Source organism: Papaver somniferum, chromosome 8 (genome assembly GCF_003573695.1).
Source record: "Papaver somniferum cultivar HN1 chromosome 8, ASM357369v1, whole genome shotgun sequence".
In the NCBI taxonomy this organism is placed as follows: domain Eukaryota; kingdom Viridiplantae; phylum Streptophyta; class Magnoliopsida; order Ranunculales; family Papaveraceae; genus Papaver; species Papaver somniferum.
Window position 1 is genome coordinate 29,053,703 of NC_039365.1, and position 72,089 is coordinate 29,125,791.

General features: G+C 35.4%; 2 protein-coding genes and 1 long non-coding RNA gene across 11 annotated transcripts; all 3 read left to right on the top strand.

The window, feature by feature from the left end:
• The first annotated feature begins 8,091 nt into the window (after positions 1 to 8,091).
• On the top strand, positions 8,092 to 14,669 carry LOC113306422. Of its 9 annotated transcripts, none has more exons than XR_003338639.1 (12): positions 8,092 to 8,366; positions 8,783 to 9,269; positions 9,365 to 9,413; positions 9,612 to 9,716; positions 9,787 to 9,901; positions 10,028 to 10,064; positions 10,157 to 10,211; positions 10,420 to 10,581; positions 10,789 to 10,872; positions 10,956 to 11,051; positions 11,147 to 11,304; positions 14,500 to 14,669. It is a non-coding gene; the product is annotated as an uncharacterized LOC113306422 (long non-coding RNA). The 9 variants fall into 9 exon arrangements; XR_003338642.1 differs by lacking the exon at positions 14,500 to 14,669 and adding an exon at positions 14,192 to 14,486; XR_003338640.1 differs by lacking the exon at positions 14,500 to 14,669 and having other exon boundaries at positions 8,783 to 8,898; positions 9,012 to 9,269; positions 11,147 to 11,387.
• Positions 14,670 to 34,036: 19,367 nt separating this feature from the next.
• LOC113301426 (GDSL esterase/lipase At3g26430-like) lies at positions 34,037 to 38,359 on the top strand. Its single transcript, XM_026550207.1, has 5 exons — positions 34,037 to 34,420; positions 36,340 to 36,549; positions 36,651 to 36,820; positions 37,398 to 37,668; positions 37,766 to 38,359. Exons 1-5 carry the CDS (start codon positions 34,144 to 34,146, stop codon positions 38,029 to 38,031), a joined length of 1,194 nt encoding a protein of 397 aa, XP_026405992.1. The 5' UTR covers positions 34,037 to 34,143; the 3' UTR covers positions 38,032 to 38,359.
• Positions 38,360 to 38,592: 233 nt separating this feature from the next.
• LOC113301458 (GDSL esterase/lipase At3g26430-like) lies at positions 38,593 to 40,730 on the top strand. Its single transcript, XM_026550233.1, has 5 exons — positions 38,593 to 38,945; positions 39,351 to 39,560; positions 39,656 to 39,825; positions 39,945 to 40,215; positions 40,321 to 40,730. Exons 1-5 carry the CDS (start codon positions 38,666 to 38,668, stop codon positions 40,572 to 40,574), a joined length of 1,185 nt encoding a protein of 394 aa, XP_026406018.1. The 5' UTR covers positions 38,593 to 38,665; the 3' UTR covers positions 40,575 to 40,730.
• Positions 40,731 to 72,089: the final 31,359 nt, after the last annotated feature.

Here is a 72,089-nt window from a genome sequence, read left to right on the forward strand (position 1 = left end):
GTTAATTAAATGCCTAATTTTAGGTTTCAACATAGGATATATACCTATTTAAGCAATATAGAAATATTATCTCGAGATCCTATTCTTTCATGACGAACTCTTTCGTACTCAATCTAACGATTTCTCCTGTCAATCTCTTGCTGCAGAAAATCCCTCAAATTCTCCAACTCTCTAGTACACAAAGTCTTGGAAATTGTCTTGGCGAAGTTAAAAGGTCCAGAAGGCTGATTATCTTAGTTAGCATTGTTTCCTCCTTGATCACCCATTATCTCTAATCTATGTTTTTCTTAATTTCCTTGCCTGATCTTTTAGGAAGATTTTTGTATATTTTGGAAATTCTCTGTTTAGTTTCCTTTTATAGAGAATATTCCATAAATAGTCATTTAAGGTATTCGCTCGTCCCTTAGCTATTCACGCCTATTCAAAGGAATGCGCAACAAGTCCTAAACGCATCATAACTCCTACATTACTCCTGCACTCCAACATTGCTAATGGGAGTGTACCAAATTAGTGGGGGTTGTCCAAAATCATATAAGAGAAAACTGGTTTTGCCTTGGGGATGGTACGCCCCCCACTAATTTGGTACACCCCCATTAGCCTAATTATAGACTCTTCCGATTCTCAATATCTAATAACTGCCATTAAGGGGTTGATAGACAGTTCAACCAAACATTAATTATCATATTTGATTTTTGTTAGATACTGAAGAGCCAGCACTTGTTGAGAGGCATTATGTGACGCTGGTGTACTGCATCTATAATGGCAGTGTTCACACCTGAAATGGCTTAACATTCATGAGATAATTTGTTCGGTGTAAAAAATGGTAAAAAATAATAGGTCAACAAGTGTAAAACAAATTAGATCAAACCTGACAAGTCAAGAAAAATAAAATCAGCACACTTGTGCATATTTATTTAATTTTATTTAGTTAAAAGATGGGCCATATCTTCACTTGAACTGCAGCATGGTTTGGCTCAGGCATCATGCCATATCTCAATACCCTCGTAACTGAGTCCTGAACAACAACTAATTAATCAACTAATGTCAAACAAATCAGGTCAAACATAGGTCAAGCAAAATAAAATCAGTACACTTGTGTATAGATGGCCCATTTCTTGAACTGCAGCATGGTTTGGTTCAGGCATCATGCCATATCTCAATACCCTGGTCCCTGACCAACAACTCAAATGATCCACAAAAATCTACCAACACTATGTCCGGAACAGCGCCTGAGACATAACTCATTATCAGTTCATCTAATTCCATTGATTTGAGCTGCAGAAAACTTCAGCAACAACAATGAATCAATGAATCAATTTTTCTGTGAAACTTCGATATAACCCTACATTTAAGTTTAATCGATCTTTCATAGGAGTATTGACAATGATTCATAATCCAAGTTATTTCTCATTCATTGATTTGGGGGTTTCTTGGATATTCAGTTGCAGAAAACTTCATCAACAACAATGAATCAATCGATTCTTCTATGAAATATCGATTCAAGCTTAGATTTTAGTTTAATCGATATCTCATAGAAGTATTGATAGTGATTCATAATTTTGGAAATGCAAATATTGGTCATGTTCATCTAAGGTATTTCTCATTCATTCATTTGAGGGTTTAATGATTTTACAAATTGGAGGTTACACACTCTTGATTTTGAATGGTACAATTTCTGATGGTGATTATGAAGTATGAACATCTATATTTTTTAGATTTTAGGTTTATTTTTATGTTGCTGTGAATTGTATCTTGTTTTGAGAATCTTTTGGTGATTATGGACATCTCAATTGCATGCTTTATGCTTCCACCAAGTGGTTTTATATGTCAGTTGACAGATGATCTTAGACTCAGACATAGTATTTGGTTGTAGGATGTCAACATTGGATGAATAAAGATTGTATTCTGTTTTGAGAATCATCATCTCAGGAATCTTTGTGATTTGTATTCATTATCAGATTGTAGAATTAGGTGTGTGGGTTGTATATGGTAAGTAGGGTCTGTGTTAATTATGTGCAAGTCAAATATGACATAACCAACACAAGACAATGTACTGACAGAAGATATAAAGATATAAAGATCAAACATATATAGATATTGGTAATTTGTACCTTCGCCCAGATTGTAGATTAAGACTAGGTGTGTGTATATGCCTCTCCATCAAGTGAATTAGACTGGATAGAGAATCAAAGATGCAATTTCAAAGATGCAGGGCAACTATTAGGAAACACTAAAGTGAACTGTTTTCAGTATGCATTTGTTTTAATTACATTTTAGTCTTGTACATGTTCCAGTTCTTTGCATTGTAGTTTTAGTTTCTAGATTACAACCTGCGTCTCCAACATTATCGACACACAATCATCGGACAATATAAATAAACTAACTTCATCATATTTCATTTCATAAAGTTACAACCTTTCTGTTCATTCAGTGTTGTACAAAATTTAGCAGCAACACTATCATATTCATATCCAGTTACACACAAAAAATCCAAGTACCAAAAACAAAAAGGAAAAAGCAAGATAAACACAACTGTCTCCATTGCCACAACAAAAAAAAAACATTATTCAGTGAATTACCATTTTCCCTTCGATGAGGCTTACTCGTTATACCCGATCACTCGGAATCGGAAGACACTCATCCTCCTCATCAGTATCTTCCTCTTCATCAGACCCATTTTCCTATTCATCTTCAACTGACTCCGTTCCAGAATCGGTCTTCTGAGCCAAAATTTCATCATTAATCCCACGAATTTCATCGTCGCGAAAATCCTCAATGATGCTTCTAGGTCAGATGCAGCTTCGTCTGAATCTGTAGTGGAGATATCACTGACATTATGAACAACAAAAACTGGCTCTTCATCTTCGATAGCACTTGCATCACTATCGGGATTTCCATATTCTTTTGCCTCTGCCGCCTTGATCTCCGTAATTTGCCCCAACCTTCGTCTTTTGTCCTGCACTGCATAGTACTTTTCCTTCTCTTCTTCATCTATGAAGGGATCACGGAGACGCTTCTTTGGTAAAATCTCTACCGGTTTCTTTGTAAAATTCTCTACCGTTTTTTTTGGAAAAATCTCTATCGGTTTCTCTTGTACTTTATTTTTCGCAGCATGCATTTCTTTCCAGAGAGGATCGAGTTCGTTATCACTCAACAAGTCACGTACTCTCTTTTGTACTTTCTAGAGATCATCCTTGGTCATCTGCCCAATCATCTGCATAGTGGCGGATAAACTTTCTTGGCTTTTCCTCTCTTCCCACTCTTTCAATTGTTTCTCTTCAGCCATAGGGACTTTACCCTTTCGTCTGCGTCGATCATCATCACCATCCATTTTGATTGATTTGATTTAGAAAAAAATTCAGAGAACAATTGTCTCCCTCTACAAATTTTCTCTTTGAAATTATTTTCTCTCTGACTGTTTGGTTTCCCCCTTATAAACTAGTCTAACCTAAAAGACACAACAATTGGTAACAAAAATAAACTTTAAATTCTTGCAGGGTCATGCCTATTCCCAAGAGAAAGCTTTAATCGGTAATATCACCTGACAATAATAACTACCAATTTGGTCTAACTTCAGACGGTTTTGTGGTTGAAAACTTGAATGTGCAATTTGCAACGGTACCCCTCCTATGAAGAGTAAAAAACGCTTATACAAGGTAATTTGATCATTTTCACAGTCGCCTGAAATTTGTAGTTGTCGAGGGTAATTTGGTCAATTTTTCCATCGCCGGGAAATCTGCTTTCGCTTTGGTAATTTTCGGCGTTTCCAGAAAATTTGCTTTCACCGTCGCATGAAATTTGCTTTTGTTGGAAAAATTTGGATCACCACTGTCGGAAAAATTTGAATCATCGTCGCCGGAAAAGTTATCATCTTCGGAAAAACTTGAATCATTGTATATATTTGACACCTCTAACCTCGCAGGGACGGGAACATCGGGTCTGTATATGGTAATCTTGCAAGCTGAGTTCAGTAATAGGTTGCAGTTTCATCCAATCTGATATATTTGACACCTCAAACCTCGCCTAGACGAGAACATCGGGTCTGTATATGATAATCTTGGAACCTGAATTCAGTAATAGGTTGCAGTTTCATCCAATCTGATATATTTGACACCTAAGACCTCGCCTGGACGAGAACATCGGGTCTGTATTTGGTAATCTTGTAATCTGAGTTCAGTAATAGGTTGCAGTTTCATCCAATCTGATATATTTGACACCTCAAACCTCGTCTGGATGAGAACATCGGGTTTGTATTTGGTAATCTTGTAACATGAGTTCAGTAATAGGTTGCAGTTTCATCCAATCAAATATATTTGACACCTTAAACCTCGCGTGGACGAGAACATCGGGTTTGTATATGGTAATCTTGCAACCTGAGTTCATTAATAGGTTGCATTTTCATCCAATCTGATATATTGGACACCTCAAACCTCGTTGGGACGAGAACATCGGGTCTGTATATGGTATTCTTGCAACCTAAGTTCATTAATAGGTTGCAGTTTCATCCAATTTGATATATTTGACACCTCAAACCTCGCCTGGACGAGAACACCGGGTTTGTATATTGTAATATTGCAACCTGAGTTCAGTAATATGTTGCAGTTTCATCCAATCTGATATATTTGACACCTCAAACCTCGCATAGACGAGAACATCGGGTCTGTATATGGTAATATTGCAACCTGAGTTCTGTAATAGGTTGCAATTTCATCCAATCTGATATATTTGACACCTTAAACCTCGTCTGGATGAGAACATCAAGTCTGTATATGGTAATATTGCAACCTGAGTTCAGTAATAGGTTGCAGTTTTATCCAATATGATATATTTGACACCTCAAACCTCTAATGGACGAGAACATCGGGTCTGTATATGGTAATCTTGAAACCCGAGTTCAGTAATAAGTTGCAGTTTCATCTAATATGATATAATTGATACGTCAAACCACGCCTGGACGAGAACATCGGGTCTGTATATGGTAATCTTGCAACTTGAGTTCAGTAATAGGTTTCAGTTTCATCCAATCTGATATATTTGACATCTCAAACCTCACCAGGACGAGAACATCAGGTCTGTATATGGTAATCTTGCAACCTGAGTTCAGTAATTGGTTGCAGTTTTATCCAATCTGATATATTTGACACCTCTAACCTCGCCTGGACGAGAACATCGGGTTTGTATTTGGTAATCTTGTAACCTGAGTTCAGTAATAGGTTGTTGTTTCATCCAATATGATATATTTGACACCTCAAACCTCGCCTGGACGATAAAATCGGGTCTGTATATGGTAATCTTGCAACCTCAGTTCAGTAATAGGTTGCAGTTTCATCCAATCTGATATAGTTGACACCTCAAACCTCGCCTGGACGAGAACATCGGGTCTGTATATGGTAATCTTGCAACCTAAGTTCAGTAATAGGTTGCAGTTTAATCTAATCTGATACATTTGACACCTCAAACCTCGCCTGGACGAGAACATCGGGTCTGTATATGGTAATCTTGCAAACTGAGTTCAGTAATAGGTTGCAGTTTCATCCAATATTGTACATTTGACATCTCAAACCTCGCTGGGACGAGAACATCGGGTCTGTATATGGTAATCCTGCAACTTGAGTTTAGTAATAAGTTGCAGTTTCATCCAATCTGATACATTTGACACCTCAAACCTCGCCTGGACGAGAACATCGGGTTTGTATATGGTAATCTTGCAACCTCAGTTCAGTAATAGGTTGCAGTTTCATCCAATCTGATATATTTGACACCTCAAACCTCGCTGGGACGAGAATATCGGGTCTGTATATGGTAATCTTGCAACCTGAGTTCAGTAATAGGTTGCAGTTTCATCCAACCTGATATATTTGACACCTATAACCTCACCTGGACGAGAACATCGGGTTCGTATTTGGTAATCTTATAACATGAGTTCATTAATAGGTTGCAGTTTCATCCAATATAATATATTTTACACCTTAAACCTCGCGTGGACGAGAAAATCGGGTTTGTATATGGTAATCTTGCAACCTTAGTACATTAATAGGTTGCATTTTCATCCTATCTGATATATTGTACACCTCAAACCTCGTCGGGACGAGAACATCGGGTTTGTATATGGTATTCTTGCAACCTAAGTTCATTAATAGGTTGCAGTTTCATCCAATTTGATATATTTGACACCTCAAACCTCGCCTGGACGAGAACACCGGATCTGTATATTGTAATATTGCAACCTGAGTTCAGTAATATGTTGCAGTTTCATCCAATCTGATATATTTGACACCTCAAACCTCGCATAGACGAGAACATCGGGTATGTATATGGTAATCTTACAACCTGAGTTCTGTAATAGGTTGCAATTTCATCCAATCTGGTATATTTGACACTTCTAACCTCGCCTGGACGAGAACACCGGGTATGTATATGGTAATCTTGTAACCTGAATTCAGTAATAGGTTGCAGCTTCATCCAATATGATATATTTGACACCTCAAACCTCGCCTGGACGAGAACATCGGGTCTGTATATGGTAATCTTGCAAACTGAGTTCAGTAATAGGTTGCATTTTCATCCAATATGATATATTTGACATCTCAAACCTCGCCGGGACGAGAACATCGGTTCTGTATATGGTAATCTTGCAACTTGAGTTTAGTAGTAGGTTGCAGTTTCATCTAATCTGATACATTTGACACCTCAAACCTCGCTGGGACGAGAACATCGGGTTTGTATATGGTAATCTTGCAACCTCAGTTCAGTAATAGGTTGCAGTTTCATCTAATCTGATATATTTGACACCTCAAACCTCGCTGGGAAGAGAATATCGGGTCTGTATATGGTAATCTTGCAACCTGAGTTCATTAATAGGTTGCAGTTTCATCCAACCTGATATATTTGACACCTCTAACCTCGCCTGGACGAGAACATCGGGTTTGTATTTGGTAATCTTATAACATGAGTTCAGTAATAGGTTGCAGTTTCATCCAATCTAATATATTTGACACCTTAAACCTCGCGTGGACGAGAACATCGGGTTTGTATATGGTAATCTTGCAACCTGAGTTCATTAATAGGTTGCATTTTCATCCAATCTGATATATTGGACACCTCAAACCTCGTCGGGACGAGAACATCGGGTCTGTATATGGTATTCTTGCAACCTAAGTTCATTAATAGGTTGCAGTTTCATCCAATCTGATATATTTGACACCTCAAACCTCGCCTGGACGAGAACACCGGATCTATATATTGTAATATTGCAACCTGAGTTCAGTATTATGTTGCAGTTTCATCCAATCTGATATATTTGACACCTCAAACCTCGCATAGACGAGAACATCAGGTCTGTATATGGTAATCTTGCAACCTGAGTTCTGTAATAGGTTGCAATTTCATCCATTCTGATATATTTTGACACCTCAAACCTCGCTGGGACGAGAACATCGGGTCTGTATATGGTAATATTGCAACCTGAGTTCAGTAATAGGTTGCAGTTTCATCTAATCTGATATATTTGATATCGCTAACCTCGCCTGGTCGAGAACATCGGGTCTGTATATGGTAATCTTGCAACCTGAGTTCAGTAATAGGTTGCAATTTCATCCAATATGGTATATTTGACACCTTTAACGTCGCCTGGACGAGAACATCGGGTCTGTATATGGTAATCTTGCAACCTGAGTTCAGTAATAGGTTGCAGCTTCATCAAATCTGATATATTTGACACCTCAAACCTCGCCTGGACGAGAACATCGGGTATGTATATGGTAATCTTGCAACTTGAGTTTAGTAATACACTACACCATATCCTGATTTTAGCAACACTTAATTTTCGGAGGTGCACAACGGATATAGACGGTGCACAATATACAACGTTAATATCCGTTGCGCACCAAATTATCCGTTGCACAAATTATTTTTATTTCATTTTGTAATATTAGCCTAGTGTACAACGTATGTCAACGTGTACAAACGTTGTACATGAATAAGTGTTTTTGTAATATACGTTTTCTTTAAGGGCTTTTAGCAGTTCTTTTTTTATTTATTAATTTTATGATTTGTTTTTTTTTTTTAAATATCTTTTGTAATATACATATTTCAGCCGAGTCTATCTCTCTTTTTATTTTTCATCGAAGGCTGTCTAGGTTCCAAGAGAAGAGAAATGTTTTCCTCATCAATACAGTTTAATCGAAACCCATCTTCAATAGATTGTAGGTTTCAACAAATCGTATTTTTTCTCATCAATATTGTAGTCGAATCAAACCCCATCTTCAAAACCGATATGAGTTTTTCTCATCAATACTGAAATCTCGATCTACAAATTGTTTCCCTGAAATCCAAAAATCTAAACTAGTTTGTTGGATTATCATCAGGTATAAACTAGTCTGTGGTTAATTTTATTTTTATCTGAAATCATTTGATAGAGTTGGGGTTTTTGATTTTGACCTAACTAGTATCCGAAAGAGTTAGGGTTATTGATTTTGGTGTTCTTTTTTTGTAATATGTAGATTTGAAGTATTGGGTATATTTTGATTCAGTTGAAAATGAAGTTTTTGTGAATGACTCAGTTGTATGTAGAGTTTTAGTTTTTGAGTCATCTGATGCTTTTTTTTTTTGAGTCATTTGTGTGTCGGTGGTGTGGGTGATTCTTTTGGTCGTGGTAGCAGGTGTTGGTGGTGTAGTTTTGCTGTGAGAATGGGTGGTGGTAGTGGTGGTGATGCAGGTAGAAGTTGGTGGATATTTGACTGAAGTTGGTGGTTGGTGATGGTTTTATTCTTGTTGTTGTTAGGTGGTGGAGCTGGTGATTCTGCAGCTGTTGGCATGTGGATTAGTATTGGTGTCGTTGGTGGTAGTTTCGGTGATGGTGGATGACCTGTTCTTTTTTTCGGTTCATCTATTGCTACTGTAACCATCAATTGTTTGTATAGTTAAATCAGTTTGTAAAGGTTGCATGATTCTTAACATTATTGCTGCTAAAGAGCATTGATTTGGATTTGGTTTTCCTGTTGTTTTCTTAGTTTTCAAACTGGAGATCAGGTTGGGGTTTCTCTGAAATTGAATGAAAATTGTGGAGTAAACAAAGAGATTGATGGGTTCATAAGTAGACACTTGATTTTGTATCCAAGCTGATAAAGAGTTTGACACCAATTACTGAAAGCACATTACCTTGTTGTGCTCGAGTAATGTTATGAAGCTATAGAAAGTTTTAAGCAAAATAGGCCTCATATTTTTTAAGGTTGTTAACCTTGAGATGGAGCATGCGATTAACCATTTGTGTAATATACTGTTATAGGCTTTCATTCTTTCCTTTAAATGAACCTTAAGAATCATATTGTTAACTTGTCCACTGTTATTATATTACTTGGTCCAGGTTTCGAGTGTATGATGTCGACGCCAAATACCATAACATGCCTTTGAAGGTATGTAGATTACATGTTTTTCTTCTTCTTATTCATGTACTAGTTCACTTTAAGTCTTGAAGGTAGTTACATTTCATTAACATTAAGTCATTGTAGACTCTGAGATTGGATGAGCAAGACTTCTTAGGAGAAGCTACTCATGATTTGACGGAGGTAATCTGGCTGAACTTGAATTGTATTTTGTGTCTCTTGATGCAGGGTATTGTTGAATGCACAGAGTGAAGTCGGCATCAGGATCAAGAACACTTAAACTCTGGATGATCCCTTCAATGATGAATTACTTGTTCGGTGGTTCTTGAGAGTGTATGTCCCAGATTCATATATCATATTCATGATATTTGCTTCTGTGAAATTGATGTTTACGTATGTACAGTTTTATTTGTAGGGTTTCAATTTAATAGCTGGAAGAAAACACAAGGAAACCCATAAGGGAAACACCAGAATTCTCAGTGTTATACATTACAGTATCAGTGGCAGCAGCAACCATGGTAAAACCCTTATCTCATTACAGTCTGAATTTCTCACTGTTCATATTACAAGTATACTTGAATCAGTCTTATATTCTCTTTAATTTAATATATCTAAATATCTCTTTCTACTGAATCTATTTTCAGGTGAAGTACTCGTTAGAGCCAGGTAACCCTACCAAATGTAAGCACATCTCAATCTCGGGTTCTCTTTTGTCAGGGTTGTTATGGTTTTTTCAGTTGTATTGAAAAGAATGTGTTTTTGTTTGGTTTCAGCATGCAAAGCAAGGGGTTGTTGGCATTGGTTTCACAAAGAGCATTGAATGGACAGGTTTGTTCTTCATACATGGTTTTGAACTTAGTTGTGTTATGCCATGTAGTGATTTTTAGGTCATACTTTTTCTTCAAGATTTAACAGTTTTGTTTCATTTTCCCATTGTCAATTGTTTTAGTTGGAGTTGGAGATGGGCCATGGGAGATGATGAAAGAATTTTATGATAACATCCGTTCCTTTATGTTTTTTGCATTCCTGAAAACAGGGTTCCTCTTCCTACACGTCTTTATAGTGCAGTGGGGACAAATTTGTCTAGTAGTATACCGAGTCCCAGTCCTTCTAGCAGCTTCAAGAAAAGTTCACCACCCTATATTCTGGACCTAAACCATCTGTTCCGCCTGCAAGTTTTTCTGATCTTGATAATAAGGTATGAAGGTGGAAGGCTTTGATAGTGGAAGTGAGAAAATTATTCTTATAGCTAATTGCCGAATTTGTGGATAGGCTGTGTTCGAGATCACGAAAATCAACTCTAACATTCTTTGAATTAAAATAGTCGCATGTAAACTGTTATTTTTGTACTTTTTACAAAACATAATCCTGTATCATCATTCTAACCCTAGTATTTCATTCCCAGGTGCAAAATATAGACCTCAAGAGCTGTATGAAGCCGCACGGAGGCTACTTACAAAGCGTCTGTATATTCCTCTACCTACTGCTGGTAAGATTTTATGACTACACTCAGCCTTTTAAATCCTTGCAATTTGTAAGCATCCATATAATCCTTCATTTTTGCTGTTGAAGAAGCGAGAGCCTGGGTTATTCGTAGTCTACTCGAGAAGGACTTGTTGTTCAAGCTCTCAGAAGAGGATACCAATGCCATCTGCAGAATGACTGAAGGTATTTAATCATCTGGTTCAGTTCATGGTGTTACTTTCCATGAGCAGCTATTGAATTTGTACCGACTGTTACTGATTAGATTCTTTTACCTATAGGTTATTCAGGATCAGACATGAAGAAACTGGTCAAAGATGCATCTATGGGACCATTCAGAGATGCTCTTAGACAAGGAGAAATTGTAAAATTGCAGAAGGAGGATCTAAGAACAGAAATTGTAAAATTGCAGAAAGAGGATCGAACAGTTACTATTCAGGTAAATAATATCGGACAAAGACTGATTTAATTGTAAAATTGGTGTATATTCTCTTGCCTTTTGTACTTATAGGACTTCGAGTACTCGTAGCACAATTTCTTACCTGAAAACTATTTTGCAACGGATATAAAAGTAGTACAATATTGCGTTGCACAAATCACCTGAAATGAGCAACGCATATACTGCTACCGAAAAATAAAACGTTGACAGAAACAAAAATGGGACCCACAAAAGTGTTATTCTATTAATATTAGCCGTTGCATAAATTAATATATACGTTGCACAAACAGAAAAATAAAACGTTTTACAACCTATTGTGCAACTTATAACCTGCGTTGCACACCAACGCGAAACGCCGTTTTACCAACGTTTATTTCCGTTGCACAAATTGTGCGCAACGTTTATAAACGCCACAAAATGGCTGTTTTGGTGTGGTGATAGGTTGCAGTTTCATCCAATCTGATATATTTGACACCTCAAACCTCGTCGGGACGAGAACATCGGGTCTGTATATGGTAATCTTGCAACCTGAGTTCAGTAATAGGTTGCAGTTTCATCCAATCTGATATATTTGACATCTCAAACCTCGCCGGGACGAGAACATCGTGTCTGTGTATGGTAATCTTGCAACCTGAGTATGCCTCGTTTTATTTCCGATTATGTGTTTGACCATTTTGACCACAAATTTGACCATCTTGACCACAAATTTGACCAACTTTATCTCGAACGGGACGCCTTGGACCTAGATATTTTGAGAGAAAAAGCAAATCTCTCCTCAATTATTGTACTCTTCTCTCTTGTCTGAAACTTTTTGCTCTTAAATTTCGTTTCCCTCTCACTTTCCCAATCTAATAACTCTTTTTGATATCCATTCCCTCACAAATTTGAAAACCTATCTGATTTCCCTCTCAAATTTTATTTCCCTCCTCTGACTCAATAATCTCAACTCTCCTCTTGTTTTATTAAAAGGGTGAGACGAAGAACTCCGACCTTTTTGCCATCTTCTTTCAATTCTAAAGAGTGAGACGAAGAACTCTGATACCTCTTTACTCGCATCTTTCACTGTATCTCATTCAATCTCAAGGTGTTTTCTTTGTGCCTTTTAGCTACGAATAGATTTATCAAAATTGTTTATTTTTCTCCTTTAGGGTTCCAATTTGTTTAATAGATCTGTACGAAGGTCACTAACATGTTTTAGATTTGTACTTTCCCCTTTAAAATTAGGTTTTTCATGGTTGTAATTTCAATAGATTTTAACAAGATATATATTTCGATTTTTTTGTCGTTGTTATTGTTGTTTACTGCTTAACATACATACTGTTTACTGCTGAGCATCCATGTGTAACTTCTTTCAATAGATTTCCGTTTTACAGCTTACAGTTTACTGATTTTTAGTGATTTACATTATCTTTCAATAGTTTGTTCTAATCTATATTCTTTATATGCTGATGTTTACTGCTTTACATTCTTTTTTCTCTTGGATGTTATAATCTCTTTCAATAGATTACAACCCAAATAAGGTTTATCAACTGTAATCTCATTCATCAGATTGCTGCTCTAGATTTATGGTTGTTTGGTTGTAATCTATTTCCCTTTTGTTCTGTATGCGGTTTGTTGTTACGGTTCCTATATGGACAGTGTAATACCCGATAATTTTAGTTACTTTTTCGGGTCGTCCAATACCCGAATTAGTTAACCTTGTGGCGTAGTTTGTTATTCTTTGGCCTTAGCCTAGATGGGTTGATTGAACTAGAAAGTCTACAAGTTAGGATGGAAATAAAATAGCTAATGAATAATAAAATAAACATTTTGATTGATAGAAAATGAAAAGACAAATAAAAAGAGATAATTAAGGAAATAATAAATATGATATATTATTATTAATAGGAGTAGTATTAATATGGAAATTAGTGTATGGTTTAGAAAGGAAAAAGATGGAGAAAAGAAATGGGGGTTACAAACATAAATTAGAGAGAAAGCTAGGAGAATGGAGTTAGAGATTTTTGGAGAAGAAGGATTAAGAAAATCAGTAGAGGCTTAATGAATTAAGGTAGAATGTGAAACCCTTACTCTTTTGGTGTTTATCTTTGGTGTTTATTTCATATGCCTTTGTATTGTTAGGTTTCTGAAATTTAATTGAATAAATATATATCTTTTATTGATGATTAAGCTTCTCCTATTGATTTATAACATGATTAGGTATCTCTTTTTAAAATTTTAGAATTTTCCTACGCAAATTCATCGTTGAATGTTCCTTGTAATTTGGATTGTGATTTCTGAAATTCTGGACAGTTTCGTTTTATTGTGGTTTTGATGTTCTTAGGCAGTCTTAATGATGTTAAAATAATTTTAGGTTTTAACAAAAGTTGTAGATAAATGTATTATCTTTCATTGTGCTTTGAGTTTTCTTAATTTGAGACTAATATGGATTTATGGTGAATAGTTTGGTAAAATGATGTTGTTTGCCTAGATTTTGTAATGCGTTTGTAAAATCAACATCTTTTGATTGAGACGTTAGTTTCATATGAAATTTGGATATGTTATACATTATGGTGTCAGTAATGTTCACTAAACTTTTGAGGTAGATCGGACAAAGTTATCATTACAAAACCTATAACGTAAAATTCTGCAGTTAATGTGTTTGCTTAAATGATTGAAAGAATTACATCGTTAGTTGGGTTGTGAACTTATGACTTGTTGATGAAGTGGTTTGGAATATCAAAATGTATATTGTATGATAAAATTATTTTATAAATAATTGGATATGCTTGTTTGGATGGTGGTGCCCGTACCGATGATATACGGATAAGTGGGGCACGACCCAAGGATACTCGTGCAACAGTAGTGCGAATTTATAAATGAATGGATATGCTTGCTTGAATGGCAGTCCCCATACCGAGGATATACAGATAAGTGGGGAAGGATCCAAGGATACCCGTGCAAGTGATACTGGCGGTCCCATGCCGAGGATACACGGATAGGCGTGGTACGAACCGAGGATACTCGTGAATTTAAGAGGATTTGATAGATTATGAATTTATTTGATGAATATATGCATAATTAAATCCTTGAAATTGATCCATATACTCTTGTTGTAAATATCCTGTTTGATTGGTTGACATGTTTTGATATATTTTGAGAAACGGAATGCATTCTATTGAGCCGTCATCTCACCCCAATTGACATTCCTTGCAGATTTATGAAAGTTGGAAGTGGAAGCTAGAAATGAATATCTTAATGATTGCATTATTTTCTTGTATTGTTTGAAGTGTAAATTGAATTTAAAAAAACGTTTAGTTGAAAATGTTTTGAACGATGTGCAATGTATTTCATACGCTCCAATTAAGGTATAAAAGTTTCAATTATGTTTGGTATAAAAGTAAATTAGCAAGAATAGATATATGCATAAGTCTCGCTCCGATCCGTAACGCTTTGAGTTCGTATTTCCATACGGGTTTGACCCTGATTCGGAACTCGGGGTGTTACAGACAGTATTGGTCATGTAAATCTGTTTAAGCGTTTGAATAAATCCATCAGACAAAATCAACTTTGTCAAAATGAATTTATTCCAGCCTTTAGAGAGCCTTGCAGAATTAGTATACACCTACATCGATATGATTTGTATCCTTCGAAGGTGCAGGTTTCCTTTTCTATCTCAGGTTTGTTTACTTACCTATTATGATCTCTTCAGATATATGTTTTACATGAATCCTGCCAACAGGTTCAACTTACCACCATAGAATTTTCAGAGTGGATACGTATTAGTCGTTAGGTTTGCTATAAATGAAGGAGATCGATGCAGCTAACCTGACAACTAATACGTTTTCCTCTCTAATTACATTGGTGACTAAACTCTTATGATAATTAGTTTCCCTTGTCATTATTTTATCCTGACTGAAATACTCACTTACTACCATTCTCTTTTTGTTTTCTGAAGACTCATTGACCGCAAGACTTGAAGTTGGAGATGTGTTAGTGTCGCAGTACCATCTGAAGTGAATAACAAGATAAGAGACTGTTGTCCGTTCCTGCAAGGCTATTCAAGAGCTGGAAAAAATGAAGTTGCTTCAAATGATTTTATTCCGAGCACTTGAACAGGTCTTGTAGGATAGGTATACAAGAATGAAAGAACAACATATTCATTTTTATGCCAGAACAAACAAAACACCACAAAGAGTTTTCATAGGATAAAGAAAACATATTGCTGTATATCTTAATTTTCCGCAAACTATGTGTAGGTGTGTTGTTTATGTTGGCACAAATAAATCTCACCTTATTGAGATCGATGCCGCAAACCTGACAAGTAACCTCTTTAAGTCCAGTTGGTGAGTAAACTCTTAACATATTATAGTTTCTTGCATTACTTATCATTATTATGGTATCTTTCCCTTGATGAAAACTGGTTGATGCTTATTACCCTTCCCTTTGTTTTTCCAGGATTCATTGATGCGACCTGAAGCTGTGCAAGTGTGGAAAAAATTCATAGGTAAAAAGTGCATATCTTGTGATGTATTTTTGCAACCACTTATGTAGCTTGCAGGACCAGTGTACACCAAGAAAATAGATGTGGTAGTTTTGAGGTACCTAGAGATGTGCTCGCATATCCGTTATATGAGAGTGTTGATGCGAAGGTGCATGTTTCTTTTTCTATCTCAGGTTTGTTTACTTACCTGTTATGATCTCTTCAAATATATGTTTTACATGACTCCTGCCAACTGGTGCAACTTACCACCATAGATTTTTCAGAGTGGATACGTATTAGTTGTTAGGTTTGCTGTAAATGAAGAAGATCGATGCAGCTAACCTGAAAACTAATACGTTTTCCTCTCTAATTCCATTGGTGAATAAACTCTTATGATAATTAGTTTCCCTTGTCATTATTTTATCCTGATTGAAATACTCACTTACTACCATTCTCTTTTGTTTTCTGAGGACTCAGTGACCGCAAGACTTGAAGTTGGAGATGTGTTAGTGTCGCAGTACTATCTGAAGTGAAGAACAAGATAAGAGACTGTTGTCTGTTCCTGTAAGGCTATTCAAGAGCTGGAATAAATGAAGTTGCTTCAAATGATTTTATTCCAAGCTCTTGAACATGTCTTGTAGGATAGGTATACAAGAACAAGAGAACAAGATATTCATTTTTATGCCAGAACAAACAACTCACCACAACGAGTTTTCGTAGAGAAAAAATATTACTGTATATCTTAATTTTCCGCAAACCTGATGTAGGTGAGTTGTTTATGTTGGCACAAATCAAGCTCACCTTATTGAGATCGATGCCGAAATTCTGACAAGTAACCTCTTTAATTCCAGTTGGTGAGTGAACTCTTAACACATTAGAGTTTCTTGTATTACTTATCATTATTATGGTCTCTTTCAATTGATGAAATTTTGGTTGCAGGTTAGGTATACAACAACAAAATATCAAGATGTTCATTTTTATGGCAGAAGAAACAACTCACTGCATCGAGTATTTGCAGAGACATATTACTTGTTAATTTTCCGAATACTAGATGCATATGCGTTGTTTCTCTTGGCACAAATAATGCTTACCTTATGGAGATTGATGATGCAGCAAGTCTGACAAGCAACCTACTTAATTACAGTTGGTGAGTAAACTCTTACCACACTAAAGTTATGTGCATTACTTATCATTATTATGGTCTCCTCTAAATGAAAATTTTGATTGATTTATACTACCATTCTCTTTGAGGATTCATTGATGCAAACACCTGAAGCTGGACAAATGATGAACAAGTGAGACCATGTTGGCCATGCAAAGCTGTACAAGCGAGGGATTAACTTGTAACTAAGATCAAGATTCTTGAATTAAGTTTATCCTTGCCCTTGTATTTGCATTGCAGGACATTGATAGAGAAATATAATTAGAACTATTGATGCGCAAGAATACCTGGACATGTAGACAAGTTGGAAGATATGAGACAGTGTTGGTCCGACGAAGCCGTGGAAGTAGGACAACTGAGAAGTAACACATTCTCGTCTCTAATTCTTATGGTGAGTAAACTTTTACTACAACTTTTCATACTTTTTCATATGAACCGTATATGTGAATTGCCAGTTACAATTCTGTCAAATAAATATAAACTTTTGATACTTAGATTTTCAATGTTCAAATTATTATGATTGAATGGTATTAAACAATGAAAATGTATGAAATCCAGAATGACAATGCACATGTAACTGAATGAGTCTCTGTCTCTCCTACGAGCATTGTTTCCAATTTGATTGTCACTAATTTTATTGTTTGCAGAATCATGTAAAACGAAATGCTCAAATTACTGAATGAATCTTTCTCTCCTATGAGATCTGTTTCTAATTTTGGTTTCTGTTTCGTTTATTGTTTTGTTAGGATACTAGAATTGATGGCAAGATCTGGTTAAGGTTACTATGATGTCAATGGATAACTTCTTTTGCCGGATAACAACTTTTTTCAGCCAAGGTATATATAATGCAGGACAACACTTGCTTATATTTAGAAACTACTGAAAAACACAACCCTTCTCACTTGATTATAATAACCATATAGGGAACCATGTATTTTTTAGGCTTAAGCAGTTCTTCCAATGTAAAGATGATACTCGTATATACTTTACATACGTGAATGATTGAGGAGTATATATTCCAAAATAATTGAATGAATGAATTCATTATGCTGCTAGAATGAGAATGTATGTATTGTGGAATGAGATTGAATTCCAAAATAATTGTATGGATGAATTCCTTGTGCTAGAATGAGAATGTATGTACTGCGGAATGAGATTGAATTATGGGTTTCAGATTCAGTATTGCAGGTTCAGAAATGAATTGCAATTCAGCTTCAGAAAATAATTGTATTGCATCTTCAGAAATGGATTGCATTGCATTGCAGGGTCCAATAATGAGAGCTTATTTATAACAGTAAAAAAACGTTTTTTTTTTTTGAAAACTAGTTTTTTTTACCAACGTCGAAACAACGTTATAATATCTGTTAGTAATTAGCACACCTGGAAAATTCATTACTGTTACAATGAATTGTCAACGTCTTAAAGCCGTTAGTCTATATGTTACAAACGATAGACACGTGGCAGACGACAAACGTTACAGTCAGATGTTAAGAATCGAATTTTTACAACAAGCTGTTATATCCAAAATGTTACAATCAATCATCAACGTTTGAATCCGTCACTTTAAATGTTAGAATAGGTTAACACGTTTCGTATGGCTGGCGTTACACTGAGATATGACGGTTGGGAATCGTTACAATAACTGTTAAACCCAATCTGTTACAATAAACTAACAACGATTAAAATTGTTGCTGTATCTGTTACAAGGAAGGAGGAAATAAGTCAATCGTTACACACAAAGTCGCCATTACAGTATCTGTTACACTGAACTGTTACATACCAACCGCTACGATCTGCACAATAACGGCTATTTGTTACAAAAAAATGACATCAGATAAATCTTGCGCTGACTAGATAACCGTTGGTCCATTTATTCCAACGAATGAAACCGTTATTTAATAAAATTTTATTGTAACGAAATGAACCGTTGATAAAATATTGTAACACTAATAATAACGGCACATTTCCAATGTTTTTTTTTGACGCTATAATATATAGATACTAACGTTTTTTCAACGTTACAAAATCCCTGATTTCGTGTAGTGTTAGGTCTTAAACGTGTTTTCCTGCTCTGATATATCCTAATTGAAAACGCGGGGTACCAAAATACACTACCAACTTTTTCTTTTGGCAGCCTGTATGGACAAACTTAATGAATATCAATCAAGGAATAATATTTAGAGTTATATCTCTCTCACACTATCAAAAAGTTTACAGAGACAAGTCTGTGAACCTGATTTACGTGTGAGAGTACTTGGACGGTTCCAAAGATCAAGATCCAAGAATCAATCAAGTGTATCCAACAAACAAGGATGGATGTATCTACTTTGATTGATTTCCATACAACCTGTGATATTTCAATTATAATAAAGATAAACAATATAATGAGCAAAAGAAATTTTGTTAACAAGGAAACCGAAAATGCAGAAAACCCCCGAGACCTAGTCCAGATTCGAACACCAAACTATATTAAGCAGATACAAACACTACCCTACTACCAATTAACTTCGGACTGAAATGTAGTTGAGACCGAATTAAAACCTCACAACAATTCAGTTACAGTCACGCTCCTTATGCCTCTTGAATCCCAGTAGGACACCGCGCAATTGATTCCTTTAGCTGACGTCTTTTACAACTGAAGAGTTTCTTCAACTCAATTGAAGACTTTAAACCAATCTGTTACCCCCAAATAAGCCTATATGTGTGATTTCTCTTTCGATTGTAGATAAAGGTGAGACTGGAAATCGGTAGCAATAGACAAAGTCTAGTTAACCTAAAAATATGGTCTTATGCTTCCCGAAGAGCATCTTAGATTATTATTTACCTCACAAGTATTAAACCTGTGGAATCACAAAGTCTGAGACGAAGAAAACTTTGCAATTTTTATCTATCTTATTCGCGTGAGCATCTCAATAATCAAACAAGATAAGGATACACGAACCATCAAGATAAAAGATAGTTGGACCTGGCTTTACGAATCCCTAGGTAAAGTCTTTTTAGTCGCTGAACCCTAGAAGGGTATTGGGTAGAGGACGACTCTAGTATACAACTAGGATACACAAAGAATAGTGTCAGGTATTCAAAAATCCCAGTTGCTTGAGATTCTCCTTTATATAAACTTAAGTATAGGTTTCTTTAGGTTTAAACTGAGATAGCTTTGGAACCAAGCAAACAATATCGACTGTCAGATGAATATTTGAAATGTGATTAACATAACAAGATATACACTCTGGTAAGGATGGACCATAACTGAACCGTGTACAAGGACATTGTTTATGGACGGTTAGCCGAAACTAACCGATCGAACCAAAAGCTTAATCATTTTCATTAACACTTAAGACTTTAAGCTTGAGTCAAAATCATAGGTTATAATGTGATCAATCATTGTATATATAGTGTCTTTAGAGATTTATTCAAATGCTATCTCATAGAAATAATTTTATGTGCACCTGAAAATATTCGACATAACAAGTATGTGTACCAGGTACGTGTACTCTACCTTGTTCGTGACTATTTTTTTCATGGTACATGTACCCTTAAGACAAAAATAAGTTCCGAATCTTACAGAACTTTCCGGGTTTGCGTACCGAGTATGGATATCACACTGGTTTCAAAACCAACAGTTCTTTTTCGGCATGCATACCATTCCAGGTTCGAGACTTTCACATACTTTTTTGGGGTACGGATACCGGGAACGCGTACCACTAAGTCGTTGTTAACATATAGCTATGCCGGTACGTGTATTGGGTACATGTACTGCGTCTCCGGACCTATAACATTTTTCCCAGTATGTGAACTGGTATGCATACTTTCCTGTATCCAGATTTACATTATTTATATATTCTCACTAAATCAATCCATCAATGACAGATATCACTGTTCCAAGATATTTTTGAATGATGATCTTGAATCACGATTTAGATTATGGACAATAAATTGTTCTTAACCGAAGTTCATCAAGTATGAAAAATGTTCATTAAGCTTAGTCATATATATTTCGAGAACTAATTACCAAGTTAAACTTGACTCGAAATTTTTAATATGCTTGCAATAGTCTAATTAGTCATGCAACATCATCTCATAGATAGAAGGATGAATATTACTTGAGAAATAGGTGGTTCAGTCTCCACTTACCTTTTTTTTGAAGATGATCTCTAAAAACTTCGTTGATCTTCTCCTTCAAACGGTAAAACGTAGTGATATCTGATTCAACTACATACCTCTATCCTAATCCGAGACTTAACTAATTATAGATTAGAAATCAAGATATAGTTTTGATCAACTAAATTTGACAACAAGCTTGATGTAGCAACACTTGTGAGTTCGACCAACAAGTATATTCAAATTGCAGAGATTCACGAAGAATTCGTGCGCTTTTTACATGTATATTCAAAGCTTTCAAAACCAGGATCTATGGGTCGTAGGACTGGTCTTCCTAGATATTCCTATGGCTAGTGATTGGGACTTGACCTTTCACCCGATCTAGTACCACAAAAAAGTACATCATATACAAAGTTTCCAGAAGGAACATATGCACAGGCAAACCCATAAAGTGGATAAAAACAAAAGGATATTTATCAAACTCTGAACATAGTAGTTTCAGCACTAGTAGACCAAGGTACAAGGTCATCTCTACATACAACTAGCCGTTGCTCTAGTCATAGAGAAAATTTAGCTATAGTCTTATCAGATCTAGAGATTAGACTCCTAAATGACCATCAAAGCATCATGTATGGTCATGTTATTGAGACCATGAACCTCTCTAGAAAGTAAATATTCCTAAACAAAGATCTTGCGGAGAGGACAATTTCTTTCAGCATGAAAGAAAGGGGTTGCCTGTAGGAGTGTATTGCAAGCGATGGAAGTACTTTTGGTCCAAAGAGACAAAATATATTGTTAGAGCACTGTTCGGTTGAACTCACAAGCGTTGCTATCTCAAGCTTGTTTGTCAAGTTTAGTTGATCAAAACTATGTACTTGATTTGTAGTCTACTTATAACTATGTCTCAGATTAGGATAAAAGTGTGTAGTTGAGCTTTAGACTTCTTGGCGTTCACTAATTGAAGAACAAGTCTACTAAAGAGCTAAGAGGAACTTCATCAACAAAAGGTATGTGTACTAAAACTTATATATCAGTGAGAATTTTATTATATTCTATTTTATGAATAGACTAAGTCGTATGGCTATATAGACTTTTACATTATACACAATTGAAATTTTGAGCCGAGTTTATCTCGTTTATATATTTCTCGAAACATGTGTTGGAAGCTTTTAGCTTTAGCTTAAACTTCATCATCAACTTGATGAGTTTAGTTGGAAACAAATTATTTGTTGGAAACTAAATATGAAGTCAAGAAGATTATGTGAAAATTACCTTGAACGTCTTATATGATTTGTGTGACAAAATTATTTGATGTTAACTTGGGAAGTTTGTATTGATCGATTAATCATTTGAAAATTACTTGAAGCTAGTGGTATGTGTAAGATTACCATTGTTGTCTTGTAAGGATGTTTAATGATTAAATGAGAGTTTGGAACCACTACCAATATCTGGATATAACAAAGGTTGTATACCTTGTTTGCTAACTGTGAAGCTCTAGTTCAGGTCCGGAACTATTGTTTGAGAACGTATTTTCCTGTGAAAATTTCCGGAACTGTAGTTCGCTTACTATATTTGCGAACGGCTAGACAAGGCTAAGTCTGGAACTGTGGTTCGTGTACTCTGTTTGCGAACGACACGACAAGGCCAATGTCCGAAACTGTGGTTCGCGTACTCTGTTTGCGAACAAAGTGGTAAGGTTCTAAAATCAGCAAGTATGATTTTTCATACTCAGGAACTCAAGTTCGCTTACGAACACAATTTGAGAACTAAAGTCCCTGGAACTTTAATGAAATAAGGTATGCGAACTTGTTTTGCAAACCGTGGCATTATGTTCATGAATTGGTTCTTGTATAAGTAATTTATATAATTAAAAACCAAACCGAATATGTTTCAAATGGTTCATACATATTTCTAAGAGATGATGAACATTTGAATAACTCTCTTGAAACAAAATTAGTTTCATTTGATTATCTATCATGATTAATTGATCATCATATTTGACCTAGAAGTGTTTGATGAATGTGGCTAAACTATAAGTGTTCATGAAGTTAACTTGTGTTAACTATTCGTGAGCCAACTTCTTATACACGTTTAGGTACGGGTCATCTATATCTAGACATATGTGTATTTCATTTGTGTGTATCAAGCTAATACCATCTAATAGTGAAAATTGATTGCTTAATTTCCAAGCAGACTTAGCTTGAATCTTAAATCAGGAGTTCATCTAACGATGAATATCAATTGCTTTGTTACTAAGCTATCTTAGCTTTGATTATTAGTAACCTGATTTGAAAGACTATATAAGGAAGAACTCTAGCATATGAGAAACCTAATCCCGACACTCTCGTGTGTCCCAGTTGCAAACTAGAGTAGACTCTCCATTAACCTAGGTTTTCCAAAACCATTATGAGGTTGACGACTTGAATACTTCATTTGGCATTCGTGAAGCCAAATCCAACTATTTTATCTGTAGCTGCGTACTCTGATCTTACCTTTTTTTTATCGTATTGGGTTTTATCTTCTCTAAGATTTACTTGAGATTTATCTCCGATAGGTAATATATAAAAAGTAAACACAACAGTTCTTCGTCTCAGACTCTTGCGATTCCGCAGTAACTTCTTCTGTTAATGAGTTAGGTTATTGTGAGGTGACTAATATTTGTAAGCTGCTCTTCGGGAGTATAAGACCGGATTATTAGTTGAGTTTCCTGTTCACCTTGATTTATCTAAAGACGGAAACAAAACCAGAAAAAACATATCTGTGTGAGACAGATTTGTTTATAAGTCTTCGACTTTGGGTCGTAGAAGCTCGTAGTTGTGGGTGAGATCAGCTAAGAGAATCAAGTGGGAGGAGTCCTGCTGGGATTCAAGAGGCGTAAGGAACGTGACTGTACCTTAATCGGTGTGAGACTTGGTTAGGGATCAACTACATTCCAGTACGAAGTTAACTTGTAGGAGACTAGAGTCTGTAGTGGCTTAATACAGTATGGTGTTCAAATATGGACTAGGTCCCGGGATTTTTCTGCATTTCCTCGTTAACAAAATTTCTGGTGTCTGTGTTATTTCTTTTTCGCATGATATTTGTTTATATAATTGAAATATCATATGTTGTGTGTAGTTCAATCATAGTTGATAAATCCGACCTTGTTTGTTGGACATGACTTGATTGACTCTCGGGCATTGCTCTTTGGTACCTTCTGAGTTATTCTCATAAAAATCAGTCTCACGGATTTCTATCTAGTTGATTCACTGATTGCATTGAGAAAGAGATAAAGCTCTTTGATATCTTTCTTGATTGAATCTCACTTTTAAGTTGGTGTTCTCGGAATTATATTGGAGCTTAGTCCATACAGATTTCCGAATTGGGTGTGGTTGTTATACCTCCGCGTTTTCATAAACTGTAAAATTGAGCGAAATTCCTTCGCTACTATAAAGAGTTGAATGATATCCCTTTAAACTATAGGAAATCACTTTGAAAAGTTTCTTTGCGGAAACTCAGTTTGCATGTGGTTTTGAACGGATATTTAGTTTCTGTTTCCTGATTTTTCATTTTTAACTCTTTTATTTTACTGCAACTCATTTTTTTCTATTGTATCTTTATTTATTTCTTTTTAACTCATAATTAATATTTATCTAAATTGGTTGAAATAAATTTTTTAAAAAAGGATTGAATTTTGGTTTTATGCTTTTACACTGGAAGTGAATTTCCGTGTGGCATAACTAAGCAATATAATGAGGTGCATCTTACAACCATTTTGCTTAGTTTCAATTAAGCTATAGTTAATTGCAACGCACAACCACTGCGCTTGGCCTAAAGCGTTCAATTTTGGTTCGAGATTCCAACATAACCAAATTCGAGATTTAGGGACCATTAGCAAGGGAAGCTACTTTATGACCCACGCGCATGGCCATGAACTACCCTACTGAACGCATGATCCCTTTACTTTTTGGTACCGTCCGTGAATTTTCGGAAGAAGACCTTAGGATCTGGATGAATCTGCACGCACGACCACTACTGACACGTTATCGTGGATTCCTAAAGCCTATATCGTGATCTTAATTTGTCCCTCTTGCAATCGATGGTTTGCCTGGGTCGGTCCATTTCTTTTTCCGAGACGTCTTTTCGTTTGGTACAGCATACTTTTTGATTTTTTCTCCCTGATTTATGGATAAAGAAACTGAAGATTAATACGCCAAGCGTGAGCTGGTGATGATGCAACCACTTAAAAGGCTGTTATGTTAACAGAAAATTAAAAGAAAAAAAACAGAAAATTAAGATTTATGGATTTTGTTATCCACCAACTCAAAAGTGATAATTTTAGCTTTACCTGTAAAGTATTGATTTCTGTTGAGATCCTATTCTATGCCTGTTGTTTCTCTACGAATTGAACTAGTCTAGTAATAACATTCGGTTCTAGTTTCTCACGGTTCTGTACCTGGTTCCTGTGTTATATTCCACTCTCTAATTTGAACTGGAATCAGACCTTGTTGAAATTCTTGAAAGTTTCTGATAAAATACCATCGATCATCGGAAATCCTTCTTATCCCCTACATATTGTTCCATAACCTCTCGTAAAGGTACTCTTCATAGCTGTTTAGTCGGAGCCACTGCGGGCTGTTAAGGGTTCACTTATCCATGACACATCATAGGCGACAAAAGCCGAGGATGATAAGGGTTCACCAATCTTGGATTTTCTGATCGTGTCAAAAAAGAAAAAAAAAAAAAAACGGATTTTCTGTTGCCACTAATACAAGATTCTCAAATAATAACAGCATTTTTGTAATTTCTATTTGTAGCACGCTGATTCTTTATGCAACTATACTTGAACGACACATATAAGAGATCTTTGAAAATGGGAGTGATGCCTAGAATTAAAGTTTTCTTGTGGAAATGTTTACATGATATTCTCCTCGTGGGAGAAAGAATCTATAAAATTTTTCCTGACATAAACATTCTCTCTTATGTGACTAGCCATGTTTCTCTCACATCCATTCTCTAACCATTCTCCAACCATAGCATTCTTCATCCCTATTAGTGATTAGATCCCTTAGTTTCCTAGCCTTAGATCCATTAAAACCCATAAGAATCATGTCCTCAGAACAACGTTTCATCACAATTGATAGGAAGTTTTTTAGAATAACCTGTAGTAAGTCCGCTCCATCCTCAACCATTACCTTAACTGAGTTTCATTCACATGGAAAACTTAGTGGTTCTTTCACCCATAGCCTAGCCATTGATTTACAGAAGCTACTCTTTGAAGCAGCAAAGAATGGAGATCTTGGAAGAAAAGTCTGGAAATATGAAGATAATCAGCAATGGTTCAATGCAACGAAACTAACCAATGATAAGGGATATTATCTTCAGATTTTTTTTATCTAGGCCCAACCCAAAAGCATACCCCGTTTCTTTTTATATTCCATCTGGAGAACGTTTCGAAGGATGGTTTAACATGGCTGATGTAATGGAATCCATCATCAATTTTTCTTCATCTTTGTCAAAACCTAAATCTCAGTTACTTTATCCACAAAACCATTCCACCTCATTTGAGAATTTCACATGACCTAACATCACATATGCATAATCCCTGTTCCACCAGAATTCAAAACCTAACAAACCAAAGCATCATCCCAAGCAAAAATTTCACCATTTACCTGTGACCGGTATGCAGCACCATCATCTGTCAAAACAAAGATTTCCAAATATGAAAAATTTATACACATGGACCATAACTCAGCAAACTTAGGAGAATGGGATAAGGCTTTTGTGATCTCTTCTTCTGACAAGGTTAACTCATGGTCGAAAATTGGTAAACTGCTTTGTTTTGAACTCAATATTCCGAAACCATTTGAGCTATTCCCGATCAATTCAACACAGGCTATCTTCTATGTTGATGAAAACTTCTCCAGGGCAAATCTTGAGTTCCAGTTCATTGTAAACAACATTAGCTATTCTGTGTTCCGATGGCATCACAAGATTTGGGGTAGTGTGGCAGAACATCATTATGTTTTTAACATTGAAATTCTGGGAATTTCATTTCATTATTGGTCTTTGAAACTCATTCATGCTATTGGTGAAATCTGTGGTGAGTTACTTTTGATCGACAAACATACCCTTAAGCTTTCCAACCTTCAAGCCATGCGAATGAAGATCAGAAATATGAATGGTATTAATGCAATCCCACGAGTAATCAAGATATTTTGTGGTAATCAAATGTTTACTGCACATACTGCAATAACTGGAAAGTCTTCTCACGCTGACTGTAATTTCATAATCACACCGTTGAGAGGTCAAGATCCCTACATATCAGTTACACATGATTTGCGGGATATCATTAATACCACAAAAAGGAAGACTCACCAGAATGCCAATATAATAGCGGATGCATGCAGGGAATATTCTCAGTCAAAGGATTCTGGTGCTAATATCACGGAAGTTAAAGATGTTTGTAATTCTACGGTGGTTAAAAAACTCAGGAAAAAAAGGAAAAAAAGATCGAGAAAAGCCACACGAAAGTCTGTAGTCCAGGTCTGGCAAAAAGTACAATATGTGAGCTGTCATCCAATGTATCTGCAGTGGAAACTGATGTGGATGATGATATGGACATTGATATGGTGAGTCATACGACATCCTTCAAACTCGCAGTCCCAGAAATAATTGCAGTAGAAGATTGTCCGACTGATTTCAAAATCCATGCAGTTCATGCAACAGATAATTCGATCCATGCATATCAAACAGATAATATGATACCTGAAGTAGTAGAATCTGTTGAACCTCAAAACAATCATCCATGACCTTATTCAATACCCTAAACCTACATCCATTCACCTACAATACCCTAAACCAACATCTGTCAACTTTCAAAACCCTAAACCTATAGCTTTCACCTAGCAAAACCCTAAACAAACATCTCTTCATCTACCAACTTCATTCAAACACCTAAAAGAAGTTACGAAAGTTTACAGAAACATCAACAACTTACTGCAGCCACAAATTACATCACCACAGCATACAAGGACTCAGATTTCGATTCCAATTTGGATAATGAAAGAAGTTAAACGTCTCTTTGCACTGGGTGTTACACTGGGTATTGGATTTCCAGCAATGGAAAATCACACAAGGAAATACCTCATCTCTAAGGTATCAAATTCAGGTCCTATCCTCAAACCAATTCCGACTTTACCAATAAAGAAACAAATACATAAGGATTATGCTGTTCAAAACTTTATCAGTATAGAGGATGTTGATATTGTACCTGTGCATGAAGAATGACAAAGCTCTTTACCCTTATTGGGTTTGGAAGATTCTTTTATATCTTTGGAAGACGACAGCAAACAAACAGCAGAAGAAATTCCACCGGTCTTTGAGCATGCAACAAAAGAATTCGCATATGACACTGATAGTACTTCACTGGAATACCCACTGGGCTATGATCCAGTAGCAGCAAACTTGGTAGATGATAATGTTTCATCTGGTAATTCTTTAGCAGCAAACCTCTCGGATGATACGAGTTCCAATGATCACTTAGTTCCGGTTATACCAAGGAAGTTGAGGAATGAGCTAAGAAGACGGGGGATGTCCATTGAGGTGATTTCTTCACCAACATCCAGAACAAAGAGGTCAGTAAATTCAAGGGGCAAAGTTTGTTTTAAATGAATCTTAAAATTCTTACTTGGAATGTAAGGGGATTGAACTCCAATAGAAGAAGAACGGTGGTTCATAAATTCCTGCAGATGATTAGAGCTCCTATCATTATTCTTCAAGAGACAAAGATGATGCAATGTTCCTCTTGGGATATTAAGCAAATATGTGGTTATAAGAATGTAGGTTGGACTCTACAACAATCGGTAGGAAATTCCGGTGGCATGTTAATTCTCTGGGATAGAGATTTTTTGGAAGTAAGTGATTCACTTGTCGGTGACTACACGCTGTCAATTTTATGTAAAAATAAGAATGACAACTTCCAGTTGGTGATTACAAACGTTTATGGACCAAACAATTCAGTGGAGAGGACTGAATTTTGGCTAGAACTCGATAACGTTTGTAGATATTGGATTAATATTCCATGGTGTATTGTGGGTGACTTCAACACAATTGTGAAGTGTGGTGAAAAAAGAATTATAAGAGGATTACAAGAAGTATGAGAAAGTTCAACAAATTTATAGTTGAGCACGATCTCATTGACTTGCCTCTGAAGGGTGCAAGATACACTTGGTCGAATGGACAATCAAATCCGGTTATGTGCAGGTTAGACAGGTTTCTCATTTCCCCATCTTTTGAACAACATTACCCTTTCGTTACCCAGTTAGCTAAAGCCAGACCTACATCCGATCACATTCCACTCCTTCTAGACATTTCTGACCCTTCCTGGGGACCTAGTCCTTTTAGGTTTGAAGCTATGTGGTTCATGGAGAATGGTTTCTTACAATTACTGGAAGATTGGTGGCTTTCTTTTTGTTTTGCAGGTACACCTACTACAGTGCTTTGGTTGAAGTTAAAGGTACTTAAGGAAAAGATAAAAGTCTGGAACAAAGAAGTTTTTGGACACACAACCACAAAGCTCAATATCATTCTCTCGGATATTCAAACTCTAGATTTGCTAGGAGAAGATAATGTTCTCACAGAAGAAGAGTGAAATGTGCATCTACAAAATAAAGCGGAATTCGAAAGGATTTCTAAAATGGAGGAGACGTCATGGAAAATTAAATAAAAAACCAAATGGCTACAAGAGGGAGATCGAAACACTTCATTCTTCATCAGCAATGCCTCTGCGAGACGTAGATACAATAGAATAAGGCAATTATACATCGGCAATGAACTTGTGTCTGATAGGAAGAGGTTACAAGAACATATTGTGGGTTTTTACAAGACACTTTTCACTGAAGAAGAAATTATTAGGCCTGATTTAGAAGGGATTGATTTTGATTCCATCACTGCTACAGAAGCTATTATCATAGATTCTGATTTTAATGAAGATGAGGTCGTACGTGCCATCAGGGACTTAGGAAATGACAAAGCTCCGGGTCCAGACGGATTTCCAATTATTTTCTTTCAGAAGTGTTGGCATTTCATCAAAGGAGATTTTATGGCTACGGTGAATGAATTTTGTACCACAGGTAATATTAATTCTAAGCATAATTCTACTTTTATTACTCTTATACCGAAAAAGGATCACATCGAAACAATCAAGGATTGTAGACATATATGTCTCCTTACTAGTGTTTACAAGATCATTGCCAAGGTGTTATCCACGAGACTCAAACTTGTCATGGATAAACTCATATCCCCGGTGCAATGCGCGTATATCGAAGGCAGACAAATTATCGATGGTACTCTAATAGCCAACGAGTTGGTAGATTCTAGACTAAGGTCTGGAAATGCTGGAATTTTATGCAAAATTGATCTGGAGAAGGCGTCTGATAGAATAAATTGGAATTATCTTGAATCTGTGCTTATTCAAATGGGGTTTACCTCAAAATGGCGCAACTGGTTGAGGTTCTGTTATGCTACTTCATCATTTTCAGTTTTAATTAATGGATCTTCTTTTGGTTACTTCACAAGTACAAGGGGAGTTCGACAGGGATGCCCTGTTTCTCCTCTTTTGTTCAACATTGCGATGGAGGGTTTTTCCAGATATATAGATAGAGTTGCGAATCAGGGTCTTTTCAGCGGTTTCTCAGTCACACCTACAAGTACCATAGTGAATCACCTTCATTATACAGATGATACGATTTTCTTTGTTGAAAATAACAAGGAGCAGTTACATAATCTGTTTTCAGCTTTACAGTGTTTTGAGTACATTGCAGGTTTAAAAGTAAACACTGCCAAGACAAGGATTATTTCTGTTGGAGAAGTCCCAAACTTAACCTTGTGGGCTGAGGAATTCGGTTGTACAATAGACTGTTTACCTTTCCAGTATTTGGGAATTCCGTTAGGTGATAAGTCCAGTTCGAAGAGAATTTGGGACCCAATTATAGAGAAATTCGACGCCAGATTATCCGTCTGGAGACGTATTTCTTTATCAAAGGGAGGTAAGCTCGTTCTTATCAAATGCATCTTGTCATCTCTTCCAACATATTATTTTTCGTTGTTCAAAGCACCAATTTCTGTTATTAAAATCCTCGAAAAGAAGATGCGCAATTTCTTATGGGAATATAAAGATGGAGTAAAGACTTCTCATTTGGTTAACTGGAATTTAGTCTGCGCTACTAAAGAAAAAGGCGTCCTAGGTGTGTGTAACCTGAGATTAATGAATTTATCTTTGCTTGCGAAATGGTGTAGGAGGTTTGGTGTCGAAAAGAGCAAGCTATGGTACAAGATAATAGAGGAGAAATATGGCTCAGAGTTTTCTTTTTGGAATCCCGGTAAAATTGCTACAACATATGGTATCTCTTGTTGGCGAGCCATTGCGTAAACTGCTAATCTTTTGAGTGCCAATTCTACCTTATACTTACATTCAGGTAGTTTAATTTCTTTTTGGAATGACATTTGGTGTGGAGATTTGTCATTAACAAAAGCACATCCTAATCTTTATAAGCTTTCTCGGGATAAACATATAACAGTTGTTGCAATGATATCTTTAGAAGGTGGTTGGAAGTTTGATTTTAGGCGTGTTTTTTCAAATACAGAGGTGGTGGAATTTGCTACAATACTTACCATTATAGGGGACAATCCACCTACTCAAGATGATCTGACGGATACTCGCAGATGGAAACTTAACCACACGGGAGTTTTTACTGTGAAATCACTATATGCTAAATTAGTGGCAGAAGATGGAGTTAATCACTTTCCTTATTCGTTCATTTGGAAGACGGCAATACCACCAAAGATTAATATCTTAATGTGGTGTTTGATTCACAGTAAACTGAATACAATTGATATCTTGCAACACAAAGGTATGGATCTCCATAATTCTTGTGTTCTGTGTGGAATTGGTGTAGAATCTCGGGATCATTTATTCTTACATTGTAAGATTGCTTATAAGATTTGGTCGAGCATTCTGTTTAATACAGGTTGGAGTTGGGTTTTACCGGGTTCCATGAGAATTTTGGCAGAAAGTTGGCACCATAATCATTTTTCCCCTACAGGGAATTATATTTGGGATCTAATACCAGCAGCGGTTGTTAATATAATTTGGAATGAAAGGAATTGCAGACGTTTTGAGGAACAATATATTTACAAAACAGATGATGATCTGGTTTGTCTGTCAAATCCTCTATTTTAGTTTGGGCAGCAGCAACAGGTACACAAGATTTTGTGTCTTCACAGATTCAAAATTGGAACTCTATCTTTTTGTAATTTTCTTATTTGTCCTTTTCTATTCTACCTCTGGTAGATTTACATGTACATTCTTCTTCTCTAAATAAAATTCCTCTTTCGATCAAAAAAAAAAACATTACTTGTGTTCTTTGTAATGGGTCTGTTGAAAGTTTAGATCACATATTCATGAACCGTGAGTTTTTAAAAAAGGTCTGGAATCATTTGCTTTATAATACTAATAGAAAGAAAACAAACAATATTTTTTTTTTTAAATAATCAAGAAGATTACTGAAAGAAAACAAACAATATCACCTTGCATAACTGGATCAAAACTTGGTTTCAAAACAAAAAAAAAAGAAGGTTCTCATGATGATGTCAGTTGAGAGAATATTTGTGCTATCACAATGTGGTTTGTTTAGAAATCCAGGAGTGAAACTGTGTTTAATGGCAGTAAGCCAAACTATAAGTATACAACTTTTCAGATTATGACACACATAATGGCAGTTAAGAAGTTGGAAGTTCCTAAGAAGACTGGGTTTGAAGAAGGAAAACAAGGAAAGGCTTATTTCACTGTTTTTCACAACAACAATGATACTAATGATTATATAATAATGTTAGCCACAAATCATTCAGGAAGGTTTATAGGAGCAAGGTGCATCAGTACACCCCAAGGTGTAGACAACAAGGATAGGAAGAAGACCATGATTACTGTGATGTTGTGGTTGAATGATATGAAATGCATAAATGTCACAGTGTCTTGGCAGAATAATGAGTCTTCTGGTGACTCTACTCAAGTGGAAGGAAAAGTGAACATGGAGGACTTTATGTTAGATAAGAATTTCAATAGTTGTTTTAACTATTTCAGATCTTTTGAAGTAAATACAAGTAATAATCTAGAAGTAAATGCAGTTATGTTTGCAATGTTAAAACTTAGATTTTTGAGAAGGATTGGTCATGGTCTGATAAAGAGGAGAGAAATATGAAGAACAGGCTTGAAACATTAGATAGGATGGATCTGTCTAGAGGCAAAACAAGTTCTGCATCAAGTTTCTCTCAATATAATGAAGGCTGTACTAATAGAGAAGACAAAAAAGTGATAATGGTTTCAGCAGGCGGTTTGGAAGGATATGATTATGAAGTTCTCGATAATGTCGGCACTTTCAGTGCAGGCGGAAAGGATATACATGATCTAATTGTAAGAGGAAGAAAAGAAAGCCTGGCCAGAAATGCTACAAAGGATGGCGTAAAAAGGGGAAGAAGAGGGCCAAGTATTTTGAGAAATGTACGAGTCAGAGGTTGGGGTTTGATGTTCTTTCCTTCACTACCTTGGGTAGGCTAGGGAGTAATACTGTGGATTTCCTGAAGAGGTTGCGAAATTACATGGCTAGTCATGATGAGAATATTGTTGTTGAAGATTTTCTTTTTTTACAGGATAGGTGTTGTTATCCAAAAAGGGATTGGAACTCAGCTTGTGGCCCGGCTTCATCAAATACCTGTAAACTCCTTTCCATTAATGATGATAAATTTTTTTTGATAAAAAAAATAAAAAAATAAATAGTAATATCTTTATTTAATTTATAGGTACCACTGCTCAATCATGATTGATACAATTACAGATTCACTCTACCAAAAAGCCGTCAGCATCAAAAAAATCAATAAAGTCATCAACAGTACAGCCTCTTTCGTGGTAAGATGATATGGGCGGATAAGATTCCATTCTTAACACTATATAAGTAGACAATATAGAGTGCTAATAATAGTTCTCGTGATTTCTCTGGGACTGATCGAATTCGCTACTATTTTCTCTCTCCTCTCTCTCTCTCCCCTTCTTCGATCAGCTTCCTTCTTCTTTCCTCACATGGTAATGGAATACTCCTACTTCCACTGCCCTTTCTTGAGATTTGCGGTGACCTTTTTCATTGCTACTCTTCTCGTTGGAAATGCTAGTGCCCATTCTTCTTCTTCTTCTTCGGGAACTTGCAATTTTCCAGCCATTTTCAATTTTGGTGACTCTAATTCTGATACAGGAGGCTTTTCTGCTGTTTTCGGACAAGCTTGGCCACCAGCAGGGGAAACCTATTTTGGTGCTCCTGCAGGAAGATATTCGGATGGACGCCTCATCGTCGATTTCATAGGTATGTGATTTACTCAGCGCTTCAAAATCTTCTGTAAGAAGAAATATACTATCTTCAGTGTACGTCACCATTCATGCACATAGAAAGAATCTGCGTTCGCCTGAAGTTTTTGGTCAATGTAGCCTCCATTTCGTTTCTGTTTCTTTTGCGTTACAAGAGCGATGATGCCAATTAGAGAAATTAGGTAGAGTCAATTCTCGAGTCTTTGTTTCTTGCAATAATAAATTAAGATAAAATAATCTCCGGTCTTTAAAGATTCTTGCCTGTTCCAAATAAAACCAAAATCAGCTAGCTGTGCCACACATACTACCACAAGTAAGACTCTCGTGCAAATCTACAGGTACAACAAACAACTTCATCTTGTGGTCACATTTACGCATGTGTTAGAATAAAAAAAGAAACATTTAAGCATGTGCTTAGGGTAGTAAAGATATTTTTAGTTAATATATAGCTGATAATTTGTTAACTAACTAAAAATGAAATAGGTGTACTAATTTACCTGGAGTATACCAAATTTTACTTGGGAGTATACCATGAACTTGTTATTCACGTAAATACCATGATATGTTGACTCCCGATTTCCAAATATTTGTTATCGGGATGACAGAAGGGAGTCTCTCCTTTACTATTAATATGGGAGCTAAAAATGCACCCCTTGCAACGTTTTAATTTTCATTTTTAATCGATCCAATTGAATGGGTATTGGTCGTTTTTTCTCGAAATTGAATCAACAATCGGAGAGTTATCGTCCCCGATTATGGTTAGGAGCAATGAAAATGATTGGAAGTCGGTCCGACTGACGGTAATTAGGCATGAAAATGGTCAAAAAACCGTCACCTAAGCTTTTAATTTTAATCTGGATCGTTGGTTGCCAACAAAATTCAGCAATCAGATTTAAAACTGTTACTGAAATGTTACAAAATTGTTACAATATAAGTGTTAGACAAATATAACGCTTATAAATGTTATAAAATCACTGTTACAAATTTTGTTGCAAATCTGTAACAAATTGCGTCACAAAAACATGCTCCCTGACTTTGGTCGTCCCTGCACTGCTGTAGCAGTCATCTAGTTATATAACATAACTGGTGATAGAAACAAGATTAAAAATCTATATAAACTTAAACGAGGTAAATTAGTACACCAATTATTTATGAAAAATAATTTTGAAGAAAGTTTAGAACTTTGGGAATGATTTTTAGCGTCCCAAACCACCTCAAGTTCCGTCACTGAACATAATAATCAAGGGTGGAACCAAGTGTTGGTTGATTTTGGCTTTAATCTTTTCCCAAAATCTTCGGGATCATGCAAGAACCCTTAATTTTTCCTAATAATTTGTATCTAACCCGCCTAGTATTTAACGTTTAGTACATTAAATTTTTCCTTTTTGTATATTACATATTTAACCCCTTCAATATTAACTTATGATTCTACTGCTAATAACAAATAGAACATCCTATTAATACAATTATTATAATTCTTTACTTTTTTGACCTGTAAAAATTATAATGGTATACTCCCTCCGTACTACATATATAGGCGGAGGTGGACAATTCTTATAGATTAAGAAAAGTGCTTTGGATTCATAATTTTTCATACCTTTCTTTTATTTTATTCTTTGTCCTATTCTTACTATAATTTTCCATGTCCAATAAATAAGGATATTTAGAAGAAAATTCATCTTGAAAATAGGATTCTGCCTCTTTAGTGGTATAAATAAAAATCAAAATTTCGCCTATATAATAGGTAGGGAGGGAGTATATGAGGAACTAGTACTGAAGTCTTAGTTACAGGTCGTTAAAATCGTCATTTTAAATTATTATAATTCCATACATGACATTATTCACATTTCCGGGAAAAGTAAAACCTAAATGTCCATCGATGCAAATGTTATGACAAAGGCTTATTATGTATTTCAGCGGAGAAACTAGGATTGCCTCATCTCAGCGCATATCTAGATTCTATTGGGACAAATTTCACTCATGGAGCTAACTTCGCGACTGCTGCATCAAGGATTAGGAAACTAAATCACTCCGTTCCTCAGGGTGGACTCAGTCCAATTTCTTTAGATATTCAAAAGAATGAATATGCACAATTCACTGTAAGAACTCAAACTATTCGAAATCGAGGTAACTATCATTGTCATTTTGAATAAAATTGTTAGTATAATACTAATTTATAAGTATGTAGCTTAAGAATTAACTAACAAAATAATTTATTTAATTTACAGGTGCAGTTTTCCAAAATTTAATGCCAAGAAGTGAATATTTTTCACGTGCTCTATATACTTTTGATATTGGCCAAAATGATATCACTAGTAGTTACAACATCAGTATGACAAAGGCGGAAGTTAGAGATATAACATCTGACGTACTCGATGAGTTCTCCCAAAGTGTTAAGGTATGCAAATTTCGCATTGTATTCTATTTTTCTCTCCTCGTGGAAATTATTTTTTTCTCCGACTTAAATATACATTGTTTTATAAAAAAATGATTTGGTGTTTGTTTTTGGCCTTTTGGGCCTATTAATGACGGCCTGAGGTATGGAAACTATGCTTAAATTCTGTCCCTATAATTGGGCAAACAAAGTGATGAGCTATTTTTAACAGATACTACCTCAGTTCTAAAAAAGAAATAACTTTTTTTTTTCTTTTTTTATCTAAAGAAAGACCAAAAAGAGCGGATGATTGTAATTCTTTTCCAGAACTGGAGGAAATATATCATTTAACGGATTTTTTTGTTTTTTATTTTTCTTTTCTTTGAGTGCAAGCATTATCACCATGTATAAATAATTGGTTGTTGCTAGTTTTTAGTTTACATATTTTAAAATGATGCAAGGGAGTTACTACTCCAAGACTTGTTAATTGCAGCTCTAGTTAGTCACAAAAAAAAAAGAAAGAAAAGAGAAGGCTGTTTGCTAAAATCCATTTAATTTGGATAGAAACTAAATATCTTTAGGTGGCATGGGCTTGATTCAGGATATCTACGGTCTAGGAGGGAGATATTTCTGGATCCACAATACTGGCCCAGTTGGATGCTTAGCGTACATGCTAGATTCCCTACTAATCACTGCGGGGGAAATTGATAAAGCCGGTTGCGTCAAAACTATCAATGATATAGCTCAGTATTTCAACCGAAGGCTAAATGAAACTATTGTTAAACTCAGAAAAGAACTCCCATCAAGTGCAATCACGTACGTGGATGTCTACAAAGTTAAATATTCACTCATCAGCAAAGCTAAACAATATGGTAATTATTTTTCTAATTTGATGTAACAAAGGTTGAAAGTTGAGACCGAACTCAAATGGATTTGATTTGATGATTTTAAATTGAGTTATATGAACAGGATTTAAGCAGCCTCTTAGAGCTTGTTGCGGGCATGGAGGCAAGTATAACTTCAACTCAAAATATGGATGTGGAGCAAAGATGAAAGTGAATGGAACAGAGATAGTGGTTGGTTCATGCAAAAATCCGAAAGTTAAGATTTGTTGGGATGGTGTCCACTATACCGAAGCAGCAAACAAATTTGTGTTTGATCAAATTGTTGATGGTTCTTTCTCAGACCCGCCAATCTCATTGACTATGGCCTGCCGCAGACCAACCTCATACTGACTCTGACTCCTCAGAGTTGCTCAAGAAAGTGCTCCGTCCATTCTTGTTTCAGTCTATTCATCTTTTGCTCTTTTGGTCTCTCTTTAAATAATAATTAATCATTTTTGGAACTCTAAAACCTTGGTTCAGTAACTTTTGGGGGTTTTGGGTTAGTGTCACTAATGTGACATTGTGACCATGCTGAACCAAAATCATTATCGGTGCTTATTATTTGATAGATAAAACTGTTATTTGTGAACCATGAAGGATTAAGCTATGCTATCCATCAAAACTCAAACACCTTGTATAATTTTTTTTGAATTAATAATGTTGCAAAAGCTACAAAACAGATTTCTTTTCGTTTCTTTGTCCTCTACACTCCACTTTCCCCCAAAAACATGACAACAAAAATATTCATACCCATATCTTCCGTATCTAAATGTTAAAAGTTGTCCCTAAAAGACTCATGTGCCTACAACAGGACAGCCAATTTCCGGCTAAGATCTGGGCAGATAAGATTCCTCTTCTTAACTATATATGTAGTAGACAAAATAGACTGCAACAGTTGTCGTGAATTCCACTCTTAACCATATATGTAACGACTACTCTCTCACTTCTTCAACCAGTTTTCTTTTTCTTTTTCTTTCTTTTCATCATGGGATACTCGTACTCCTGCTACTTCCATTGTCCTTTGTTGAGATTTGCAGTGACCTTTGTTATCACTACTCTTCTGGTTGGATATGTTGGTGCTCATTCTTCTTCGAGAAATTATAATCCTTGCAGTTTTCCAGCCATCTTCAATTTTGGTGACTCAAATTCTGATACCGGGGGTGCTTCAGCTCTTTTCCGACAATTTGGTCAACCAGAGGGAAAAACCTATTTCCGAGCTCCTGCAGGAAGATATTCGGATGGACGCCTCATCATCGATTTCATAGGTATGTGATTTTACTCAGTGATTCAAAATCTTCCGTAAAAAAAAATATGCTAACTTCGATCTCTTAAAAGAGTGCAACACGTCGCCATTCATGCACATAGAAAGAATCTGCTGCGAATTTTTTTTTTTTTTTTTGCATTACAAGAGCGAGCTATTTATAATGCTAACAGGAAGATACATGTGTGAGGCGCTAGAATAGGCGAGGCGCCAAGACCCTCGCCTAACGCCTAGGCGCAGAGGAAAATAGAGAAAGAAAAATTAATGGCTCAGATTTTTGCGCCTTGGGCGTTTATTAGCTAGCTAGGTGATCTCTGCACGACTCGTGCGCGCTTTCCCTTTCACAACATAAACTGTAGTTATGGTACAACTGCCGTAAATTTCTCACGAAGGTTTTTATGTTTTTCAGCTGAAAGACTCGGGTTTCCTTATCTCAGTCCGTATCTCGATTCCATCGGAGCAAATTTCAGTCATGGAGCCAACTTTGCGACTGCTGGATCAACAATTAAAAATTTGAATCACTCGGTTCCTCAGGGTGGACTTAGTCCAATTTCATTAAACATTCAGAAAAACGAATATGCACAATTCACCACCAAAACTCAAACACTTCGTAATCAAGGTAAAAAATAAACTATTTGTGAATTTTTTCATAATATTCGAAAGTATGTTAACAAATAATCAAATAATTCTAACCCTTTATATTTTGTTTTACAGGTGGAGTTTTCCAAAATTTGATGCCAAAAAATGAATGTTTCTCACAAGCTTTATACACTATTGATATCGGTCAAAATGATATCACTAGTAGTTATAAGATTGGCATGTCAAAGGAGGAAATCAGAAATATAACATCTGACATACTCGATCAGTTCTCCGAAAATGTTAAGGTATCTAAATTCCTCATTATTATTCTATTTTCCTTTCCTCGTTGAATGAATATAGCTTTAGAACATTTTCTAATTGCTAAAATGAACTAAAATCTTTTTCTGGCATGGACTTGCTTCAGGATATCTACGGTCTTGGAGGAAGATATTTCTGGATCCACAACACTGGTCCAGTCGGATGCTTAGCGTACATGTTAGATTCACTACAAATCACTGCAGGGCAAATAGATAAACTCGGTTGCGTCAAACCTATCAATGATATAGCTCGATATTTCAACCGTAGGTTGAATGAAACAGTAGTAAAACTCAGAAAAGAACTCCCATCAAGTGCAATCACGTACGTTGACGTCTACAAAGTCAAATACTTGCTCATCAGTAATTCTAAAAAATATGGTAATTTTCTAAGTTGATATTTATTACGAGGTTGAAAGTTGAGAATCTTGAGAATGAATTCAAATGGAGTTGATTTGATGATATTAGATTGAATTGTATGAACAGGATTTAAGCAGCCTCTTAGAGCTTGTTGTGGACGTGGTGGAAAGTTTAACTTTAACTCAAAATATCAATGTGGCGCCAAGATGAAAGTGAATAATGGAACAGAGATACTGATCGGTTCATGCAAAAATCCAAAGGTCAAGATTAGTTGGGATGGTGTACACTATACTGAAGCAGCAAACAGATTCGTGTTTGATCAAATTGTTGACGGTTCTTTCTCAGACCCGCCAATGTCATTGACTATGGCATGCCATTGATCAACTTTATAGTTCATACTGATTCATTAGTAAAAATAGGGATTCTCTGTGAACACGAGATTTTTAAACTGAAGTAGCTCAGTACACTCATTCAGGAAAAACTCCTCCCTGCTAATAGGTATCGAGGTGAGCTCACTAGTCGTTTCAGAAATGCTCTTTCCGAATAAATGTTACGTTATCCATTTTTTGTTTCAGAAATGCTCTTTTGCTTCTGTGGTCTCTCTTTAAATTTTTTGTGATTTATCCATCATGTTTGGGGGTGTATATAGAGGAACAGCCTTCGGAAATTGGATGTAATTACTTTTTCCTAGTTAGGCTAAGTCCTATGGGTTAGATTGAGCTGTTAGATTAGCAGAAAAATGTAGCAGTTCAAAGAAAAAAGGTGTGGCCTATTTGTTAACACTAGTTCTCCCTCCTAGCCTTTGCTCGTAGTTGAACTAGCAACGAGATTGAATACAAAGTAACCTTTATGCTGAATGGTTCATTGCTGGGAGATTAATTTTCTGACCTAACAGCTGAGATTTAAAGCGCTAAACCAAACAGCGCTTGATAGTGGTCTCTGATGACGCGGACTGCTAATCTAGCTGCTAGATTAGCACCCATAGGACTTAGCCTTAGAGCAGGATCTTCTATCCTAGTTAAAGAAACTTTTTATAAGAATGGTTTCAAATTCTTAGCTGTTTTAGTTTTTTATTTTTTTTTGGAGGCAATTCCGTTTTCGAGAAGTTACTGGATTCGGCATGAAAACTGGCTCTTATTTACGGAATACCAGGACTAATAGATTTAGACCTTTACAACTACAATTCCTAGTATTTCTATAGATTGGCCAAAACCTTCACCAAAATAGATTCCATATACCGTGTTGGTTTCCTAACATAAATCAGTTTCCTCTTCCATAAAAAACACGAGCACAAACGAATGCTGTCGTTGCGAGAAATCCCACAACTAACACCCCTTAATAATTTCTAGATCTATTCATCTTTATCACCTAATTATCAATATAAATGCTAGAAATATAAATAGACAAAAATATTTTTTACATGGTTCGATCATTGTGATCTACATCCATGGTTCTTCACTATGATTGTTGGAATTACATGAGTATTACATTTAGTATCTCCATTAATGAGTTTTTTGGTAGAACTCTAGATCTAGTTTTTGGTGATGGAGGAAGAAGATGATAAAGAAAATAAAGTCATTCCCTACAAAATATGTCTCTCTACAAAGTGTGCATCTCTTTACAAATGTGTCTATCTTCCTTTCCTCTCTTCTGCCTTTCTCTTTATATAGGTGTTTACATAGTGGATGACAGCTATTAGATAGTGGAGTACAGCTAATGAAGCCCCTATTTTCGGATCTGACAAGCGATGTCCTCGCACGCTTATATTGGATCTTCTCGCACGTGCTCTTTGACTTCACACAGCTTCCACACTTTACTCGTGACTTTGTGATGTCATCTTTAATATCCATTGTGCGATCGGCTTCGCTTGGTAATGAAGTGAAAACTTCGCATAGAAATAAGAGGTGCGATATTTTGCCCCTACATTTTGCCTCTTTTTCCTTGAATATTGCTTGAGGAGCGATCTGTAAGGGAAAATCCACCTTGTTGTTGTTGTTGGAGGTACGAGCGAAATAATACTGGACTTGAAAAGCACGCACTTGCCTCTATTCTTATGTGAAGTTCCGAAGCTTTGAGAAGTATGACGTATCATTCCTTGATGAAGTATAAGAAGTATCCGTCCTTGCATGTGAATAAGAAGTATGCGAACAAATCAAATGAAACTACTACTCCATGTTCTTTGCCTCATGTTATGCTGTAATGCAAATAAGAATTTAGATTAGTATTCAACATTTCTTTTGTTAAAAAATTTCATTTATGTGCAAGTTCAAATCATTTCTGTTTGTTTTGATTTCCTTTGTATGACTTGTTTGGTCTCATTTGATAAATATCTTCCATGGAAATGATCCTAATGAGGTCTTATTTAGCCTATTGTATAGGTCTTATTTTTCCCCCTACTACTCTCCATGTTAAATACCATATCATTTGAAGCAAAGCAAATATCTAAGAGAAATTCTAATAAATTGATATCTGCGAGATTTTTCTCGATTTTTTATATTTGTGAAATCTTTATAATTGTGCGATTGTATCGCGTTGTAATAAATCAAATTAAAAATCTTTTATTTTGTGTAATAGTAAAATGTTCTAGGAAAGTGGTACTTAGCTTTCATGTGATTTGCTGTTATTGTCAAAGAAGTGAAATGTATGAATGTCGCGCAACAAAAAGAAGTGTGAGAAGTGAGACTTGAACCCTTGACCTGCCTCTTGCATTTTCTCACACCATACCAACTGTGCTAACCCTCTCATGCAAAATAATCAAAGTCGATGCGAACTAATAAAAGACCACGTGTGCGAACCTCTCATGCGAAATAATCCAAGACCAACTGTGCGAGAGGCAATTCTGTATAAATTTCGCGTAACAAAAACAAATATGCGAGAGGCAAGATTTAATCCCATTGACCTGCTCCTTGCGATGTACCGCACTGAACCATCTGTGACAACTCTACTGTGCGAAATAACTGCAGATCTTTATCCTCATTGTACCCTTAACAACTGTGCAAAAATGAAAAATACGTGTGTGTCGGGATTCGATCATACGACCATGAACGCACACTCTGCAGCCTTAACCAACTGTTCAAGCACCTCTATGCAAAGTAAATGCTTAATGTTTTTCTGTTGTTCCTTTATTCGCCCTTGGAGATGAGAAGAAAATGAAACATTTGCATGTGAGAAAATTCGAACCCGTGACCTATTGTTTCTTTTTCCAACTCGAACCATCTGTGCGAGTTTCTGTTTGTGACAGAAATCACAACGCCTGCCTCTTATCCTTATCTTCGACTTCCTTCGCTTCTTTCAACGATTTGCCTCTTGTTCTTTCTCCTGGACATGAAAATTTTCCACTGAAACTTCCATTTTTTCCCCTGAATTTTGTAGATCCAGTAAGATTTATTGCAGGTAGGATAAAATCCTTTACTCTCTCCTTGTTTCTAGCGCCAAAATATAGTTGCGGGAAATCCCACAATTAACACCTCTTAATAATTTCTAGATCTATTTATCTTTATCACCTAATTATCAATATAAATGCTAGAAATATAAATAGACACAAGGATTTTTTACATGGTTCGATCATTGTGATCTACATCCATGGTTCTTCACTATGATTGTTAGAATTACATGAGTATTACATTTAGAATCTCCATTAATGAGTTTTTTGGTAGAGCTCTAGATCTAGTTTTTGGTGATGGAGGAAGAAGATGATAAAGAAAATAAAGTCCTCCCCCACAAAATGTGTCTCTCTACAAAGTGTGTATCTCTTTACAAATGTGTCTATCTTCCTTTCTTCTCTCCTTTCTTTCTCTTTATATAGGTATATACATAGTGGATGATAGCTAATAGATAGTGGAGTACAGCTAATGAAGCCCCTATTTTCGGATCTGACGTGCGATGTCCTTGCACGCTTATATTGGATCTTCTCGCACGTGCTCTATAACTTCGCACAACTTTCACACTTTACTCGTGACTTTGTGATGTCATCTTTGGTATCCATTGTGCGATCGGCTTCGCTTGGTAATGAAGTGACAACTTCGCATAGAAATAAGAGGTGCGATATTTTGCCCCTACAAATGCTATATAAATTCAACCCCATAGTATTGCTACTACATTCATCATACTTTCTTGATATCTCTTCGGCTGTTCTCTGTATATACGAATTTGTACGCGCAAGAGATTACACAAGTTTATAGTTCTTTCAATGGCAGCATTAGAAGTGGTAGCATTAGAAGAAGCACAACAGGTGGCATCATCAGAGGAAGCACAAAAGGCATTAACTTATAGTAGACCTCTCGTTTACAACCATTATTTACTCAACCAGTACGACCAAGAAGAAAAAGAATTGCGAAACATGGAAGCATGCGATACAACAGCACCCATTATTGACCACATGTATGATCATCAAGCACCGAGATATCTTATGCCACTGTTTAAGGACGATGGTCCATGGGAAATCAAGAAAGTACTTACTAAAAGTGATGTTAATCATTTGCATAGACTTCTTTTATCTCATGATATTGTTGAGAGATACATATTTTCATATTGGGATGTCAAACGTGTGCAATGGTTAAAATATAATGGTGATTCTGTGAAAGTTTTAGTAAGAGATTTTGATACTCTGAGGGATTGTAAACTAGTATTCAAAAAGTGGAGCAGTAATAATTCTTACATATTTCAAGCAGGATGGAACCGTAGATTTGTTAAGCCGATGAATTTAGAAGCCGGTGACGAGGTCGGAATGTTTTGGAATCCTACGTCTAGGTTCTCCGTTTTCAAACTACTCAAGAAACATGCTTCAACAAAGACTGTTGATCAAAATCAACCTATTTTCAATTTGTTATAATTTTATTTTCATTCTTTTTCAATGCTGTCATAGAATTTACTTCGGTTAATTTTAAAAATGGTATTGTTTAATTTTCTTTGATAATCAGAGCATGCGCTACAATGTTTCCATACGAAAACGATATTAGTGGACTAAATTTATAATGCAACTAGGAAATCTAACACGGCAACTGGCATTTATTCAAGTAATAAGGCTACATGGTACACACTACAAAGCATTTCGTTAACAGCCTGGCTGAATGTATGATAGTATAAATTTATTGTTGTCCTGACTCTGGCTGCAAGAATCCCCATCTTGATTTTGAAGTATCAAACTCCATGAACCACCCTAGTTGATGTGCACCAATGACAATGGAAGTCTTAGGCTTTAAACCTCCATCAACAAATCCTAAACACCTCACAGCATCATTATTAACTGATACCAGATCCCGCCAAACAATCCTCCATTCACTATTGGGAAAGATGAAGGCGACACTTCCTGGCTTAGAAGTCCAAGGAGGTATCGTGGATGATTTGTAGCATGCACCAAAAGGGGAAACAGGAGTAACCCGGGAAACGTTCATGCCTTTAGCCCATTTAGTATGTACCTTGATCAAGGCCTTGTAGATTGATGTCTCCAAAACAGTGTAAGGTTTTAGAATGTCGATTTTCGTTCCTCCAACTCCATTGGTTTTGTTAATGGACAACAATTTTTTGTCTATCGGTACAGTTTTACCATGTATCTTGACTGATTTGACATCAATGAAATATTCTTCCATACTTTTTGGGTTAACCAAGAGTGGAACGTAATGGAAAAGCTTACTCAAATCACCAAAAAACTTACCGTATGAGTAAATGTAAGGTCCGCCTCCAAAATAAATTAAAAGGCCAGACAAATCCAGAGCAAATGTACGGCGAAACTGCGGAAATGCGGCTGAAAATTGCGAAACTAGTGAAAGACGCGATGAACGTCCTAGACCAGCCACTCCTTCAGCACCTTCACCCAATCCTTTTAGAAAATTACTAGTGGCTGCACAACCGAATGAAATCGGGCGAAGATCAATGGGACCCCGTATATACCCTTCATTACCGAACGCATATATAGATTCAGTGTACACAACATCTGAAATGAGCTCACCCTTGCCGGAAAATCGAGTTACTGTGTTTCTTGTGGAAATGCTACAAGCATTTTTATGGCACCAAGAGTTTTTAGTCTGGGTGCCATTGCACGATACACATGTGACTGGTTTGCTGGCTAGGGAGCATTGGGGTGACATGCATTTGATTGGTTGGTACGAAGATGATGGATAGGCGCCTTTATTACAATAGAGCCCGGATAGCTTTCCACTGAAATCGAGGACTAGTTTTACAGTAGCTAAAGGAGTTCCCTGGTTGATATTGATCCTATATTGGAGGGTTAATGGATCTCTATCAAGATTGAAGATGATGTTGGAGAAAGAAGGTAAGTCATTTGCAGCACTTGAGAAAGAAACAAGGAAGAACAGAAGAAGAGGAAATTGAATAACATAAGAAGCAAAAGAAGAACCCATGGGATTCAAGTGGCCTTTTGTTTGAAGTTCGTTTGTCCATAGTTATAACCAAGTTGATATAAGTAACCATCAACTTTGTTTTCATTTAGTACTTCTCAAATGGGCTAATTAAAGATCACATGCGTCCTGGTTGACAAGTAACACCATAAGGAGCTGCGCTAATTTAGCCGAGCATAAGTGGAGAAATTTTCACGAGGTATATATACGAGTATATCATTATATCCTAGGTTTACCCTCAACTTGTGCAGAAACATTGGTATGATCACACTCTAATTACACACAAAAAAAGGTCAAATCTTTTTCGATGGATAAAGATCAAACAACGTAATTTGTTTGGACCAAAGACAGAATTCATGTACTATGTCAAAACGAAGAACATGCAAATACTTTGAGAAGCAAAGGGAATCGGAGCATGAATTGATCGAATCCACTATATTTAAGAAAATACCATGTGCCAGAGAATTCCACTAGAACTATTATATCATAGTCTTTGTTTTAAGTTTTTTTTTTGAAGCAATTTGTTTTAAGTTTGAATAGCAATTTCAGATGAAACAATTAAGAGTCAAACTTGTTTAATATATATTTGTAAGTTGGTAAATGGGCTCATCATCAATGAACCAGTCAATCAGATCCTATTGCAAGCTTTAAATTTTAGCGCACTTCAAAACTCCCGCTGGCTTAAGGCATCATTGTGGTGTGACGGAGAGATACGGATTCAGTGAATGGTTAAAAAGAAGGGCTTGGCTTTCCTTGCCTATATAAAATATATGCAAGCAAAAAATTGCTAGCTTACTGCATCTGCATGCTTCCGCATCCTAATGGAACAGTATCAGCTCCAAAAGAAAAAAAAAATTATGCAAGGAAGATGTTGAAGCGGCGTCTCCTAACTGTCGTTGTTGAACGGATTTCGTTTTGATTCAAAATTCAGATAAGATGTTTTGCGTTTGATAATCGATATGTATTTAATAAAAATTGCTCAAATATACCCAATTATCCGACAAAAACATTAAATTAAAAAGAAATCCCGGAGATAATATTTGGGATTAAAATCTACGGAAAATGTATCATTTGTCCAAAAAATTTTAAAACATGGTTCTAATGGACGACTAAAAATTAGTATGGGTAAAATGGACACCAAAAAAATAGCAAGAATGAAACTGGATTCATCCTGTCTTAAACTTAAAAAAGAGCGAGGATGAAACCGGATGCATCCTGATGTAAATTAAAAATAAGAAAAGGTATTTGAAAATGGGTATGATGAAATGTTGGAAATTTTCTGTTCTAGGATTTCTATTATCAGTTAGAAAAACTGAACAGAAATCTTGTTTCACCAATGGACGCATTGAAGGAAGAGACGCGCCTGTTCACGCTGAAAAGATGCCTGTAGAGATGAAGAGTCATCTCCAAAGGGTGTGATTTCCATTTTAAATAGGAGACTTGTTTTCCATTCAAAACAACATCTCAACTGTCTCTGTTTTCTTTCTTACAAGCAACATCATAAACAAAACCAGTGTGTTCTTGGTTGGATCAAGGTCGTACAAGCTTTGAATCCAACACTGTTGTGGGGCTTCAAGTGTCCTGACGGCGATATTTATTGACCTGTTTGTACTCGCCAATTCTATTGGGAAAGGGTCGAATAATTGTCGAAAAGAATCTTTCATTAGAGCCTTGAACCCTAATACAACATTCTTTTCTTCACCCTGTTTTAGTATCAATTTTTCCAACATGAAACTATTTACATCCTGGCTATTTTTACATTTTCGTCCATTTGAACAATATTAAATTTTACATGTCTTTTTCATCCAGGAATTGTCATTATTCGGTTAATTGACCAATTCTGTGTAAAATCTATCAATCTTGCCCGCCTTGATTTGAGCAAGTGTTTCTCTTCGAACGCTCTTGTAGTCGAATTCACATGAATGCTTCTCCGGGTAGCGGTGAGCCGAGCAGAAAACTGGTCCACACTTGCACTTAACCGCTGTCAATCCGAGTTTCTTGTTACAACTAAAACACCTATTCTTCGCTACTGCACCGCTTTCTCTATTACTAGTGGATGTTGCTGAACTTGGCGAAGCCGTAGTCTCGTATGCAACACTAGTATCACTTGAGCCTACTGATTCTGCTTGGGTTGTAAGAGCTTTCTTAGGGTTTGAAGATTTCTCAAAAGCCGCTTTGGATAAAATTGATTGTTCATCTTCCTTGACTTGATCCCTATAACACTTCCTACATAAGTTCATATTCGCTGCTGATCCAAAAAATCCACATCGGTTTGCACAAAGTATATGTGCTTCACATCCATTAAAACTGTCTTATGATGCCATCCTTTACTTAAGTCTGATAGTACATGAAAAAAATCTTAAGATAAGTCTCATAGTAAAGAAAATCTCAAGAGGTGTGCATTATTTAATAGCATGGCCAGGGTCTAATGTATTTATAGTTATACAACAACTGCTTCCTTGTTAGATTAGGAATTAGGATGTCCTATTTCAAAAAACTTAAATATAGAATTAGACGTGTATTTCTAAATTATTTTTTTATACTTTCAATTAGGAAGGATCTCAAATTCTCAATAGAATTCGGAAAAGTTGTTGGGTTTTGAAATTGCATGTCTATTTCAGTCTCCTACTGAGATAGGTACATCTAGTACACGGATAGAGAGAATGAGACGATGAATGATGTTGCAATAAAAACCTTCAGTGATGAGCTGCAAGTTCAACCAGGTGTACATTGTTGGAAAAAAATTAATAGAAAATTGATTTTTAAAGTTTTTAAGAAAAGTTATAATTTATTGTTTTCTTTTGTGAATGAAACTTTTTAGTCCCACATCGGGGAATTCCTCTTTTTAAGTTGTATTATTCCATTATATAAACAAATTTTCTACTTTTGTAAAATCTACGTGAAAGGGGATTCTCTATTTTTTAGAGAGATCCCCAAGGGAAAATATTTTATAGTGATTTCTTTAACGTTCGTGATTTTCCTTAAGGGTTTTTTCGGAGTTGCCAAGCTCAAGTTGAGCATCTACTATATATGCTAGTAGTAGGTGTGGAAGGGTGTTTTATCCTAGAGATATCCGTCCTGTGAGGCTTATAGCATCACTCTTGAGTGTAGCCGGGCGCTAATGTCTTAAGGACAGCGTGTTGAACACGTGACTCACTCTTTTTTTCCAAAGTTTTTCCTTATTGCTGTTGCAGAGATTTGGGAAGCTCGTCCGTTTCATCGGATCGATCACTTCAATTATAAAGAAGCTAAGTATGAATAATTTTTGCTTATTTGATTTTTTTTTTCCTTATTTTGATTATTGCACCCAACTATTTTAAGACATTAGAATTTGTAATAATCGAAAATGGTTGGTTGGTTTGTGAATCATGGATGTTAATTGTGGAGTGAAAAACAAAACGAATTTTTGGTCAGCTGTAGAGTTTCGAGTTTATCTCTTAACCTAGAGGGAATTTCGATGAACTCTTTTGACCTAATGTAGTAGACATCCTGGTAATTACCTACATAAAATTTCAGAATTTTTGGAGTTGTAAAAGTATTTTTTTGATATTTTATAAAACAGAGAAACATTTCTGAAAAAATTCTGATGAGCAGAAATTTGTTGTTAACTAAACTAGTTTATCACCCGTGCGATGCACGTGTTTATTTCTTGCTTGTGGAATATTTGATTCATGTTTAAAACTAATGTCTATCAAAACCTAAAAATTATAAAAAGAAAAATGGTAAAAAGCAATAAGCTAATATTTAAGTTGGTCTGCAGGAAAATAAAACAAAAAAGGGCTAAAACAGATATGAACTTTGTGGGAGACAATGCATGAAAATGAAATTCTTTTATCATTCTTTGACATCCTCTTTTTCTTGGTCGGAAAACATTTTTCCACCTCTTCTCTATCCCTGTAAGAAACGATCGCTATCTTGGACATAAATATTCTTCATTTTCTCTTTGTATTGGTTTCCATGTTGAAACCAAAAGAATAACAAATAAAAAAAAAATAATTTATTATCCTCAAATCATTAAATATTGCGAAAAAATCTTCTAGATTGTTCTCCTTCACAATATTATGCAAATGTATCATTGTATTTCTTGAAAAATATCGGTATGAAGGTAGTAGTTATTAGGATATCTAATTCTCGATACCTTCTTACAGAGCTTTTCGATGCAACATTACATGAACTGTTTTCTACTTACATGATTTAATTGTCCTCAGCAGTTTAAGAAAGAAAAAATATACCATTTTCCTCGAGTAGTTTAAGAAGATAAAAACGTAATTCTTTCAGCTCCATTATGTGTTTTTTTTCGAAACGCGCACCATCATATTTTTAAAACCTCTGATTTGTGGTTTATATAAAGAAGATAATTAGGGTTGGACATATATATTTTTGTTGACTACTGAGAATTTTTTTTATATTTTGTTTGGATTTTAAAGATATTTGGTCTCGATTATTTGGAATATGTACGTTTATGCGTATTTGGTAAGAGTGACAGGTCCCAGCGAGATCAATGCATTTACAGAGTGCCAGGGCAAAGGGTGAATTGCACCATGAGAATTGTTAGTATTCATCAACTTAAGGTTAAGAAAATGGTCTTAATTTGTTAAATAACTTGTTCAGCAACAATTGATGTGAAAGGTGATTGTCCTGCAAGGATTTTTCAAATGGTATCATTGCTAACTAACTCCATAAAACATTCATATGATCTGCAAAATCGCTCCATAATATGACAGGAAAAACCACTCCATAATGTTGGAAGTTGGAACTAATGAATTCGTGACTTAGAAAAAATCTATCAAAACAACTACCAAAACAATACATGCATACTTGTAGTTCCTAAAATATCAAACAAAGTTATTCTTAAGAAAAAACAACCTAAAGTTGAGCAAAAGAATAATAGAGAAAGTCTAAATAATTAGTCCAAAGGAAACAAATTTAAAACCAAATCATAATAGATTTTTATTCACTGATCACATTCCTGTAGGCCACTGGTTGGTGAACAATACGGTATATAATATGGTATTATCAGATATGTGTAGATATGTATTGACGCACATCCCGTGAATTATTCTTCTTGATGAAGATAATTTTCAAATTTGTTGGGCCATCCGATGTATTTGAAATGCCAATGTATGTTAGATTTTCATTTTCATCAAAGCTTCTACTCTCAAGTATAACCAGGCATTGGTTAAACCTTGTGTTGTTCTTAGTTCTCATCCATTTGAATAAATAAAGTGTACCTTTTGAGTCACGACTATGAACCCGCCGAAAATTCATCAATTTTGGTTAAGTTTATGAGACACTTTTTGAGCGTGATAGTGAAGCTTAGTACATACGTGTGGTCAGTGGTTTATAAGGCCTATTCACATGCATCATGTCGAAAAAATTTGTTTGGAATGCCACGTGGCATGGAAAATAAGTTTCCTCCATATGGTTAATATGACAAATTTTGATTAAAAATATAAATTTAATTATGTTCCGTGGGACCCTAATTAATAAAAAATATATTTATGTTTGTGTAGTGGGGTATTTATAAAAGTTTTAGTATTATAATATATTTAGTGGGACCCGTTAAATATAAAAGTATATTAGAATAATTAAAATGTAGGAGAGAAAGAGAAATTATATATCATATATATAAAATTACTCGGAGATGGAAAGACCGTCGAGCGATGGAGTCTCTATCGCCCGACTCCATAACATATGTTTGTATATATGTTACTAGCATATGACCCGTGCTGTAACGGGCCGGGGTTCGAGCTGATGTTTTCTTTTTTTTTTGAAAGAAAAGTTTCAATTATTATTAAAAAGGAATTTTTCTGGGTCTGGGGTAAAGACGCCCCATGGAATCGTTTTGTACAATTACATTTACGAATGGTAGGAAAAAATAATCCCAGATAATCCCAGATATATGCATTACCTGATTCTTCATCTTGTAATTATTTGTCTACCGCAAAGTTCGCCAATCCGTCCGTACCCTGGTTAGCCTCTCGGAATGCATGAGTGATCTTGAATTCTTCTAGCGAGTTTTTCCTATAATTATTTTTGACTTTTAAAAAAAATATTTTGATATTGTTTCTGGTGACCGGTTCTAAATATTTTCACACCCTATGTTGGTTTAAATACATTTCTTGTAGATTTTATTATTAATTAAATGCGGTATCAGTGTATATTAGCTAATAATAATGTTACATTAGGATGTCATTTGTTGTACATTATTCATCTCTACTCTATTCTAAGGCAGCATCAGTGGATTCCAAAAATGCAGACAGAAGCTTCGTCGTTTGAATTGTATATTCTCGTGTTATTTGCCATTAAATTAATACAAGATATGTAAATTTTAATCAGTTCAAATACAAAGGCTTTACCAAACATTGAGTAGATTTAGAGTTTTAAAAATTCAAGAATTTATCTGAAGCAAAAATTAAAAAAAACGGACTAAAACTGTAAGTTACTAAGTTTGTGAAGCCAAGCCAGAGTAGATGACTTTCTTCTCAAAATGATGGTATCCAGATCCCTGCATTATACTATTGGACGTCCATTACTTTCTAAAAACTATAACGATGATGAATCGTGTTACAACGTTGGTACACCACTGTCTGTGAGATCTAAAAAATAGAAGTTCCAACGGTATCCCAAACAATAATGAAGGTTGATATCCCTCCATCAGCTTAAAACATAATTTAGCAAAAATTAGTGAATATAAGCTTAGAAAATTAATAGAAACCATTATTCTTCTCAGCTTACGTTATAGATAGCTCATTCTTGCTTTCCTGCCAATAACGTAAGTTAGTACCCATGGGTCCAATAAAATTTTAACAGCAGTCTAACATTTAGCACAGCAAACAATCCCATGTAAAAATACGCAGCTTAACAATTAAGGTTTTCTGCAGTTTCTTTTGAATATTGGGTATGATTGCAATAAAACCAACTTTATAACATTGAACCAAATTATGGATATGATCATAGATTCATAGTAGTACGTATTAGTATGTTTTCATAGAAAGGTGAGTATGTTATATAGATCACCCATAAAACATGATTACCCAAACATCTCTACTGCAGTTATCGCCAAATGTCATTCAAGATGTGCATTAGTTTATTGCTCACCAATTTTCAGCAGAGTTACCAAATCAGAGTGCTTCTGCTATGCGTAGGAAAGATTGAGGCTTCTATCTCCTTCCAGATAAAGGAATTACATATATCACGCTCTCTAGAGTTTAAAATGATTATGCAAAAATGTTCGGTTACCAATGCCGGTAAGAGAACTAACAATATTGCTTCATCCCAAATTTATACTACTACTTACCAATCTTTACCATTCCCATTCTTATTAGTTTACCTCAAAAATTGTTCTGTCACTGGCTGTCGGACATGGCGCCAATTAACAAAGTGACTCGCACTATGGAACTACCATCAGTTCAGATAATTTTGAACTTTTATTTTTTCATATCGCATGACATTAACAATAATTTTGAAAATGGACGAATCAATATGCAAACGTTCGTATCATGTCAAATCTCCCACTAAGTAAAGTTCCCAAGAGTTCGTCACCTGGGGCCATGAAGGCTGGAAAATAAATATGTAATGTAAAGTGATGTAAATCTGAAACAACCAAGTTAAGCACTATAAAGAGGGGTTTGTAACCAACATTCAAACCAAAAAAAATAAAAATAGGGAGGTAAACATGAAAAAAAGAAGAAGTAAACATAAAACAGAAGTAACTGTCATAAGTAAATGCTCAGAATGTCCTATTCATTCTAATTATAAGGTGGTATGCCAGTGCTCATGTTCGACTGGACTCTCATCCAGTTGGCATATTTCATCATGGTAAGGATTCTTAGTCACATGATGATGTCATCAGTGTCCGAGCTTCCTTCAATTTTTACATGGCTAAAAAGAGCTTGGTTCAAAACTGGAGGCACATGAAGAATATAATCATTAAACTCGAGTGGCATCATAACTGGTTGAAAATTTCTGTTTCATCTGGAATAAATTGACAGTAATTTGAAAATCGAAAGCAAGATGGTGATGCAGCATATGAGATTATCCAGACAGCAGGATTTTTTTGCAGTATCCTTAGAAAAGGTGGAGTGCAAAATTTTGTTTTTTTTACTATAAACTGGTTGAAAAAAACCCTAATGTTTAAGCATAAACGAAGAATATCCAAAAACCTAGCTTACCACTTTTCTTCTATAAGCTCATTTGAGGTGTGCCATGCCAATTTCTGGACCTCGGTATCCAGGGATTCAGTTGGTGCTGGTGGAGCAGGGTTCTATTCGACTTCAAAGCGGAGCAAGAATCTGCAGTCCAAAAAGGATCGTATGGCCGGTCAATTAAAAAATTGATGGACAGCTTTCTAAAAACTCTAAAATAAAAAAATATACTGCAGGGTGTTTACCTCCCAATGGACATATCAACTTTGGTTTCGCATTTACCCCACCAAAGATCACCATCGTCACCAAGAAATTTCCTGTTATATACCAAAGGAAGGCAAGTTAGTACCAAGTGCCAACCATTCTAAATGAGTCTCTCAGTGGGGGCGGTGGGGGCATTAAACATGATCACATTAGGCGCCTGCATTTACGGGGTTCAAAAAGAAATCCGCAAAAGAAAATGTTTTCCAGTAAGAAAATGAGTAGTCAAAATGGAAAATGTTGTAAAACTAACCTGGTCTCCTGGATCCCATATGGTGGAGAGAAGTTGGAAGATAGTTTTCAGATTATCCACATCCAAAATCTATACAGGCGTTATGTCTTTCTTAATAGGTAGAGTAATATGTAGAGGTGGTCTTGCATTATGGTACCTGCAAACATTATAAGGATCAGTGTGTTAAAATCAAGGGTATATATAGGACTGATGTACTGATGTCGAAATTCACCCATAAATATCTATATGTTCAGAGTTCTGACATAATTATGTGCAAGCATACACACTAAAATCTCTGTAAGTATTGGACACGATGCTTGTATCGGCGCTTGCAGTATAAGATGTATAAATGGATTCAGTATCTAAATAGTGGTGACCCTCATTTAACATTTCACTTTTACAATGAAATGGATTGACAACAACAACAGTACAAATAGAAATTCTGATTTTCTTTAAATATTTTTTTCATTATGAAAAACAAAATTCCAAAGCAATGATATAAAGAAAATGGAAAATTTATTCACAGAGGATCAATCAAGCATCCATAATCCAACGCGAAAGTGTCGACAAATTTGAATCTTGCCGCAATGGATAGATCATTCAGAAGAATAAATATAAAAAACTATGATAAACTAAAAATTTAACACAAAGATGGTTAAAAATCGAAACCCTATGATTAACCAAAGAAAAATCAAATTAAAAAGGATAATCACTTACAAACTCAAAGTTTCTGCACCTTCTACATGAATCAACCAAAAACGGATCGAAAAATACATTCTCTGTTTTGATTCATAGATGACCTTAAATATTAAAATTGATCATCCATAACGCCTCTCTATTGTAAAATTGGTCATCCATAACGCCTCTCTATTGATGGGAAGGAAAATTAAAATAAATATGAAAAGTAATGGGATGAGACTATGAGTAACGGAAATAGCAAGAGGTTAGAGCAACCACAGTCATGACCAAATTTGGGGACTATACCCAAATTTGGTCCCAAATTCAGCCGCAGTGGTACTGACTAAAACCATATTTAGTCCAGTTAATTAGGGTTTGCGACCAAATGTGGTCGCCAACCCAGACTAAAATGATTAATAGTGGGACAGAAGTATAGTGGGCGTATGATTTCAGACGGAAGTATAGTGGACGCTCCACATCGGGCGTACGTATAAATAACGTATGATAATGGGGCGGATGTATATAGAGCGTTTGAGTTAGGCGTTATTATAAACACCGCCGGGCCATACGTAGATAAAACCTACGCCCCATAGCAGACGCAGTTATTAAAAACGCCTGGTTTGGACGCAGTTACTAAAAGCGCCTGGTCCGGGCGCATGTATTATGACCGTATGCGGGAGACGGACGTATTATTAACGTCTGTGTGAGACGCATGTTTTATGGGCGTATGAGTGAGACGCATGTTTTATGGGCGTATGAGTGAGGCGCATATATTACGACCGTCTGGAGTGGGCGCATGTTTTAGAAGCGTCTGGGATGGGCGCATATATTAGGACCGTCTGGAGTGGGCGCATGTTTTACGAGCGTCTGGGACGGACGCTCGTATTATGAGCGTTTTTTCGGAGCGCATGTATTACGAGCGTCTGTTACCAGGCGCATGTATTACGTGCGCCAACGATTATATTTTGGAATTCTGATTTTGGTTTTCTGATTTTCCGACCGTTTGATAGATTGCAACGGCTCTTTCGTATATCTATATATAGCATTTGACAAACTTATTTCTGCATAATCTTATCATTTATAATTTCTATTTCAAGAAATATAGAAATATGGCACCACGAGGTCCCAATTTTACAACAGAAGAAGATACAATGATATGTAGAATCCATTTCCCCGCACCCAATCAAATTTCCGTCACATTCGATTTAGGTTTTGCCCTAGATTTTTCGTCTGTTTTCGTCTTTTTTTCTTCTTCTGTAAAAACTGTTTATGTAAAAGGAGGAGGAGAAGAAGAGATAATCACGTCTATATCCAGACGGATTTTCCGTGCACGCCTCACTCAGACGCACGTATTACAAACGCTTGATTCAGACGCATGTATTACAGACGTCCCACTCAGACGCACGTATTACAACCGTCCCTCTCACACGCACGTATTACAAACGTCCCACATAGACGCAGGTATTACAAACGTCTCACTCAGTCGCTCCTTCTTTAAACGCCCCAACCAGACGCTTCTTAAATGCACGCTCCACTCAGACGCTTCTTCTATAAACGTCTCACCCAGACGCATAATCCATTAACGCCCGAAACATACGCATAATCCATTAACGCCCGAAACATACGCACTTTATATCTCCGTACGAGTGATACGCACTTTTCATCTCCGTCCCAGTAGACGCACTTTCCATCGCCGTCCCATATCCGGCGTTAGTTATACCTGCGCCTCAATCAAGCGGGCATTATACCTCCGTTTCATTCAAACGCATAATAAAAATCCGCTTCATCAACAGACGTGAGTATAAGTTACGTCTGGCATCGGGCGTTAGTGTAAGTTACGCTTCACCAAATTTGGTGTTATCCCACTGCGCTTGGGTCACCCAAAATACCAAAATTTTTTGGTTTTTAGTCTGGCTTTTGGTATTTGGTCCGTCTCATGACTGTGGTTGCTCTTAGGGCGAGTATGGGATTAGCGCACATTATGGGATATAACGCTGATATAAATACGATTGAACGGGGAAATTTAGGATCGTTGGATGAGAGATTAAAACGGTGGTGCATTTTCAGCCAAGATTTATGTTTTACATTTTTAAGGCACCCTAAGAAGAGTATAAACCGTCGACCCTATAAAAGATTCATACAGAGCCGTCAGATTTTGAAAAACACATTTGTTTTTTTAAGATAGATTTTAAGGCACCCGAAGAAGAATATAAACCGTCGATCGCTATAAAAGATTCATACAGAGCCGTCAGATTTTGAAAAATACATTTGTTTTTGTAAGATAGATTTTAAGGCACCCTAAGAAGAATATAAGCCATCGATCGCTATAAAAGATTCATACAGAACCGTCAGATTTTGAAAAACACATTTGTTTTTGTAAGATAGATATTTGACATATAAACATATATGTTTGGCAATTTTCATACCCATAATAAGTGCATATATATAACAAATATAATGGTTCTACATGCATAGGAGTAGGCTCAGTGATTATATCAAAATTTGTTTGTTTAGAGGATAATAAGCTTGCATTCTAATACCACAGTTATCTTTGTATATTCTCCAAAACGTCTAGCTACACAATTGTATTCTCCAATGTGCCATATCTAGCAGCAGCCGCACTATAGTCTTGTATTGCTCCTTCATATGTATGAGAGCCTAAAACGCTCACAACTTAAATTATTATAATATTTGTGTTAGATTGAACTACAACGCTACAACTACGTACAACTATATGGTATTTGATATGATGCAAACAAGGTTCATGCGTAGAAGAAAATAAATAATAGTACTTATCGATTTCATTTTTTTTCCTCCAATATGTTGACCTTAAAGAAAAAATATACTTGTAAGGAATATTAAAGATTTTTTAAATTTTCTGTCTATTGGTCTTATATTTTGTGGAATCTCATTATTCGGTATACAAAGTGCGGTTAGCATTGGTTGGATGAATGTATTTGGGGTTTTAGAAAAAAGATCATCGTTGCACACCAAAGGAAAAATTTCTAATCATTGGGTATCACAATACTATTACAGTACCAAAAAAAACGTTAATCTCCCTATGTACGGTAAAAAAATATATCACTGTTTCAGTATATGAAAGCTCCAGAACTTAACCAAAAAGAATGGTACCATTTCAATAGATATTTTGGCTGAGACCTTGATAGTTGGGTTGGATACATTTTTTTCATTAATGCCGATCTTACAACTAAGAGACACATTTTTCGTTAGACATGATCTCCATACAACTAAGAGAGTGCGCCAACAATTTTATTGATCTTTTTTTTTTTTAGAAAGACTCGCGTGGAGATTTCATTAATAAAAGGAAAAGCAAAGAGAATGAGGGGAACATTCCAACACTCACGAGAAGAAGAAAAACAAAAAAAGAAAGCACGCTAAACCGATAAAAAGTCAGACTCGATCTGTCACCACCCAAAACTGCTTGGATATGGCGGCTCATTCCACCATTGAGACCGTGTAGTAGAAAAACAATTCTATTGATCCATACATAGGCAAACAAAATTATTGACTATATCAGTACCACCAATCCGTGCAAATATCTCTTTTGTTACCTTAATAATCATAAAATTATTGGTTAGTCGACCAACAACGAAAAAACATAATAAAAACGAAAAAGAAAAAAAAACAAGAATAATTATTGAACATAATATGTGTTGAGATTATACAAAGCTTAATAATCATAAAATTGTTGATTAGTCGACCAGCAACAAAAAAAAATACTAAAAAAGAAAAAAAAAAGAATCATTATTGAACATGATCTGTGTTGAGATTAAACAAACCTAAACTATTTGATCTAGCAATAAGCATGAAGCAACGACAATATGAATATACATTAATAAGTTTTTATGCATCCTTTAGACATACTAATCAAAAAATAATTATTGTTTTTCATTTACAAAAATATTCACATGATTTATACCTTTAAATTCTTTGACTTATGCGCCGTTCAAACGTACATTTATAACAGGTGCAAAATCGAGAATACATTCAAAAAAGAAAACAAAAGTGGATCAAATTAAAAACAATCTATTTTATGCATCCTTTAGACATGCTAATCATAAGATAATTATTTTTTTTTAATTTAGAAAACTATTTGTAGAATAATTTATACCTTTAAATACTTTGACTTATGTGTCGCTTCAACGTACATTTATAACAGGTGCCACGATCTAGGATACATTCAAAATAGAAAACAAAAGTGGATCAGATTAAAAACAATCTAAATAGCAAGAAAGGGAACAAAATAATCATAAAAAATAGAAGCAACGTGGAAACCATAGAGTTTTGGTTTTGCACGAATGCTTTGTATAGAGTTACCAAACCCACAAAAATGCCATAAGAAATCAACTTTGCTTTGGAAATAATATATATCAATGCATATATAAATATTTGTTTAAATATTCGTATAATTATAAGCAGATACTTGCTTTAAAATAATATAAATATTTACATAGTTATATATTTCTTGATCTGTATATGAAATGGCTATAACAAAATTTGGGAATTTTTTTTTATTTTTCACACATAATATAATCTTTTATCTAATGGAATGAACAATATATTTAGCATATTTATCTATAATATAAATAAATAAATATTATTTTTGGACAATTATATTTATTTATTTTAGATATTTTTCCTAAAAGATTATTGAGTATCTTCTACAAGTTAAATAAAGGAAACTGTTTTTATTTTTTATTATTTTTTGTGAAATGAATAATATTAAGAAAAATAATATTGAAAGCAATTTTCATTTTGGTCGATTATACTTTTTCATGTTATGCTATTTCCATGTTTTTTATTGACGGTTTTATTTCGAACTATTGAACAGGATTAATGGTCGCTTTTTTGCGGAACGGGTAGCATATTTTGATCCGGTAAGCATTCACAACTCTATGTATATTGATTTATAAACTTTGATCAAAGTTCTTACTTTTTTCGAATTGTAAATGTAATCGCAGTTAGAGTTAGTTTTAATATTAATTAAGATTAGTTTAATTATTAAAAATTGTAATCGGGCATTGGACATTTTTCTTATAATTTTGTGATTGATTTAATTTTGTGATGAAATCGTAATCAACAATATTTTTTTTGATGTTAATTTATTTTAATTTTGTTTGTACAATTTTTTGTTTATTTTGTTTGTGAATTTAATTGTTAGGATTAAATGTATTAGATTTTTTAAACATTTTTTGCAATGTATAGATTTTATTATATTTAGTTATTTTAGGTCATTCGTTTGTTTGTTGTGATTGGTCCAAAATATATTGTGAACTAAATTTATTATAAAATTACCAAAAAAAGATATTATGGTGGGGCCAGAATCAACCGGAAGCTCCGATTAACCACAACGCTCGAAAAAACTCTGTTTTTATATAGAGAATTAGTTTTTACGGGGTAACCATGAGTTTTTTGAAATGGTGGTTCAAACGAAATTTGTACATCTAGATATTATATTCAAAACTCATATTTTATTTTTCGATTCGGAACTAAGGTTTGTGAGATGTGGTGTATTAGGTGATTAGGAAATTACTGTATCCGTGATCAGAGTATAAAGAATATTGTGACATGAAATTGAAAAGGGACATGGCTACTAGGCGCATATGGATGAACACAATTCTTCCAAATATGACAAAGGCAAGAACATCAAACACAACTCTAAGCGTAGTCTTCATAATAAAGGTATGTTTAGTATAATTGAATCCGGCATTACTTTAATTAAGGGTGATTGTTATGTTTGTAAAATTCCTGACCACACAGAAGTAAATTGTAGACAACATAAAAAACTTAATAAGTAGAAAGTTAATGCTAATTTAGTTGAAACAAACTAGAACGAGTTCAGTGGCATGATGTCGGAAGTTATTTTAATAACCAATGTGAGAGACCAGTAGGTGGACTATGGAGCCACCAAGCATGTTTGTTGAAACAGAGACCTGTCCACCTCCTATCAGAGGATAGGGGATGTCGAGAAACTCTTTATGAGTAATCCATCTGCGACAGAGGTTGCATAAAAGGAAAATGTCGAGCAAAAGCTCATATCTGTAATATTCTTACATTGAATGAAGTTTTCATGTTCCGAGCATATGCAAGAATCTTGTATCTTGTTCTATTATTGATAGTAACAAATTTAAGATTTTAATTGAATCTGGAAAACTTGTTGTAACTAGGCAGTGATTTTTTAAGCAAGAATTATAGGACTTTGGGTCTATATAAGCTTAACGGAAAAACTGATGAAGTGAACATAGTTGATTCTTGTGCTTTCTTTGTGTGATTTAATGTTTTGCGTGGTAGACTTGGAACCGTAAACTTATAAGTCAATGCTTAAACTGGCTAGCATAGGTTGCGTACCCAAATTTAATTTAGACTTTTGTGTAGAATCAAAATATGCTATAAAATATTTTAGCACAAAGTTTCAGAGTAATTTTAAACCCTTAGAATTAATTCAGTTAGGCCTAGTTGACATAAGTTCAACCCAAAACCACTATGGTAAAAGATGGTTTATAACTTTCGTAGATGATTGTACGAGATACGATCTTGTATACTTGCTTAGGGATAAGGATGATGCTAATCCTTAAAATGTATAAACTTGAAGTTGAAAACCAATTAGAATCCTTGAACGTAACAACCGTATCCTTAAGGAGATGATAATTGCCATGTTGATTAGTTCAGGATTACCTACGGCCTTGTGGGGGGAGGCAGTCCTCTTAACTAGTATATCCTGAATAGAGTACCCTTTTAAGGATCAGATAAAACTCCATATGATTTATGGAAAGGTAGATGACCTTCTTATGAATGTGTCAAAGTGTGGGGGCGTTTGACTAAGATTGTCATTCCTCTTCCTAAAAGAACTAGATAGAAACCAAAAATGTTGATTGTATCTTCATATAGGGTATGCTGAGTATAGATTTTTGACTGTGTTCTGATTTTTCAGACTTTGGTGTGATTTTTCTGAATTTGTTGTGAATATTATTATAGAATCTAGGGATACTAAACATGTTTATTCTTAAACATTTACCTCATTAGAGAAGTGTTGTTGATCCCCTAGATTTATTTTCAAATAGTCATAACTTATCTTAAAGGAAGATGAAGTTAAGGTTGAGCCTAAGATAAGTAAAACAATTAGACTTGAGACTTCTTATGAAGCCGACTTCATAAAATTCCTAGATTATTCTGAGCCCCATACTTGTAAAGAAGCCTTGACATCTACTGAAACCCCATTCTGGTAAGAAACTTCATTTAGTGAAATGGACTCAGTCCGTCGGAACCTGACTTGGGAGCTTGCTAGTTTACCTATATGGAGTAATACCATGGGATGTAAATGAGTCTTTAAGAGGAAACATGTAAAGACCCTCGAGCTCGTCAACGCTATTAGACTATTCAAGTGACGAATTAGCCGATAATAACTCGATTAGTTTCACACAAACATTAATTAATGGAAATTAATCTAACAACGATCTAGATACGAAATTAGTATAGTTATATAGATCTCGAAAAGATACGTGAAATGGACTACTCGATCGTGTCAATCAGACATCGGAAGATATCATTATATAAGTATGAAGGGCAAACTAGTAATTCTCTTTAGACCGACCTGCCTGCCCTTATCCAAGTTTGGGTTCCTCAGTATTTTCTGGTCGGCCTTATCCCCAATTGATCGAGAGGGTAAACTCTCATTTCTATTTTTCTTCTTCTTCATTATCCTTTCTTCTTTTCTTTCCTTCTTTTTCTGTTCTTCTTCTCTGTGAGTTTTGAGAGATCAACGGGAGCTTTGTGGTCCGTAGGAGGTGTAGAAGATCATGAAGTTACTGATAGTGATGGTGTTGTAGTCTGATGTTGATTCAGACTCGAAGGAGAAATTAAATTGGAAGTTAGGGTTTATGAGTTTTGGTATTGATTGAAGATTCTTGATATTTGAGGATGGAATCAAGTAATTAAGAGAGGTTTCTGTTTAAATTGAAGTAGTGAAGTTTTTTTGAGGATGAGCTGATGAATTAGGGTTTCTCAAGATGAACGACAAGTTCGGTTTAGGGATGTTTAAGAAGGATTGAAGTTTGGGTTTTCACTGATTGAAAAATGGAGTGGAGTTAATTAGATGTTGGAGCTTTAATTTCAGTTTAATTGTGAATTTTAGAAGTAGGGTTTGTCCTTTTCTACCCCAAATCGTGAAATTAGGGTTCTTGAGTCTCAACTGCCGTAAAGAAGATGTAATTGAAGGTGAAGAATAAAATTAGAGGATGGATTTGTTAGATTTGAAGTTTTGGTTGATGTTCTAAGTTGAGTTAGAGAAAAGAAGATTTGGGAATTGAATTAAAGTTTAGATGAGAAGCTGTAGAGGAATTTGACTTGTGTCTAAGGTAATATTTCTTCAGATTATTGAATTAAGTCTTTATTAAGTTATGTTATCTAATTGAGGTGTGTTTTGAGATTGTTCTGAAATTGAAGTTATGAATGAGACAGAACTGTGATGCTGATAGTGTTAGGTTGTTGAACTGGTAGTGAATGTTGTGTTGATCTGGACTGTAAAGAATGATGTTGTAAGATGTAGGAAAAGTCATGAGTCTTAAGTATGAACTTGATTAGATTGTAATATTATGAACGGTGAAGGATGAGGATTATCTCAGTTGAGATGATGTTGGTCTTTGGTATTTGAAGAACATGGCTTAGGATCTGTTCTTGAGGAATTTGGAGTTGGGTATTGTGCTTTCCTGAATTTGTGTCTCAAATGATGAAGAGGTGTGTTGGTTAATTGTTAGAGCTAAACTATTGGTGGTTGGTGATGTTTGTGTGCCAAGACTGAAATATGGAGGTTTGTAAAGTCAGTAATGTTACAGGGAGTGGTAGTGTTTGAAATTGAGTTGTGATATTCTGAATTGTGGTGGTGGTATTCTATTGAGATGGTGTTATGTAATTTTGAGGAAGTTGCTGTTGAAATTACAAGACTGGAAGGTGTATTGAACTGCAGGAGGTAATGGATGTGCAGTGTTGTTTGTTGTTACAATTGAAGTGCAAACTAGAAGTTAGTAGTGTTATAATTATTGGAACCTGAGTATACTTGGGTGATGTTTGAGAACAAGTTGATTGAAGTTGATTGTAGTGTTGTTAGCTTTAATTTGTTTGAAATTGAAATATAATTAAGAGTTTTAGTTGTGTGAGAACCTTTAGTTTGTCCAACTGAACTTATTCAGTCTGACTCGTTTTGTATAGCTGACTCAGTTAGTCTGACTGAGTCGGACCTGTTGACTCACCGAGTTCCCTGTTTTGACCGAGTTAGACAATTGACCTGACTAGACTTTGACTGACGTTGACTGCTATTTGACCTTTGACCGTCAGTTTGACCGTTAGTGACCGTTAGTAGACTCTGATGGACTGGACCTTAGTTAATGGGTCTGTTTAGAGTACTTGGGCGTAGTACCTTGTATTCTTAGTTTGATGTTTTGGACCTCTCGTGGTCTGAATTAGTCTTTAGTTCTTTCTACAAAGATGTAGATATTCATAAGGCTTAGCTAGTAGACTATAGAACCAAACTAATTGAATTAGTAACTCTTAGATATGTTAAAAATAGATAATAAAAGATATAAAACCATAAGTGGGCTTATAACCATTAGATAGACTTGTATGATTCTTGTGTGAGCCATTTTGGCTAGATTCTTAGAGTTTTTGTGTTATTAAACGTTAGTTTATATTAACAACAATCGATTCAAAGGATGAACCAGTGGATCGTGGATGTCGAGGTAGGCGTGGCTTGTCATCAAAAGAGGTGGGAATACATTCGACTCTTTTGTAACCATTGTTGTTTCTTTTACAAAAGTCTTTGTTTATTAAACTCATGCATTGTCAGTTTGTGCATTCCATGCATTGTTTAACTTGTATTACGTAATTCTGTTAATATTTCCATGGTTTGGAAAGGACTTGTAATGTTTGAATGCCAATATGAATTTTTATGGGAAATAAGAATTTCCACCTGTGGTATATAGGATACGCTCATTCACATTTATACTTAGAGCTTTTATGATATATTGGTCGGCAGTTTGCGAGTTCGGAATTGTCGACATCCATACATACGATTAGGTGTGGATTTGCAAGTTCGGAATTGCACAACCATATTATACATTGTTTGAAGAAGGAGTTTGTCCATATACATGTTTGTTACAGTGACTTGGTCACTTTTAATGTTTGGGAAAACATGTATTGTTTTCCATGTCTTGCCATGATTTCTTGAAAGTTAAATGTTATTTCTACTGGGCACCCTTTTAGGGATGATGTGCTCACCCATTCCCAATTTCAATTTCAGAGACAGATCAGAGTTGCGCAGTGAAAGCTTCAAGGGTTGATTTCCTCAGTTGGTTAACTTCTGCTATATTTATTATATTGTATATTCTATTTGTAAACCAAATGGCTACTGTATAAGTATCATTTGAAAGGAGTTTTGTATATATATATTCCAGAGCGGGGCTAGTTTCTGGATTAAGTTTGGTAGCAAATTTCTTAATTGAATGTTTAAGTAAATGTTTTAGATCCTTAGTGCCTCTTTATTCGTTAATCTCTTGGATTAGACATCTACTAGCTTTGGGGGCGCTACAAAACGTTAGGTAGATGGAACTGTGGAAAAATATTAGGCTAAGTTGGTAGATAAAGCCTATAAACTAAAAAGAACTTGTAGATTTCTTTGATTCTTATTCACCTGTGACGAGAATTACTTCTCTTGAGATGCTAATTGATATTGTTGCCATAAAAAACTTGGAGATACATCAGATGGATGTTAAGACAACTTTTCTAAAACTGTGAATTAGATAAATAAATTTACATGGACCAACCTGAGGACTTTGTAGTGAAAGGTTTATGAAGACAAAGTTTGTAAGTTGAACAAACTTTGTATGGTTTTCAAATAAGCAAGTAAACAGTGACATGGAAAATTTGATCATGTGATAATGTGCAGTGGATTTAAGTTAATGAATCTGACAAGTATATTTACAAGTAACTTGTTAAGGATGCATGTGTGATTGTATGCTTGTATGATGATGATATGCTTATACTTGATACAAACATAGATGTGATTAATTCCACTAAAAACATGCAATGAATGAGAATGTTTACTTGAAAGACTTAGGACCTTTTGATGTAATATTAGGGATGAGGATTAGAAGATAATCAAACATTTATAGTCTTAGTCATTCTCATTATGTTGAGTTTGTACTTAAGAGATACAATCAGTCTGATTGTAAGCCTGCTTGTACTCCAAACGATTATTCTTGTAGACTCGAGAAAAATAAGGGTAATGGAGTATGTTAACTTGAATACTCAAGAGTTATAGGATGTATGATGAATTTAATAAACAGTAAGAGTCCAGACATGCCTATATTGTGAGTAAGTTAAGTAGATAAACTTGTGGTACATAGCAAGAGCATTGGGATGCACTCAGTAGAGTATTATGGTACCTAAAATACTCTATTACATTTTGTTTTATTTATGAAAGATATCTTGTTGTCCTTGAGGGACTTTGTGATGCAAACTGGATAGTTGACTCAGAGGAGGATAAGTCTACGAGTGGATATGTTTTCACTCTAGCAGGAGGGTTTGTTTTTGGAAGATTTCCAAACATACATATATTGCTCAATTCATTATGGAATTTGAGAGTATTGCGTTAGATAAAGCACGAGATGGGTCCGAGTTCCTAAAGATGTTTTTTAGAAGACATTCCTCTCTAGCATAGACATGTGCCATCTATATCTACACATTGTGTTAGCCAAGATATAATAGCTAAAAAGCTAAAAATAACTAATTTCAATTGGCGTTATTTCCATTCATTGGATAAAGTCCAAGGAGAATATCGCACAACCTTTGACGAAAGGTTTGTACAAAGAGATAGTTAAAAATGCATCGAGGGAGATGGGGCTTAAGCTCATAAATGAAACTTTCCATGAAGAATACTCAACCTTGCTGACTAGAGATCCAAAGATCAAGGTTTCGAATGAGACAACTAATTTGTGGTGGGTAAAGGTAAACACTATCATAGAATTTCATTCTCTGTCCCTTCCCTATGGTGTAGACGTGATAGTGTGACTGCATGTGAAGGATGATTTTTAAGAAGTCTTAATGAGTTTTATAGTTTCAATTTAATATTGAAGTGAGGTGTAGCAGTAACACTCTTTATGGAAACTCACCTATCTGTATGAGGAAGTGGGGCCGCTTCCTATGAGAATATGAGCTTTGATTCTCTAGAGCATTCTGAGAAACAGGATATGTCCAGGGCCAAATTGGACAAATCGTCACGAGCTTGGCAGCAACCTTGGAGATATCATTCGTGGTTGTTATCGCGAATTACATCAAATGCTAGCAGTTCAAGACATCGCGTTCACTGTCCCTAGCAAGTAGTTCCGGTAATATCTCGCTAAGCAAAGGTTCAATACCTCATGGACACCTCTTCCTAAAATGGTATTTCCTGCGTTTTTTACATGATTTTCATTTTGATGGTCTTGTTATTACTGGAACTTATGACCTAAGGGTCACTAAGGGTTCACTAGTTCATGCATTTTCACTTTAGTGAAAGGAACCTTTAGTCTCACTTGTGAGGAACTAAAGATGAAAGCTCTCTATACTATATGATTTTTCAATCCATAATATGACCATGGAGTCAACACAATTTAGTGTGAGAGAGAGGACGTTCGAATGGCTAGTGTGACTTCTACATGCATGGTCCGTCTGTCTACTCGGTCAGTTCGGTCGTGGGATTGGGGCGTTGATTTACCAAGATCTATCTGTGTTTTTCATGTTTTATTGAGGTTTTCATTCATGTGGGGGATTGTTGGAAAAAAATTAATAGAAAATTGATTTTTGAAGTTTTTAAGAAAAACAATAACTTATTATTTTCTTTTGTGAATGAAACTTTTTAGTCTCACATCTGGGAGTTCCTATTTGTAAGTTGTATTATTCTATTATATAAACAAGTTCTCTACTTTTGTAAAATCTATGAGAAAGGGGATTCTCTATTTTTTAGAGAGACCCCCAAAGGAAAATATTTTATAGTGATTTCTTTAACGTTCGCGATTTTTCTTAAAGGTTTTTTCGGAGTTTCCAAGCTCAAGTTTAGCATCTATTACATATGCTAGTAGTAGGTATAGTAGGGTGTTTTATCTTGGAGATATCCGTCCTGTGAGAGCTATAGCATCACTCTTGAGTGTAGCCGGGCGCTAATGTCTTAAGGACAGCGTGTTGAACACGTGACCCACTCTGTTTTTCCAAAGTTTTGCCTTGTTGCTGTTGCAGAGATTTGGGAAGCTCTTCCGGTTCATCGAATCCATCACTTCAATTATAAAGGAGCTAAATATCAATAACTTTTGCTTATTTGATTTTTTTCCTTATTTTGATTATTGCACCCAACATTGTACAATGACGACCGTGTCTTGTAAAAGGTCAGGGACTTATTGCCAACCACCAATGAACATCTACGTCTTCAATGGTGCATTTAGACTTCAATGATGTGGATATATATTATGAAAAACGGGTATAAAACTTTGAAATAATGTGGTCCTTCTTGAACTGAAGAATTTTTGGCCGGATGATACACGAAAAATGGTGACGGCGAACAAACCTGGTCTAGTTCATGGGAAAAATATCGTTTCGCCCTTTTTCAGGCGGTCCCAAGTCAGTTTGGTCCTTTCAGAAATCACCTGTTCCATTTGGTCCATAATTATTTAAAAATATTAAATGAACCAAAGTACCCTTCCGTGTTAATTCTAACTTATTTTTGTAGCAGTTCATTTTGCCTAATGAACTATCAGGCATTTTATAGATTTAAGTCCATTATGTTTCATGAAAATTGTACACTTCATTATATTCTACAAATTTTTTCATCAAATTTACTTAAATTATACAAAAATTTCGTTACTAAGAACAAAAAGTCAGAGTTCATTCGTCAAATGAACTTCTGATAAAAACCTATATAAACCAGAGTTCATGAACTCCTGATAAAAACTTATATAAACCAGAGTTCATTCTTCAAATGAACTCCTGATAAAAACCTATGTAAAACCAGAGTTCATTTCTGGAATGAACTCCTGATAAAAACCTATATATACCAGAGTTCATTTCTGGAATGAACTCCTGATAAAAACCTATATAAACCAGAGTTCATTCATCAAATGAACTCCTGATAAAAACCTATATAAATCAGGATTCAGTACTGCAATGAACTCCTGATAAAAACCTATATAAACCAGAGTTCATTCGTCAAATGAACTCCTGATAAACCCTATATAAACCAGAGTTCATTTCTGGAATAAACTCCTCATAAAAACCTATATAAACCAGAGTTCATTCGTCAAATGAACTGCAGCAGCATCATCTTCGTCGTCTTCAACAGAAGCAGCAAACATCGTCATCTTCATCATCTTCAACAACAACATCAAACAAATATAGACGAAAAAAGAAACACAAAAACTACATCGTCTTCAAAAACTAAATCATCATCATCATCTTCGGCATCATCAACATCATCTTCATCGTATTTATCATCTTCATCATCTTCAACAGCAGCAGTAATTCAACAAAAAACAAAAAAGAAACGCAAAAACTTCATTATCATCATCTTCTTTATCGTCTTTTTCATCATCATCATCATCAACAACAGCATTAGCAGAGAAAAAAGAACCCAAAAATGTTGTCGTTCATCATTATCTTCATCATGAGCAGAGAAAAAAAAATGGGGAGAAGAAAAAAAACTAGATCTAAAAATAAAGAAGAGAGAGAAAGTAAATCTGAAAAATAAAGAATAGAGAGAAAGTGAATCTGAAAATAAGATATTTTCTACTCCCTTTTTGTATATATATGGACCCAAAAGGATATTTCTGTCACTACAGGATGACTATTACATCATCCGTGACGTCACTCTAGGACAACCATTATTTCTAGGACAAAATAATAATATATATTTTAAAAAAAGACCAAATAGACAGTTGACTAGATCAATTGGATCAAACTCACTATAATTTATTATTTTTAGGACCATATGGTATTTCCTACCTAATTCATTATGTTAATGTACAATTTATCGCTTTAGTTATAAAATTGCACTTGTTTTTCCTTTTTTAATTTTAGCTTATATAGCATGTTATGTGCAGATACATAATGATGCCAAATTAACACCACCATATTAATAACATAATTAAGCTTTTGCTAAGAACTTTTATTTTTTCTAAGCATAATTAAGCTTTTGCTAAGAGAAAATTCTCTGGGTGGTGTAACCCTTTCATTTTGAAAGTGTGACCCTTTTATTTTGAAAGTGTGACTACCAATTTGGTCTGATTGGAGGCTGTTATGGGTAGTCTTTACCCCACTTTCCACCCAAATCCGTTCATGCACTCGTTCAGATGAACGAGTGGTTGGGAGTGTAACACTAGACGGGGGACAGTCCCTCGTCAGGAAAAATAGGGCTACACGGGGGACTGTCTCCCGTGTAGCAAATTTTTTTGCACAAAACGGGGAACAGTCCCCCGTTTTAGAAGTTTTTTAATCCAAAACGGGAGACAGTCCCCCGTCTGACCAAAATATCAAATTTTTTTACTGCACGGGAGACTGTTTCCCATGTAGTGTCTCTTTTTGTGTTTGCCCATAGTGGGTTCTCTCATTCATTTGATTGAGTGGTCGTTAATTTGATTGAGTTAGTCTCCTTTTGGAGACTACCCATAGGATTTGCTCTAAGAACTTTTATTTTCTTTTAAGATTTCTCATGTCAATAGGAATTTAAACTCTATAGCTGATTCCATTTCGAAAGTAGTTAGAAGTGATAAACTTCTCATTGAAGAGTTCAGTCATGACGTTATACATCTTGAAACTTTGTTATCCAGGTTTTTAGTCCCTGATATTTCTTAATAAATACATTCTCTTTTTATCTAAAAAAATATTAATAACATAACAGTATGTTACCGGTGCTCAACATCCACATAATCAACTGATGCAGCATCCACATAGGATAAGTAGAAGCAACAAACAAGCACGATATTTGAGAGGTCGAGAGGTCAATTTGTATTTGAAGTCAGACTGGTTTAAGGATAGCAATCTTTCCCAAAGGTGCGATGCTCATCTGGAATTCACATTCTAAACAAAAATGACGTACACTTTAGGGTCACATCTATCGTGCATATGGACCATAGCAATAACTGTAAAGAAGATGCCTTCAAGTTACTGTGGGTAGGGCTGCACAAA

Excerpts from the sequence above, each read along its gene's own strand:
- LOC113301426 (XM_026550207.1), top strand. The coding sequence starts at position 34,144 with ATGGTAATGGAATACTCCTACTTCCACTGCCCTTTCTTGAGATTTGCG. Across the intron at positions 36,550-36,650 it reads TCAAACTATTCGAAATCGAG|GTGCAGTTTTCCAAAATTTA; the intron begins GTAACTATCATT and ends TTTAATTTACAG. Across the intron at positions 37,669-37,765 it reads CAGCAAAGCTAAACAATATG|GATTTAAGCAGCCTCTTAGA; the intron begins GTAATTATTTTT and ends TTATATGAACAG.
- LOC113301458 (XM_026550233.1), top strand. The coding sequence starts at position 38,666 with ATGGGATACTCGTACTCCTGCTACTTCCATTGTCCTTTGTTGAGATTT. Across the intron at positions 39,561-39,655 it reads TCAAACACTTCGTAATCAAG|GTGGAGTTTTCCAAAATTTG; the intron begins GTAAAAAATAAA and ends TTTGTTTTACAG. Across the intron at positions 39,826-39,944 it reads AGTTCTCCGAAAATGTTAAG|GATATCTACGGTCTTGGAGG; the intron begins GTATCTAAATTC and ends GACTTGCTTCAG.